The 72,089-nt window shown below is 38.9% G+C and overlaps 1 protein-coding gene across 1 annotated transcript; it reads left to right on the forward strand.

Annotated features, from left to right (window-relative positions):
- The first annotated feature begins 5,518 nt into the window (after positions 1–5,518).
- On the forward strand, positions 5,519–39,154 carry LOC148011709 (polyubiquitin-like). The gene is made up of 3 exons (XM_087670402.1): positions 5,519–5,871; positions 14,611–14,616; positions 38,677–39,154. Exons 1-3 carry the CDS (start codon positions 5,519–5,521, stop codon positions 39,152–39,154), a joined length of 837 nt encoding a protein of 278 aa, XP_087526528.1.
- Positions 39,155–72,089: the final 32,935 nt, after the last annotated feature.

A 72,089-nucleotide genomic window follows, 5' to 3' on the forward strand; every position in this document is an offset into this window, starting at 1 on the left:
ACTTACAAAATAACCTCTACATATCCCTACACTCATGTTGCATCTTAGAATACACCATAGTATAGTGCACATTGTATAGTGCATTACCCTAAACCATAGTTGCACTATCTCATACTCTATTACAATTGTAGAGCTAAAGATGAGTACGGGGAAAAAATCATTGTTTGGCCCATAAAGATTGAGTAGTTAGAGAATGAAAGCATGAGAGACTATATCTCCAATATCCAACACATGTACAAATAGATTCCTACCATAGAGAAACTTGTTGCCATCATAGAAGTGACAAAATCATTCATCAAGGCTATCTATGATGAAAGGATTTTTGAAATCTTTGCTGGGAACTTTAAACTTGATTTTCCCAACATCAATAATGTTTTGAATGCGGCCATTTTTATGGAGAACCTTCACCACCAAAAAAACCCAATAGGGACAACATAAAAGTAAAGAAAACCAAGGATTTAATAGTCGACATTTAAAAGTAGTATCAAAAACTAATCAAGATAGTAGAATCACTCAAAATTTATAGGCCATACCACTAGAATATGCAATGCTTTCATTGAGGTCACGATCACTGTCATTCTAAATGTTATGGACTATCATTCAGGGAGGTCACTCATAAATATAGGTGTACATCATGTGAATTCAAAATAAGGTATTTCTAAAATACTAATTTTATACATTTTTTACATAAGAGGGGTGTAATATAAAGGGGTCATTTACAAATTGAATAGAAAAGGGTTGTGTTTTATTCAAGAAAAATTCATAGATAAGGATATTTATAAATATTTCTTGAATGCACATGATGTAGAGGATATATATATAGTGAACCCCCCAAGGACTATCACAATCAAGCATTGATCAACTCAATCATAAAGTCACATATTGGAGAGCCCCACCTAGACTCCTTAGCCCTAATTTTGCTTACCAATAGTTTAATTGTGGCTTAAATTATGCTAAGTAATGTCCACTTTCACAACAATTGGCATTTTTGGTTCCTTGAATGGTTGCACAATGAGCTAAGATTAACCGCTCCAAGATCCCTAGATCCTACTTGTTGCTGCCAATCATCCATGTAGCTCCCCATCATCAATGCCCTTGTCCACTTCATTGGAGAACGAATCGAGGTCAAAAAAATAACAAATATTTTTATTTCTTATGATTACAAGGGACATCCAATCGTCATGGAGAACCTCCATGTATTGATTATGATATTGGGACAAGGATGTGGGTGAGGCATGCCTTCGTCAAAACAAACCTATCAGAACCAAATAGACACACCACCAGAGAACAAATTAGCACATCACAACTCAAGTAAAAACCATCATTAGGTTCTTCGAAACCGTCCAAAAACCAATCATTCAACCACACAATAAAACATAAATCACCTTAGATCCAATAAAAAATAACTAAAAATACAATCATTTTATCATTCAACAGTGCAAAACTAAAAATGGGTACAATCCTTGCAAAGTAAAATCAAAGTGATAGAGGTTTTTCATGTCTTCAAAGGATTAAAACCTTTCCATTAAACAAAATATGTTAGAGGTATACTCCCTTAATGCACGTCCATTATAGAGTTGGCTTTGTTACACCCGCCACCCTGGGCCCTCGTTGCCACCACTTGCACTATCCCCCCACCCCACCTTTCCCCCCTTCCCCTACCCTCCTTCCCCTACCCACCGCCCATCCCTCCCATTCCCCCGTGGCTAGCCACCCCGGCATGTCCACCCTATTCCCCTTGACCCCCCCACCCCACTAACCTCACCACCTAACCTAAACCCCCCCCACCCCCCCCGCAAAACCTAATCCCCCCCCTAACTAAACCCCTCCCCCTTAAGCCCCCCTTTCCCCTGTGCGCCTCTCTTACAACACCCACATCTACCACCCAACCATGAGCGCACGTACACATGGATTTGTGCATGGGGATGCGTTTGCGGGTTCGTAACAGCTATTCACACGCCGTTGCGTGTGGTTTTTCATACATGGTCGGTGTGTCCGGTGGTCTATGCGGATGTTCACGCACGAGGACGTGCGTTGGACTTGTTTGTGGGTGTGCGTAGTTGCTATTCACATGCAGTTGGGTTTCCCATTTTTCATGAAAAAACTATCAAAAACACATAAAAATCAAAGAAATTTAATAAAAATTCCTAAAAATTCATAAAATTTTACAAAAAAATAGTAGAAAATTCATTTGACCAACCAAGAAATTTTTGGATTATTTTCCAAAGTTGAAATTCAAAATACTAATTGCAAAAATTCAAAAACTCGAAAATCCATTTAAAATCCATTAGAAATTGGTAAAAAAGTGTTTTAAAAAATAAATAGAAATCAAAAGAATATCAAAAAAATTATTTAAAAATTCATCCATATTTTTAAAAAAAAGATAAACACACTTTACAAAATGGTCAAATTTTTATTTTTGGGCAAAATTCTTGAAAAAAACATGTTAAATGCCAAACATAAACGAAAAAATATTGGAAAAATCTAGACACCTTGTTGGTTTAGTTTTCACTCATGTTGGATGGTTGAAACATCATACTTAAAATTCGAAACCTTTTTGGGGATTTCTTCATTCAAAACAACAAAACAAAAATAGAACAAAAGTCAACACACAACCCAAACACTAATCCCAACCAAATTAAATACACCCACCCTAAATCTTGTTGGTACAAGTATTGTCTTGCCAAACATCTAATCAAACAACACATGCTTCTTGATTATTTTTTTCATGAGGTGTTGGTTTGGTTTTTAATGAGCTTACCATGTTTAAATCTTTTTTAGTTGTTGGCTTTTCTCTTGTGAGACTTATTTGCATTGTGGGATTGATAAGTGTGCATTCAGTATCCTTATACACACACACTCTCTCTCAAGTAAATTTTTCTCCCTTCTCGTTTATTTTTTCACTACCCCAAAATTCACCTATTAATTCCTAAAATAAACCCTAATCACCACCATGGCACGCACATCCGTGCTCAACACACATTCTTTTTAATCAAATCGAGAATTAAATACAACTCAATCAGATGTTCACTTTGCACGTGCTACGTGCGCTTCTTCAGAGGCACCTTAATTTTAAATCAAATAAACCACCCATCACAAAAAAATCACGCACTGAAAAAGAAGAGTGCTTTAGAAACATTAAATTCTTAATTCATGAATCTACATTTAGAGACTCAGTCAAGGTATCGAAGTCTGGAATTTGTTAAAAGCATCATTTTACCTTAATAAATTGTAAATAAAAATTTAAAAATGAACCGTCGTTTTCTTTTCTAAGGTTTACAACCTAATAAAATTTCACCCATTTTTAATAATTTATTAAAATGATCCCTTCAGTAAAATCATTCCCCTCACTACACTTTCTTTTTTCCCTTTTTCAATAAACATACAGAATTTTCTTTTTTATTACTAATGGTCAACTATATTCTGGTTATGTCATGTGTAGTTATTGATTTGGTTGATTTTTACAATTAAGGGTATGATATAAATTTATTTTTCATTTTATTTGCGTGATAGGGGTTCTTGGGTTCATGTCTGTTGCATATCACCAAGCTTTTGGTCACATATGTGTAGAGGTCATGTCAATTTTTTTCTAGGATGTGCCTTGCTTAGGGATAGTCAGTCGAGTTTCATTTCAAAATCTTGGTTAATATCTTATCTTTGATCTTTTCTGTTGGTTTTGCAGGCATCTCTTTTGCTTGTGAGTTATATTGTGTGTTCACTATCTAAATGGCACCCCGTACGCTTCCTCTTGTTCAGTACATCCCATTGATCAATAGGGATTGTCCTTCCCTACTAACTTTTGAGCCTATTGCGAAAGTTGGCCTTGCATCTTTTATGGCTGCTCCTCTCCCTCTGATTCGAGATGATCCAAGTCTTTGTGATGAGTTTCTCGCATCATATAGTAAGAAGTCAAGATTGGTTCGTGGTCGTTCCATGGTCCTGACACCTAGAGGGTTAGTCCCTTTCCTATAAAAGGGAAACCCTTTGTCACAGCTAGACAATTATTCTCAAATGAAGAGATCCTCAAGTTGTTACAGAAGCAGACTAAAGAGATCCTCGATGTCAAGAAGGTGATTAACACTTCAAGAGTGTATTTCTCAATGATCACTGATCCTCTCTAAAAGCTAGTCTGACAATTCTCTAGGGCAGGTTTATGCCTGCCAAGACACCATCTCACTACTTGTCCAAGGAGCTCTTCACAGCTTCCAGGATGGTTTTGAGAGGGGTTACCATTGATTGGAGCACTTACCTTCTTACGAAGATGGTGAACCAGCATTTTTCATGGTGACTAGAGGGAATGTTACCAATGTAACCTTTGGGTCATATTTATATGCTTTTCTCACATATTGAGGCCTTAAGAAGGGTATTTTACCTCCTCCTCCATATGATCCAGTCTCCTCCCCCTCCACCTTTAGAAGATTCAGAACCCATTGACATAGAGGATATTGAGTCCCCTCCTCCACTAGTCATTCAGCCCAAGCGTTTGAAGTGTGTATGTAAAGAATGGGGATTAGAGGGTCTTACATGGGGTTAGCACATGCAAATACCTCGTTATACTGATGGGGTATTTAGGGTGTACAAGGACCTGATTAGGGGACCATTTGATAAATACAAATCTATCTCCTCACCTTCACCTTCAGCTCCCATGGATTCCTCTCTCTCTCTCCCCTCTTTCTCTCTCTTTTCCTATCTTTCTCTCTCTTCTCCTAGTCTTTCTCTCTCCTCTACTCTCTTCTTCTCTCTCTTTTGCAATCTTCTTCCTTATGTCCTTCTTTCTCTCTCTTTTAGTTAGATTAGTTAGGTCTCCTTCATTATAGTTGGTATCAAAGCATAGGTATTTGGTCCTTTGTTCTTTCTCTTTTCTCACATCCAGTTCTATGTAAAGAATGGGGATTAGAGGGTCTTACACGGGATTAGCACACGCGAATACCCAATTACACTGATGGGGTATTTAAGGTTGGAAATCTCATAGGAGCCACAAGACTTGGAGAGAATTTTGACCACGGTTACTTTTCAAAGGAGAGTTTTCTTCTTCATTATTGAGGAGCTCCCATGGATTCTCAATCCAACAGAAGAAGAGAGAAATCTTCTTTGTTTTTGCATCACCCATAACAAGAGTTAAGGAATATTTCGAGTAGAAAAATCATAGGTTTGGACCGCTTCTTTAGTTGTGTCAAATGTACCCGGCCAAAATCTTGATCCTTTCTGTGTATCTCATATTTCTGCCACCCATTTACTCCATGGCCACTGGCTGATGTCCCTAAAGAACTGTTGCTTTCTCTTGGAGTTCATGTTCTCAATAGGTGTTCCTGTTGTGATAGATGAAGGCATAAATTAGGGTGGAAAGTGTTCCTACAGGGGTTCCTACTACACTTAAAATCATTTCGCAATAGCTTGATCATTGCATCTTTGCTGACCAAGCTTTGCTGGTGGGCAGCTGGAGGATGGATGTACCCTTGCTGACTATAACATTCAAAAGGAAAGCACCGTGCACCTTGTCTTACGACTTCATGGTGGCATGCAAATCTTTGTCAAAACCCTAAACAACGAGATGATCACTTTAGAAGTTGAGAGATCTGACACCATTGATAATGTGAAGACCAAGATTCAAGATAAGGAGGGCATCCCGCCAGACCAAGAGAGACTGATATTTACTAGAAAACAACTTGAGGATGGTTGCATCGTGGCAGACTACAATATCCAGAAAGAAAGTACTCTCCATCTTGTTTTACATCTTCGCGGTGGTATGCAGATATTTGTGAAGACAATGATGGGAAAGACCATCACCCTCGAAGTTGAAAGCTTGGATACTATAGACAATGTCAAGGTTAAAATTCAAGATAAGGAGGGTATTCCTCCTGACCAAGAGAGGTTGATCTTTGCTGACCAAGAGAGGTGATGCCAGCTCAAGGAATAGCAGGTGCCCTGAACGTGCTAGCTTGGTTGAGAGTGGTTAAGAATAGTAAAGCCAAATGTTCCAAGTGATTGGATTGGAAGATGGATTCAAGAGGTGTAGACTTCCTAGAAGCTGATCGAGTACCTGATCTCTAAGACTTGATAGATCAGAATGTCAAGGGAAATCTTCTGGTCTCTACGAATCCAAGGATGCATCAAAGTCTATGTGACTGTCATCTTTTTATGACGCACAAAGGAGATTACTCATCTACCTCGTGAACAAGTCAATGAACACCATGTGAATGTTCCAGAGAATCTGCCTTTCTTGTCTCAGGAAGTTCAAGTCCCCAAATCCATACAGTTGGCCCAACATCACTAGCAATTGGTCTATCAAGACTACAACTCTGCTTCAAGTTCATCGATTGCTTTGTTTATAAGCATTATAATGCTTGGTATATGGGACTTTATTACAAACTTGAGGTGCTTTGAAAGTATTTGGCCCAAATATTAAGATCTTATGGGTAATATTCTCCACCACTTTTGTTAGCAAGTCTAGTTGCAGCTTGTCTAGCCAGGTCCATTCCTCTCAATCAAGAGGATTAATTTTTTTTTGCATGTGGAAATTTTCTTTTTGTGTAAGGCATCAGCACACAGGGCAATTGTCACCATGGATGACTGAGATTGTTAGAGGTGAATAGAGATCTCCTTTGCCACTGAGCATAGGCACGATCTATAGATACGTAAATCTTTTATTGACTACACCAATCCAGCACATGGTGCTACTACTTCTGTGTAATCTTGATCATCAATTAGAAAGGGGATTATCAAGCCTGTCCTCTTCTTCAGGGTCAATATGTCTGCGTGTATAACAGGAGGCATTGAAAAGAAGCTGCTCAAAATTCATGAGGAGCGCAAGGAGTTGTGCTATCTAGTTCAAAGGGGTATGTTGTGATCTCAATAACTGCAATCTGAGAAAAGCAATGCCACTCTTCTTCATGGGCTTGGGTTGTGGACTAGCAATGTGTACCCCCCAACCATGTCTTAGGTATGCAAACCTTCATCATCAATGATGTGGCACATAACTAAGCTCAGAGATTTCAAGCATTGAAAGGTGCAATTAGCCTATGTGATGGGATTGCAATTCCAAACACTATTGCTAGCATTTCAGATCTCTGACTGATGAGATTATCTGTGTAGATAAAGTACTTGCTACTGGCTTTCATGGGACTTATTTTAATGTGACAATGATGATATTTCTTGGTTGTACACATTGTGAGATTGCCCCATACAACTTGCAAAACAAAATATAGAATTGAAGCTTTCGATTGACAACCTTAAAAGGAAGTGGGATTTTTAATTTATAAAGCCGAGGCATTGAAATTCTGTACTAAAATCCTGATTTGGAGGGCTATTGATTTTGATAGCCATATCAAGGGTGTTGTATGTAGTGGATAGCACCCCATGTATGAGGGGATTCTTACCATGACATGCAAGACATATACATCATACAGTGTGGATTATTCCTATGACAACATGAAGATTGCTTAAGGAGAGATGATGCCTAGGGTGAAGTCAGCAATCATTGGAAACATGGCTACATTGGTTTGCAACTTGTAGTAGCTTTGGTCATGGACAGGAAGGGATTGACCCTCTTCTGAATATTTATGTCACGTTGTGTCATTGAGACCTGACATCAATACTAGGAGCACCCAAGGATCTTAGTTGTTTTTATTCAAAAGGATTCCAGCAAGCCTTTGTAGTGTTGACTCCAGAGGATACAACCAAATCTAAGTTGACAATAAGTGAACTTGACAATGGTACTCATGGTGGTATGCCTATGCCTTGATTGGCAATCTTGGTAATGATGCTTATGATTGGTCTTGAGATGCCATTTCTGGTAAGGTTATGCTCTTATTGGCAATTTATTAGCCCTAATAAGCAAGGATTTTGTTCATATTGGCCATGGTTCCCACTCACAGTGATGCATGGAAGTTGCAAAGTATTGCAGGGATGCAGACTCAGGGAATTGCTAACAAAAGTCAATTACAGCAAATTCTTTTTGTGTGACTAAGGGCACATCCCATAGCTCGATTCAAAGAGGTCATTGTCCCCTTCGATCAGAGCCAAAAATCTTCCCATTCCACCCTAAGGTTTGGGAGATACACCCAATTTTGTGCTCAGAAGTACTTTGGGATAGGCAGCAATCCTACACAGTCAGCCCACAAAATTCAATTATAGAAAAGCCTTGATCATTTACTGTCAAGGATATTTTTACATAGCCTCATAGAGGGGATCAAGAGCTTTAATTTGAATTAGAAATCTTGGCGATCAGAGCTTCCTAGCTCAAGATGTTTCCATTTCTGTAACAGGGGGTCTAGTAGACTGCACTTAGGATGGTAGGCCACAAGGGAAAAGCAAAGGCCCAAGAGGACTTTCAATGTGAAATAAGGGACTCCCATGCCTCTATGAATGGTCCTAGCTCTACGCCCAAGAGGATCATGAAGACATGCTTGAAGAAGGGGCCCCCAAGATGGACCTTTTTGCTATGCTTAAGGACACACTATGTCAACATGAGACCCATCATGATGAGCAACATTGAGAGCTGGAACACTGCCATAGGGAGGTGGAAAACCGCCAAGATTAGCATCATAGCGAGATGATGGCTAAGATGGACTTGCTTGTATAGCGCAAGGGCACCCTCATCTCCACCCTCTTACCCTCCTCACCTCAGCCCAAGGAGCATGGTCCTCCCCGTGAGACCAACCTCCTTTCCCCCTTGGAGATGGGATGTGGCTAGCAAGGTTTCGGTAGCACCCATGGTTTTCCCCATAGCACCTATGAGCTGGGAGATCCCTCTATGCAGCATGATGAGCTCATCCTCCCCTCACTCGTGACGAACCCTTCCAAGCCATCCTTGGGACAACACCTCCCCTATAGTGGAAGCTATATGCAAGGGAAAAATGCAAATTTTGGGCAGCAAGGCCTTAACATAGGTGCACATGGCAATAGGCAGCATGCACATGGCAGTTTTGGGCAGCAAGGCCCCAATGTTCAATTTGGTTCGTATGTATTACATGTGCAGCATGGGAATTTTGGGCAGCAAGGCCCTAATAATCAGTTTGGCCCACATGTAATGCATGGGCAGTATGGCACTCATGGACATTTTGGTCAACAAGGCATATATGGGCATTCTCACGGACATTATGAGTACCATGACCATTTGCATGCACCTACTTATGGTCAACATGCATATGATGATTGTGAATATTTTTAGTAGTGTGCATATGGAGATTCTTATGCTGCTAGTGATTATGACCAGCATCATGCCAATACCTATGCTCATAGACTTGCCACTCATCATATTTATGGTCAGCCTAGGATGCAAGGACCCCATTGTAGTCATGTTGGACAGTCATCATGCAATCTTGGGCAGCATGTTTATGGGCAACAAGATGACCAAAGTTTTGGTAATAGTCAGGAGCAAATAGATGTACATGAGTAGTAGGGATATTATCACCATATGCAGTATGGATAGCATGAGTATCATTATGAGTAATAGCCACATTGGTATGACCCTCCATATGGACAGTATGAGCATTATGGTCATGGGCAGCCATCTGTTGTACATGAGCAACAAGATGACTATGAGCAGCATGTCAGAACTATTATTGAGCTAACCAATGGTGATGAGCATGTGTGTAGATTGCTATCTAAGGCTAAATGCATTAGACATCTTACTAGTGATACGATACGGGAACTGCATGCTGTGAGCTTATGCTATCGATGTGCTAAGCCGATATCTTATGATCATCAAGACAAATGTAGAGCACAAAATGTAAAACTCCTATTTGTATTCGAATATCATTATGCCAAGGATAGACACATGTTGCTAAAGACCATTTTGATGTGGGTCCAAAGCAAAACCAGCTTTCATTCAAGAAAGAAGATCATGTAGATCTTAAAGATCATGCTCATATTACAGATCAAGAAAACATGTCCTTTCAAGAGACCCTTTTAGTCTATACACATGTCACATATAAGGGTAGATGGAGTATACTTTTCATGCAACCCCATGTGTTATTTACAGCATCCAAGCATAGACTGAGCTTAATCATATGATAATTATGGCAGACTCAATGCAATAGCTAGTGGTATTGACCATTCTAGCTTTACTTGTGGATGGTAACCCAATGCACGGAAAGGATAACCACTTTCCATTTGACCTCGGTGGTAGTGCAGAGAACCACGCTTGCATGGATGACATGTATGCTGATGATGCTTACCATGCAGGTTATCCATTTGATCTCGGTGGTTAAAAAAAGCTCTCTCTACATCAGCACTACCTCGATGCAGTCCCCTCACCTTGAGGCGGCAACCTTGGCTGAAGGACAACTCGATCTGGGCCTGTTTTGTAATAGACATCCATCTCTTTTCAAACAATTTTGGGCCTGCATTAATTGCACCCATGCATGATACATATGGATTGAAAGTATGCTCAACGAGCTTCATTTTGACATGCGGAACGTCTCGTTTGGAGTTGGCCATGGAAAGTTATGATTAGTTTTCCACTGCAGGCATGTTTGGGACAGCATGATTGGGTCTATTTTGCAGTAGACAACCATCTATTTTCGAATAATTTTGGGCCTGCATTAATTGCACCCATGCATGACCTACTTGGGCTAGAAGTATGCTCAACGAGCTTCCTTTTGACATGCAGAACGTCTCGTTTGGAGTTGCCCATGGCAAGTTATGATCAGTTTTCCACTGCATGCCTGTTCAGGAGAGCATGCTCTCTAGCGTTGTCTAGGCCTTTTTCGTTTGGAATTGGTGTCTATCCTTGTACTGAGTTACCTTCTTCCCTCATGCTCACATTGCATACATGCTCATAGGCCATCGTTCCACAAGATTTCACCCCCCCTCCCCCCCCATCCAGCCATACCAATACGTCCTCTTTTTTTTTAAAGGGAAAAAACCTTTTGGGTCAGGATGGAATGTGAAGAATGGGGATTAGAGGGTCTTACACAGGGTTAGAACATGCGAATACCCGATTACACTGATGGGGTATTTAAGGTGTACAAGGACCTGATTAAAGGACCATTTGATAAATACAAATCTGTCTCCTCACCTTCACTTTCAGCTCCCATGGCTTCATCTCTCGCTTTCCTCTCTTTCTCTCTCTCTTTTCCTGTCTTTCTCTCTCTTCTCCTAGAATTTCTCTCTCCTCGGCTCTCTTCTTCTCTCTCTTTTGCAGTCTTCTTCCTTCTCTCCTTCTCTCTCTCTTTTAGTTAGATTAGTTAGGTCTCCTTCATTACAGTGTAGCAGAGACAATTCCATGAGTCATTCCTTCAGTGTCAGCTCTTGCTACCTCTAGAAGTGAACTCCCTACCTACCTCACATGCAACAACTTATTCAGGGCACATCGAGAGGGTTCTTTGGATATATCAATTCCTTCCCTAAACTACTTAGTGGCAGGGGATGCCATCCCTTTCCTTTGTAAAGACATCCAAAGTCCTATTGAACTCTCAATGATAGCTTATGCTCAAAAGTTATATTCTTCTTTCTATGAAGAATTGAGGAAATCCAAAGACCAGTCGAATAAGGCAACCACAGAGCTAGCCTCTTCCAAAGATACTCTTTCCGATATATTTAAGTAGATGGAGCAGCAGACCAAAATGATTGAGACAGAGAGAGAAGAAATATCTTCTTTGAAAAATCAGTTAGTAGAAGCTCAATTAGAGGTCACCACGGTTTCTGAAGAGAAAGAGAAAATGTTCCAAGAAGCTCAAGAGTTCATGGCTCTTTTGGGTATGAATCTACCAAACTTGCAGAATGCTTACAATACTATGGAATCCCAAGCCTCCCATATTAAATAGTTGAAGGACCAACTGGCACAGTCACGATCCATTCCTCCAAGTCCTAGTGTCCCCATGATTCCTTCTATGTCTCAGTATGACTTGGCTGCTCTTCAACAGAATGCTACTTTCTATCCTTTATTTCCAGCAAAGGTTGAGAGATTGCAATCTAGAACAAATATCTTATGGATCACTTTTGAGCAGATTATGGAATTTATTCCTCTCGCCCACTCTTTCTTTGTTCATTATCAACAACAACAGTTAGCCTTTTATGTTAAACTTTCAACCATGGATTTGTCTCCTCCAAAGAATGGCTGGAGTGGAACCTAGTCTGCAGATCTGTTGTTTGAAGTGGTCAAGATGGGTTTGAGGATTCAGTAGTCCTAGATTCAATGTTGATGTCCTATATGTACCTCGTGACTTGTTTATTCTAGATGATGAAGATCTCTCTTGGAATGTTGGAGATGTAGTCTTGCAAGCATTACTCTATTTACACCAGTTGGAGCTTAAGATTGATGAAATGTTTCAAATTATTATTCTAGAGTAGCTGATTGTCCAAAGGATTCTTGGCATCCTATGCTGGATTCTGTTATCTTAAATCAAAGACAGTTAAAGGCTTCATCTCATGTGAAAAATGTCAACCAACTAACGGGTGGATTTGTTATCCCATCATTCCAAGCAACCTCATTTTTATCCTTTATTTTTTGAGGCCTGTGGTAGACATTCTGCCTTAGGACCATCAATTCCATCCTTGACCTATTATCAACACATGGCTCATAGGTATGGCACTTATCTTTCTCTATTCAAGAATACTCCACATGTCATTTTTCCCCTTCTATTTCAACCTAAAGATGCACCCCATATTCCTATTTTTACGCAATGTCCTTTCATCGTTGATCGGGTATTTTCTCCCCTTCTTCCTTGTCCTTCCCCCATCTTCTCATTTCTTGTCCACTTTTCCACCACATTTCCTTACTCCCTTCCTTTCTAATACTGCTAAATTGTCGGATTCTCCTACCTTATCTTATTCTTCTTTTTACAATTTCACTTGTCCCTCTCTTCATCCTTTATCCCTTATTGCATTCCCATCTCTTTCATCTTTTATTCAGACTCCCGCGTAGTTGGTTACAAAATATGAAGGTTTTGAGGAACACCCTAGCAAGCTCCATCTATTCTTTGAGAGATACAAATAGTATAGCCTATCCTTGAATCCTCTCAAGTATCTTTTGGGTCAAGTATGACATAATCTTGTGTTATATGGTGTCCAAAAATGGAATCACAATAGAGGCTACTAAAATTAAATCCATTATGAATATCTCTCCACCCACCAATCCAAAGGGGATGCAATGCTTCCTCGGGAAAACTGGATATTATCGTTACTTTATGCTAAACTACATTGCTATTGCATGACCATTTTTAGTCAAGCTTTCTGTGAGGAGTTGAAAAAGGCTCTCATGATTAATTCCATCTTAAGAGCCCTTGATTGGATGATAATGCTCCATGTACATATTAATGCCTACAAAACAACAATTGGAGCAGTGTTGTGCCAACCTCATGAGCATAATATGAATTTCATGGTGAGCTAAGCTAGTTGAGAAGTCATTGATACCAAAATTACCTATTCTATCACTAAGTAGGAGGGCTTAACAATGGTTTATCTTGTGAAAATGTTTTGATATTATCTCCTTGCTATGCCTTTCACATTCTTTGTTGACCTTCAAACATTGTTTACCTTGTAAATAAGCCATATGCCACTGGATACATTGCTAGATGGCTCTTACTTCTACTGGAATTTGATTTTTCCATCATTGTACATAAACATTAACAACACTTCATTGCAAGTCAGTTATCAAGAGTGACTAGTGGCAAAAAGACCACAGGAGTTGATGGTCAACTCCCTGATGCTCATCTCTTTCATATTAATCAAGAATTTAAGCTCTTTAAGACCAATCCAAAGCAAATCTAACCCTAAATCATAAGGAGGATAGTTTGGTAATCATCCAAGGATTTGATCCTAGCCATCACGATCTATGCTACTTACGAGCATGTAGATTTAGATGACTAGCTATTCTCTAGGTCTACCTTGTAAGATGGTTACTATTGTGTGAGCCATCAAAGACTCGAGGCAAGCAAGCTCCATACTTGGTTCAATGAGAGTTAGAAACGAGGGGGATTTGAGTGTCAACCCCTCTACCCATAACATGTAGTCAAACTTCAGCCCTGTAAAATAGAATTAAGCCAATTTTCTAAGACTTAGACCTTAAGAATAGTTATATTTGTCAATCCTTTTCTAAAATATGATAAATAAGTTAGAATTTATAAGAAAAATAAAATTTAATTAGAGAAATCTATAAATAACTAGGATAAACTAGAAAAACTAATGATAAATCATCATAGTTGAATTTTTCTAAAAATAAAGATATGATAAATAAGAGTAAGTTTATTTTATCTAAAAAATATTTTAAAATTATATTTAAATATTTAAACTAATTAAATAAAATATAAAATTTTCACCTTTAGGAAGATATGTAAATGTACATAAATGTGGAAACTCATTTCAAAAGCTAGCGAGAAGGTCCAAAGTTGGATATAACATCTTCCCCTTAGAGAAATCAAGATATCCTCATCTCAACAAAAACACATGATGATCTTTCTAGAAAATGGATTCCTCTATCCAAGTCACATTTTCTTTTAAAAATTCCTTTCATTGGATTAGATATTCTTGTAAGGTCTGATTTCTTAAAGGTTTTTCCCTTGTTTTAAAAATTCTCTGTAGTTGGGCTTCGTGCATTCCATGAGTTGGGATTACAATGTTTTCATCATCAAGGATATACTCAGGATTAGGGACATAGAATTTTAATAGGCTTATGTGAAATATATCATGAATTTTTAGGTGAGGAGGTAAAGCTAGCTTATAGAAATGTGCCGTCAGACATTTTATGATTTCCTATGACCCACAATATTCAAGACTAAGCTTCTTGAATTTCCCAAGAGATAAGAAACTTTTCATGGGTTAAACCCTTAGAAAGACCATGTTGCCTTAAAGATTTGATCTATCCTCTTTGGATTTGTGCAATGCTTTTGTCAATCTTGGGCTTCCTTTATATCTTGATGGATTGCTTTCACTTGCTCATGTATGTCATCTAGCATCCTTTTGGAGGCCTTTACCTTTGTGGTTTGAATTCAGTGTGCTTTAAATAATCAACAACCCCCTTCTCCCTATTTTTTAGAGTTATGCATTCGTTGGTAGGTTTAAGGTGTATTTTTTATGTATTTTTCTTTTACAAAAATAATAAAAATCCACTCTAACATAGAGATAGGCCTAAAATTAGGCTAAACCTCATGTTTCAGCTCTAGTATACATTCACAAACATTAATCTTATTTTTTCTTATTTTTGGGATGCAAAAATCTTTTTTTCTCACATTTTTCTTATTTTTTTAATTTATCTATAGAAAATTACAAATATTTAATTATTTACTTATTTGGATTGATTGATCTTATCGAGAATTATTTTCTTATCATGTTTCAACCCATATCCAAAAATCGTATAATTCTTATTAAACCGTATAATATCAGGTTTTGCATGTTTTATATAAAATTTTTATATGACTACTTTTTTGTAATTTCTTCAACATGGATGATAAATGAGAACATTAGATCAAATACAATCATTTCAACCATTTCCAATCAAAATTTACTGTAAAAGGATGAAAGTGATGACATACTCATAAAATCATGCCTTATGACGTACGCATTTTGAAAATGGAGGCTAGCTGTTGACACTTTCCAACAGTCGCTCACAATCCATCCAACCTTGATTTATGTCCTTTTGCACTTTCACATCATTGCACAATCAAAATCTTTCCTCTCTTCTCTCATACACTAATCCATGGGGAAAATGAGCTCGTTTCCAAGAAAACTTGAACCCAAATGGGACAGTCTCTACAAGATCGTAAGAATAGGGAAGAATAAGTCCACGGCATTATTGGCAGATCTTAAGGGAGTGGAATTTAAAAATAAGATTAATATTAATAAGATTAAACTTATTATCACTAAATGCACTAACGAAATAAATACCTTGCACGTCAACGCGGGGGTGATCAGAAACCTGCAACAGAAAATATTGGTTGATGGGGCAACATATTCCTTACTTGGAGCAGCCATACTTGGAGCAACGACATCATCAAGGAAAGCTTATTTGGTGGAGTAAAGGATATAAAGTGATTGAGCAAGAGAATGGATCATTTGTCTTGGAAATCAACGTCTTTTGTCATCACCACTTGCGAATCTTGACAAGCATGCCTATTACATTCAACAAAGAAGGTGGGATGGAGCCTTCAATACATCCTCTGAATATGCTAAATTTTGACTATCATAATTAGGAGTAGAGGTGATGATGGCTAGTTATTGAGTAGTGGATTTTTTCCCTAGAAAAGTGCTCAAAATTTTCCAAAAAATCTGAATTTCAAGGGAATATTGGATTCCGTTAAAGGCGGAAGAGGAAATTGGATCCATTTTAAGCGGCAAGCAACAGATGGGTATCAAAAGTGCTTTAAAGACCCACCAAGCGATAGTTGGGGAATTTTCATGATTTTCTAGAGTGTCAGAAAGGACTTCAAAAAGTGGTTGGTAGTGGGGGACTTCAAGTCAGTCATGCAAAAATTTCTGGGAGTCAAATCGGAGGCCGGACATGGAAATAGTAGTGCGTGCCCGAGACCAAGATCAAAAGAAGGCATTGTAAATGGACTTAAGTGGTAGGAGGGGCTGTGACCCTTGGGGCCTCCACCTCCCCAAATTCTCATAACTATAAGAAACCACACCCTCATGGAATCGATTTTGGATAGAGGGGGATTGGAGGCCTGTAAGCAAGACATCAAATAGATCATGCTTGACATCTTCCTCAATTTTACACTCTCCATCACCACTTCCTAATCAAAAAATGGCTGTCTGGTGGAGAAGCTGCAAAATTAGTCTTTCTCTCTCCTCCCTCCTCTCTTCTCTTGATGCATGTTCACATGCGTGATTCTATGGGAGAAGGGGAAAGAGTTGAACGAAAGATGCTGATGGAATGATGGAACTGGAGAAAATGAGATCATAGATTGGTTTGTAAGAGAGAATCAAGGATCGAGAATGAGCATTAGCGGCCTCCCAACCATGAAATACAAGACTCCAAAATCGTGTTTTTATGCGTAAGTAATAGATTCATTTGTTTTATGAGAGATGTTTAATTAAATTATTTGTAAATGGTTTCCCTTTATTTTTAATGCTGAAATCTATAAGAAGTCGTGAAGAAAACCAAAAAATTTAGTCATTTGACAATTTATATCAGAACACGCAAGACTCGCAATTATGTGATTTTCATAGAAATTATAAATTTTGGGGGGTTTATTGTGACTTTGGGGTTCATATGGATTAGAAATGAAGATAAAATCAATTCTCAATGATTGTGATGAGTCCCAATCCATAAATTAAAAATGTTAGAAATATTTTCTAAATAATTGAAGAAAAATGAAAAAATTTAGTTTACAATGCCTTCTTTTGATCTTGGTCTCGGGCACGCACTACTATTTCCATGTTCGGCCTCTGATTTGACTCCCAAAAAATTTTGCATGACCGACTCGAAGTCCCCCACTACCAACCACTTTTTGAAGTCCTTTCTGACACTCTAGAAAATCATGAAAATTCCCGAACTATCGCTCGGTGGGTCTTTAAAGCACTTTTGACACCCATCTGTTGCTTGCCGCTTAAAATCGACCCAATTTCCTCTTCCGCCTTCAATGGAATCCAATATTCCCTTGAAATTTAGATTATTTGGAAAATTTTGAGCACTTTTCTAGGGCAAAAATCCAGTAAATAACTAGCTATCATCACCTCTACTCCTAATTATGATAGTCAAAATTTAGCATATTTAGAGGATGTATTGAAGGCTCCATCCCACCTTCTTTGTTGAATATAATAGGGATGCTTGTCAAGATTCGCAAGCGGTGATGATAGAAGACTTTGATTTCCAAGACAAATGATCCGTCCTCTTGCTCAATCACATTATATCCTTTACTCCACCAGATAAGCTTTCCTTGATGATGTCGTTGCTCCAAGTATGGCTGCCCCAAGTAAGGAATATGTTGCCCCATCAACCAATATTTTCTGTTGCAGGTTTCTGATCACCCCCGCATTGACGTGCAAGGTATTTATTTCGTTAGTGCATTTAGTGATAATAAGTTTAATCTTATTAATATTAATCTTATTTTTAAATTCCACTTCCTTAAGATCTACCAATAATGTCGTGGACTTATTCTTCCCTATTCTTATGATCTTGTAGAGACTGTCCCATTTGGGTTCAAGTTTTCTTGGAAACGAGCTCGTTTTCCCCGCCAAAATGAAAAAAACCAATTTGCCAAAGTGTGAACATGAAAGATTGAAATCAATTTTTAAAAAAGTTAAGCCTTAAGCTTGCTTTACTATAAGAGACATGAAAAGCCATGATTTCATGAAACGTGGGAGAAGGGCGCTAGTTTTTTTGGTGCCCCAAAAATTGCTAAAATTTTATCATTTTGTTTACTAGTGATCATCAAAGGGAATGCTCCAGGTCATGGGATGCTTGATTTCTCCATGCTCCATCACGAAAAACAAATCAGCAATTGATGCATTTTATGAAGAGATCCGATTTTAGTATTTCTCTCTCCTCTCTTCTCTCCCCTCTTGTTGTATGTTCTCATGGATTAGTGTATGAGAGAAGAGAGGAAAGATTTTGATTGTGCAATGATGTGAAAGTGCAAAAGGACATAAATCAAGGTTGGATGGATTGTGAGCGGCTGTTGGAAAGTGTCAATAGCTAGCCTCCATTTTCAAAATGCGTACGTCATAAGGCATGATTTTATGAGTATGTCATCGCTTTCATCCTTTTACAGTAAATTTTGATTGGAAATGGTTGAAATGATTGTATTTGATCTAATGTTCTCATTTATCATCCATATTGAAGAAATTACAAAAAAGTACTCATCTAAAAATTTTATACAAAACATGCAAAACTTGATATTATACGGTTTAAGAAGAATTATACGATTTTTGGATATGGGTTGAAACATGATAAGAAAATAATTCTCGATAAGATCAATCAATCCAAATAAGTAAATGAGTAAATATCAGTAATTTTCTATAGACAAATTAAAAAAATAAGAAAAATGTGAAAAAAAATAAGATTTTTGCATCCAAAAAATAAGAAAAAATAATATTAATGTTTGTGAATGTATGGTAGAACTGAAACATGAGGTTTAGCCTAAGTTTAGGCCTATCTCTATGTTAGAGTGGATTTTTATTATTTTTCTAAAAGAAAAATACATTAAAAATACACCTTCAACCTACCAATGAATGCATAACTCTAAACAATACGGAGAAGGGGGTTGTCGATTATTTAAAGCACATTGAATTCTGACCACAAAGGTAAAAGCCTCCAAAAGGATGCTAGATGATATACATGAGCAAGTGAAAGCAATCCATCAAGATATAAAGGAAGCCCAAGATTGACAAAAGCATTGCACAAATCCAAAGAGGATAGAGCAAATCTTTAAGGAAACATGGTCTTTCTAAGGGTTTAACCCATGAAAAGTTTCTTATCTCTTGGGAAATTCAAGAAGCTTAGTCTTGAATATTGTGGGTCATAGGAAATCATAAAATGTCTGACGGCACATGTCTATAAGCTAGCTTTACCTCCTCACCTAAAAATTCATAATATATTTCACATAAGCCTATTAAAATTCTATGTCCCTAATCCTAAGTATATCCTTTTGATGATGAAAACATTGTAATCCCAATTCATGGAGTGCATGAAGTCCAACTACAAAGAATTTTTAAAACAAGGGAAAAACCTTTAAGAAATCAGACCTTACAAGAATATCTAATCCAATGAAAGGAATTTTTAAAAGAAAATGTGACTTGGATAGAGGAATCCATTTTCTAGAAAGATCATCATGTGTTTTTGTTGAGATGAGGATATCTTGATTTCTCTAAGGGGAAGATGTTATATCCAACTTTGGACCTTCTCGCTAGCTTTTGAAATGAGTTTCCACATTTATGTACATTTACATATCTTCCTAAAGGTCAAAATTTTATATTTTATTTAATTAGATTAAATATTTAAGTATAATTTGAAAAATTTTAAAGATAAAATAAACTTACTCTTATTTATCATATCTTTATTTTAAAAAAAATTCAACTATGATGATTTATCATTAGTTTTTCTAGTTTATCCTAGCTATTTATAGATTTCTCTCATTAATTTTTAATTTTCTTATAAATTCTAACTTATTTATCCTATTTTAGAAAAGGATTGACAAATATAACTATTCTTAAGGTCTAAATCTTAGAAAACTGGCTTAATTCTATTTTACAGGGCTGAAGTTAGACTACATATTATGGGTAGAGGGGTTGACACTCAAATCCCCCTCATTTCTAACTCTCATTGAACCAAGTATGGAGCTTGCTTGCCTCGAGTCTTTGATGGCTCACACAATAGTAACCATCTTACAAGGTAGACCTAGAGAATAGCTAGTCACCTAAATATAGATCGTGATCTGCAGGAGTAGGAATCCTTGTATATATATATGTGTGTGTGTGTGTGTGTGTGTGTGTTGTGTGTGTGTGTGTGTGTGTGTGTGTGTGTGTGTGTGTGTGTGTGTGTGTGTGTGTGTGTGTGTGTGTGTGTGTGTGATATATATATATATATATATATATATATATATATATATATATATATATATATATATATATATACTATATATATATATGATGGAAAAATCAAATTCCAGTAGAAGCAAGAGCCATCTAGTGATGTATCTAGTGGCATATGGCTTATTTACAAGGTAAACAATGCTTGAAGGTCAACAAAGAATGTGAAAGGCATAGCAAGGAGATAATATCAAAACATTTTCACAAGATAAACCATTGTTAAGCCCTCCTACTTAGTGATAGAATAGTTAATTTTGGTATCAGTGACTTCTCAATTGGCTTAGCTCACCACGAAATTCATATTATGCTCATCAGGTTGGCACAACACTGCTCCAATTGTTGTTTTGTAGGCATTAATATGTACATGGAGCATTATCATCCAATCAAGGGCTCTTAAGATGGAATTAATCATGAGAGCCTTTTTCAACTCCTCATAGAAAGCTTGACTAAAAATGGTCATGCAATAGCAATGTAGTTTAGCATAAAGTAACGATAATATCCATTTTTCCTGAGGAAGCATTGCATCCCCTTTGGGCTGGTGGGTGGAGAGATATTCATAATGGCTTTAATTTTAGTAGTCTCTATTGTGATTCCATTTTTGGACACCATATAACACAAGGTTATGTCATACTTGACCCAAAAGATACTTGAAAGATTCAAGGATAGGTTATACTATCTGTATCTCTCAAAGACTAGATGGAGCTTGCTAGGGTGTTTCTCCAAGTTGGAATGGACACAGATTAGGAGCTTGTTCCACCCGACTACCCTTGAATCATGTATAAGAAGGGATTCCAATCTCACTCTCAAGCCCATTCTAAATCACAATCACAAATAGAATGGGCTTGTGAGAAAAGAATTGTTTTAATCAACAATTTGGAAAAATAGCTTCGTGTGTTTGAAAGAGGATTTGTTAATGAACAACACATTTCTCAACAAAAGTGCATACCAAAAATTGATGCAGTTTTCCCAAATCAACACTCACATATAAATCTACCAAAACAAAAAGAAAATATTGGCATAGGAAAGGCTCATTTCTCCAAAATAGTAAGGAGTTTGATCTAGTTGAAATTGTTCTCCTTGATGCCATCTTCAATGTCTCTAATAGGAACTTTGGCCAAATTCTGCTCTGTTTGCTCACAAATCAAGCTCAAAGATAAGGACATCCCTATGTTATAAAATTTTGGACCAAAAATCTACCATCACCAAAATTCTTTAGAAGACTCAAAATGACCTAAAAATCATTTCCAAATATTATTTACACACATGTCACAAAAAAGTTCCGTTTGGCTTTGGCATACCACATACCATGACAATCAATGACACCCAATGAATATGGTCAATTTCATAAATCAGTATCACATTTTGTGGCTTATCCATTTCTTCTTAGACATGATGGATCTATCAAGGATTCATAGAGTAGGGTTGTGCTTGACAAGCCTGGCATCATCCTTAAGAGGGCTTTTTATGGAATGAGGACTTATGGTGGTATACTCTTAAGGTGAAAGTAGTTATAGGCAAAAATGTATCGGTATTCTTTTGGTAAGTCAATCAATTGTTCCTCATTCTATGTAGTGAGTTGCCTAGCAATATACATAGGCTTCAGGGATTTTCCAAGTGCTTCAATATTCATTTCTTGGACCTTTTTCAATCCATCAATGGGTTGTTATATGTGTTTTTATGCTTTATACTAAGAACCACAATTAGTTGATTACTTTTTTGAACTTTATGAATCTTGGGAGGTCTTATGGTTCTTTTGGGCTTCAAGTTTTTGACTTGATGTTGTAGATTTTGTGTTTTGAGTGTTTATGACTTAGATGGACTTGAAGTTTGGTCTTAGACTTAGTAGATTAGATTGTTTGGGGAATTTCTAGGTCAAAAGTACTACTTTTGTCCATATATTTGGTGTATGGATAAAGATCATTGAGCTTGTTTCCTAATCTTTTGTAGTTGAGCATCTTGAGGTATTCAAGCCATTCTAATTATGAGTTTAGTCTCACAATGCTTCCATCAAGGCTCTTAGTATGAGAGAATTTTGTATCCATATAGATTTTCTCAATGGTGTTGCCATCAATTTCATAATCCACTATGTTTGAATTAGAGTCACCATTGTCTTAAAGTGATCAATAGTCCTTCAAGTCACTTACTTCCTCATCATCTAGACTTTGCTCTTTTATCAACAAGACAAAGAGGCTATTATGGGAGCCGAATAGAAATTGGCATAGATTTCCCATTGCCATGTGGAATCTTTTAATAACTCTTTGAAGATGATTCCAATTTTAAAAAAGGGCCACCACTAGCTAATAATCTTGGTAATGCAAGCCTATCCATTGGGATAGGATAGCCCTATAATCAGGGGCCATCATAAGGAGTAGCACTAAATATAGTTCTAAGTTAGGTTCTATGATCTGAGGGTCAAAGTATCTCATGCATCTTTCGGACCCATGCAATTCAGGAGTCTATCAATATTCTAGATCTTATATAAATAAAAATTTCAAATTGTCAAGAATATGTATCCAATCATACTCATCCTTGGAAAAAAATATATTTGGCCAATGGGGGGTTAGAGGATCATTAGAATCTCCTTATAATAGTACCGAGATATTGTGTAAGTCAACAAGTGAGACTTTCTAAGACTTCACGAAGCCCCAAGAGGAACACCAAGGAAAAGGGGTTTCTACTGCAAGAAAATCTATCTTGTAACATCAACAAGCTTTTGTTTCATTCTTTAGAGAACCAAAACAAGGAAAAGAACACCACTAGTAGCAAGAAATCTTCACGCAGCATCATAGTAGATATCTCCCACGGATTTGATAGAATCAAACATAATCTTAAACATATTCATAGAATCCATCAAAACTAACAAGAACAAAAAATAATAAACCACTTTGTAATGGAAATAATCACATAGTGTTCATCTTCATTGTTTTCAAATTTCTTTCTCTCAATGTCTCATAGATAGATACATTGTTTTGATAGAATTGGCTATCTTTGACTCTCTCTTTCTCTCTCAATTAATAGTACATCATCTCCTCACTACAATAATCAATAACCATGCTCAATAATCATTCTTAGGTCATGGATGCCCCTTCCAAGAGGTGTGGGAGGTATGAAAGGTCACCAGAGCCACTACAATGACTCTTCATAGCTCACTACTATCACTTCACTCTAGTCTTCTCTTGAGTCTTCAACAGCTATTTCTTACATTTCCTTGAGCTCTTTTGAACTTACATTCATCTTTTCCAAAAGTTAGAAAACTTTTCCAAAGTACACCCTCATATCACAGAACACTTACAGAAGCATACAGAACACAACAAAACAGAAACAGAGTAGGAATAGAAGCTCTACAGAAGGTCTACAGAGGTTCAATAGCAACTATAGTAAATGTTCAAATAGCCAATTCATTTTTCAATTGCATTTAACTTGACTAGTTGAAATTTGAACATGCATGAGTGCTTCCTAATCCATGAAGTTATCGTGACTAATTCAATACTTTTGTGAGGAATCCAAATAGATAAAACCTGGATATGTGGACTCCGGGAAATATCCACGTATATACTAGGAGAAGATCCTCCCGCAGGCGCGCCTTGTGGCTTTTTAGGGCCATTGTAGGCATGATCTCGGCTTGTGGTTTGCCTTTGCGGTCTACCAATTTACTCACCTTGGTATGCAGCCTTATGATCTTTGCCTCTCCCCATTGTACATAGGAAATTCCTTCGCGGGACTTCAGATGAATGGTGCTTGCGGAAAAAGGGGCTTTATAAGCTTCTTAGGAAGAAACCAGGGTGGTGGCTAGGAATGGGTTTACGGATGGCTTGTGGGCTTTGAAGCCTATTTGCGGAAAGGCTCTTACAATGGGTCTCGCGGGAAGGGAGCTTTATAAGCTTCTTCTTCTTCTCTTCAAAATTCCGAGGCTAGGAATGGGCTTGTGGGTGATTGGTGGAAGGGGCTTATAGGTTTCTCCTTCTTTTCTTCAAAGCCCGGGCTAGGGGCTTGTGGGTGTTGCAATGGAAAAGGGTTTAAAAGAAACCCGGGGGGTTAAAATGGCCTTTATGGGGAATCCATGGGAAAGGCCTTAAAAATCGGGGGCTAATATGGATTTGTGGTGGATCCAATAGGAAGGGGGCTTAAAGAAACCGAGTTTAATATGGACTTATGGGAGTTGCAATGGGAAGGGGGCTTATAGAAACCGAGTTTAATATGGACTTATGGGAGTTGCAATGGGAAGGGGGACTTACAAGAGCTCCCTTTGAAGCTTCTAGGGAGTTTCTAGGCTACTGAACCCACATGGATGAGGACGAAGGTGATTCGTGGATGAGGAAAGAGCAGCGTCAGCAGCAGCCAACCGTGGCATAATGAGGGTGGAGCTGGCGGATTTGCGGCTAATGAGCCTCAGCGGGGGCTCTTCTGAAGTAGCAACTCCTTCCTCCTCACGACGCAATAGTCTCCACAGCTTGTCGCCTTCCTCCTCTCACCTCTCAAGCAGCCTGTCGCAGCATTTTTCCCTCCCCTTCAACATCTTAGAAGGTGTTTTTATAGTTTGGGGGGGAGAGAGGACCTCCCCCCTACGTGGCCCCTTGCATGGCCTCTTCCCCTCCACCTCTTAAATTGCCATAATAGCCCATCCCCTTCCCTCAGCCACGCATCGGCTAGGGGAAGGTAAATATTTTTTTTAAATAAAATAAATAAATTGCAACAATTTTATCCCAACATTATCCTCTTGACCTCCTCCCAAGAGGGAGTTTACCTATGGTTATGCGGATTTTTAAACCTCAGTCCCGTTTTGCCAGTGGAGAGGTCATGATTCCTCGGTCCCGATTGACCAATGCAGAGTACTCCTTTTCTTGCGTACGATCATAAATCAACTACCGGAAATGGAGATAATCTTTTCACGAATTTACGGTGTGCGGGAGGTTGGTCTAGTAATATTTCAAATGGAAATATTACAGAACTTGGCTTGAAACCTTCAACCCTTCTCTTATCTCTACCATCTTCGAAGTCTAAGCTCTTGAATCCCCATGCATTCTTCTCTTGCCAAACCCCTATGGTGACCTTCAACCCTACGCACTGCGACAATGCACATAGACAAAGAGATAGAGAGAGATAAATCAAGAGATCTTATCTCAAGCAAGAGAGAGAGAGAGAGAGAGAGAGGTGTGGAGGAAGAGTTGAGTGGGAGTTTAATGACACAAAATTGAGTAGAATGAAATAAAGTGAATCTCACAAAGGTTTTAAATTGTGTGCTACATATGTAAGAAACATATCTTAAGTAGCTATTTTTATTTTTTTAGCATTGGTACAAGTGTCATGTTGAGATTCAAGCTTAGCAGTACTTATGATCGACACTAGACACTTCTAGCCTAGCTAGACTAGACATGTGTGTGCCTTGAATAAGTTGGGTAGGTTAATTATAGTTAGTCAACTATGGTCAATTGCTAGACCTAACTATTTATACTATTGTTACTCATTTAGTGTGTATTACAATATAGTGTGATTGAACAAGGAAACAAAGAGAGAGTACACCGCTCTCAATTGGCACCTCTCCATACCTTTTTTTGCTTTTTGCTTCCCTTCAAACATGGTATGAGAGATGAAGAGCTTGGCTTTGAAGTGCACAAGAGCTCGGTCTTGAAGGAGTTGAAAATTGGAGGGCGACTCAGACTTGCTACTAGTGAAGAAGATTGTCTTACAACATTGGAGCCATAACTTGCACTTGAATGGTATGTATTAGTGTGTTTTCGTAGTCTACATCTGATAGAGCATATTTGGGCTTGTAAAGAGGGTTCATTGACTTTCATTGAATCCAATGGTTAAGATCATCATGCTCAGCAATTATATCAATATAACAGCTTGATCTCCAAACATCTATGACAATTTTTGGATGTCAAAGGGAATAGCGCCAAGTTAAATGAGGCAAGCATCTTTAGTCCTTGTGGTGGATGATGGGTATATAGCCTATATTATGGAGCCTATATAGCACTTGTTAAGTCCTCATTGAAGAGCCATAGGTATTAGCCAAATAACCTACAAGAACTAGCGTGAATCTAGAAATCTATGCTAGTTTTTGTGTCTGTACTTGATCAGAAGGTTTTAGCTCATTAAAGCTTGACATTCGCAAATTCAACATCAATGAGATAGTTGGAAACTAACATAGCACCATTCTCATACATTTGGGGCATGATTTTGAGGAGCAAAAGCTCAAAAATGAAGGTATTTGACATGCAAGGTAGTGTCTTGAATATGGGATAGCTTGTACTTGACACCTTGGAGCTCATTGAAGCTTGTTTGGTACCTACTTATGGTTTGATGAGACTACATGAATGTAAGATTTTCTATGGAATACTACAAGCATGGAATCCTTAGATTGTTTTAGAGGTGGTTATAATAGAGATTTGGCTACTTACAAGTTGTGAGAAGTCTCTTTGATCACTTCTACTAATTGTATGGACAACCATTGATGCTCAAGTGTCCTTGTATTGAGTCCTAGAGGTTATGGTACATGTCAAAAAAGTTTTGAGGCTATTATGTGCAGAGAATACCTTGATTATTGTAGAGTTTTTACTATTGGTTGGTTTAGACTATTGTCTATCATTTGTCATAAGAAGATATCTACATGAGCTATATGCAGTTAATTGTACCTGCTTGAAATGCTACTACATAGATGTTTTGACAACTATTTGGAGATTCTTGGCATGTTTCTAAGTTGAAATATCACCAGTTATTGCAAATATTTTACTATCATTAACTCTTGAGCTAAAATTGTTTGGTCCGAATAGTGGCATATCTATGCTACTTGGCTGAAAATTTTTGGGTTTCCATTGATGAACGGATGTTTGCTACATGTCTAGATTGAGCTAGACTGAACTGATTGTAGGGTACCTATAATGTACATGAGTTTCTTGAATGCTATGCAATAATGTTAATCAATGAAAAGACTGGTTGAGTACTATAGTGAATACTTATAGAGCTGAAGATATGGCTAATGCAACAAGTATGGATAATATTACTCGGATTGTGGAGAAGAAGTTTGACAATAAGAACTTTGCTCTATGGAAGTTTAGGATGTGAAAATTTTTGAATGGGTAGAGGATATTGGGATATATATACTGGGGCTAAAGCTAAATTCAAACTACTTGAAAGAAATCTGACTTGTGGACCAGTAGAGGGCTCACAGATAGTATCGAAAAGAGTGAGCAAAGTGCTATACTAGTTCTCTTTATGCATCTTGGATGCAATGGCTATGTAGATTACTAGATTGTCAATCCTTGAAGGATGCTTGGGAAATTCCTATGAGAAGAACTATGGTAATATTAATCATGCATAAAAGATATAGCTAAAGCACTAGTTCAAAAATATGTTTAGAAATGGCAAGAGCACCTAGGTCTATATGACCCAGATTAAAACCCTTTCGGATTAGCTTGCTACTACTAGTTAAAAATTTGAAGTGGATGATATGATTCCAGTCACATTAAACAACTTGGATAAGGAGTACAAAGCCTTTGACACATTGAATTTTGTGAGAGTAGAACCCCCTGATTCAAATGAATTACTTGCACTGCTACTACACAAGGAAATCATATTTGGCTTGATTATAGGTTCAAGTATCTCATGGAGTAGAGATACGATCTTTTACTCTAGTCAAAGAGCTAGAGGTGCCAGAGCTCATGGATCTTTTTGAGGTTGTGGTGACACTCAAAATGCCTATCGACATCATCAATAGAATGCATAATAGAGTTCACATAAACAAGGCTAGAGAGGATCTTGGCAATTTAGAGGCAAGGGGAGATCACCTATAGACAAAGGTCGTACTTGGAAGTCTCATGATCAGTTGAATATAAACAAATATTGTCATTGATGTGTTGGATATGGACACATAGCAAAGGACTGTCACAAAAAGCAAGCTCACATGAAAGGTAAAGCTAGACAACATGACAACTATGTATCTTCTAGTAACACTCATGTTGATCAAATAGATAGGCTACTTGTTGTGCAATATATTTCTAAGGATATGTCTAAGCAAGGAAAGGCAAATGAAAAATTGTATATAGACTCACGTACATCCAATCATATGACACATGGTGAGTAGTATGATTAGATAACTGCATGCTCTCATGGCTGTGTATGCACTAGTCATGATACATATCATGATATCAAACATATGGGTGTGGTACCATTAGTCATGCATGATGACAAGAAAAAGATTCTATATGATGTGTTAAATGTACCATCTATCACTAAGAATCTACTATCTGGTGGAAAATTTGTAGACTAGAATCTACAAGTTAGATTCAATAGAGATGATTGTTTTATTGAAGAGTTGTGCCAATAAGTTTTTCAGGACAATGTCTTCGATCATTGAAAGAATATATTGGAGGGGAGCAAGGACTACATAGTAGCATCCGTGCACGAGGAGTTTTTCGTAGCAGGCACAGTAGATAGGTTTTCCATAGTTTGGACAATGGAGTGCATGCATGCATACATGTCACACAGACGTTCGAACGCATGCAAGGCACTTAAGAGTGGGACCTGAAAACCCAAGTGGCTATACCCAGATGCTTGGTTCCGACTCAGGGAGAAGGCTATAGATTCTCCAGGATGTTGGAGATAGCAGCGCGAGGTGGTAAGGCCATAACTGGAGGTAGAAGTGGTCCATCATCTTGGGAGTGGTGGCCACAAGACTTATTTGGAGGACTTTTTAAGTTTTTCTTTTATTATTCTTGCTTATTTTTTTGCAATATCCCTTGTACTAATAATTGTGTTGCTAACAGTTGTATTTTGTTTTGTTTGCAGCACTCCATTACAAATCATGATCCCACCGTCCTAGAGACACAGTCTCACTGCATTGATTGATCGATTGTATAGACGTGGCGGCCTAGTAAGTCACTCATCTTTCTTGTCCGTAGTTACTAATTTTAATTAAAATGAATTATTGTATGGTGGACTAATGTGTAGTTGTTTCTTTTTTTGTAGAGTCTGTTCGATGCTCCTTTGTGGTGGGATGAGCTCTCGAATGGCAAGGATCTATAGCTCGTCGCCCTTGGATCCGTGGAGCGCACATCCTCTTCTTTTTTGGTCATGTGATTTATGTAGGCATTTTCTATGCACTATGTTATTATCATCATTTGTATCTTGCTATGATTCTACCGTCGCTTTCATTATGCGATCTTGTATTTATTTTATGTATCAGTCTTATGGATTCAAGTACACTTTATCTTCATTTTGACGAGCATTGTATACTTTACTGTAACTCTTTTGTATGGCCCAAATAAAGCACATAGTGCTATTTGTGATAGGGCATCTTACTGCCTTGCCACCAAAAAAGAAAAATTTCCTGTAATCGTCGCTATTAGCATCACAAATTTACTGCACACATCACTATTAGCATCATAGTTAGTGTCACACATCATCGCTATGGGCATGGCTATTTGTGTCACTATCAGTGTCGCAAGCTATTTGCGCCGCTATATTGATAGCGACACATATAGCAACGATTATAACGACGGTTCTATGGTGTTGCTAATACTGATACTTTTTGCAATGACGGGGGTAAATTTTTTATGAACATTTTCATCGCTTTGAACATCGGTATGAGGCCTTTATCTTGTAGTGTTTAAAAGATTATATGTAAGAAATAAATAAAATCATATTTTACGAATGCAACTTTTTGTTGCCCATTCATGGGATGATGGCTTGCTAGCTACCTTTGTTATAAAAATATAGTACCTAGTGATCCATACGATTACATAGTTGATGGTTTTTTCAACTTCCTTTGTAATCCCAGTACTCGTCATTCCATTTGTAGTGATTGTGTTCGCAATGTTATTGGCAGCTCCTGTCTCTACGACCTTCATAACTTTTTTCTTTAGAGCCATGGTCTTTAATTGTGAGATCATAGAGGGGATTTTTGGCAAGAGAGCTTGGGGTTGTGAGAATTGGATTGATGGGAATTTGATTGATGGGAAATGGAGATCACTAGAATTTAGGAAAATCAAAAAGAGTCTTGATTCCATAAGGAAATGGGGTAGAAGGGATGGAGGATTCGATTCCAAGATCCAGCGGGGTATCCTCCTTGTCTTCGTATGATGACAATTCCTGTCCTTGTGCTTCTCTCGTCCCACTCCCTCTTGCTCTATACTCTTGAGAAGAGCCTCTCCTCTCTTGTTCAAAATGCCTTCCAATGGCTCCTCATGCCTCATATTTATAGCTAAATTGAAGAAGAAGGGTTGTGGCCAAGAAGAGGAGCTCTTTGTGGGGATATCTTTGAAAATCAGTAAATCTGGAAGATTTTAAGATGTAATTTGATGCTAACAATTTGATCTTTGAGGTCGAGAGAGGCTGTCAGAGATGCCATGACTTATTGGCAATGATCGTGCTTCAAACTAAGCCTCTTTTCAAACTGAGAGGGGAAAATTACTAGAGTTATCTGCTATGATACATGAGGAGGATTCAGGCTTTTTCTCGTGCAATGAAGTGCACCATTTTTTTTCTCATGCAATCAGGTGGCGTATTCATCATCATCTTCCTCTTCTAATTCTTTTTCTTTTTCTTCATAGAGCTTTTCACCTTTAAAGCTTAAATCCTTTAGACTTATCTTTCTCTGCTAATTTTTCAATGGGTTTGGTCTATTATGACTTATGGCTAACGACTTGCATTCGTATGGTGACTTCCGTGAAGAATGGCTACAACCCCAATCAACCTGGAAAAGTGACAAGTTACAAACTTTGGACTATTTTTCTCGAGACTTTCTCTATTTAATGGTCTATAATTCTTCAAATATAATTTTTAAAAAGTCAAGAAGATTGAAAATAAAGTTGCAATATCACACTATAGTTATGTCTTGAACAGAATACGTACACATGGGATTCATGATCTTACACCATATGAGAAATTGTATGGCTACAAACCAACTATCAACCACCTTAAAGTATTCACTTGCATTGCTTATGTACATGTATTTGATGAGAAGAAGAAGAAGCTAGATCCAAAGGCTATTAAGAGTGTTTTTATTGGCTATACATAAGATAGGAATTTCTATAAGTGCTGCAATTTGTCTACTCATGAGACATGATCATTAGGGTTGTAGTATTTGACGAGTTGGCACCATGGTGTGGTTGTCAAAATGTAGTGGTTTCTCATGGACCAGCTAGTCATACTCATGCTGAAAACTACCCTTCCACACTAGAACAACCCGAGGGTTATGTACACCATGATTACTTGAATCATGTATGTAGGTTCAAAAAGACCCTTTATGGATTAAAATAGGCACTCGAGCATGGATGCTCTCATTACTACGTATGTACATCAACTTGGTTTCCTCATAGGTCTTCATGTGAAGTAGATCAATCTATTCTACAAGTACCATTTTCCTGATGAAATGATAATGAATGCCTAATATGTTCTTGGATCTAGAATAATGAATGCAAATTCTTGTTGGAAAAAGAGCTCACTTTAGCAAGACCACTTTTGTCAATCACCCACTTTTTTCCCTTTAAATTGGTTGCATCAATGAGCCTATTGAATTGCACTTATGAATTTGAATAGTTTGAGAAACACATCTACAGTTGTGCTTGAAATCCATTTTCATTCTAACGATTATACAAAAAATACACCCATATTGAATTGTTGAAATTTATACCTTATAAAAGCTATATTTCAATGGACATCAAGCTATTTTAATAATAATATAATATTAGAAAAGTAAAATAAAAAATGTTGAGGCATTCTAATAGAGTGTGTGGTTATTGCTATTGTTGGAGCTCTTTAATGATTTTATTTGGGTACTTTTATTATTTTCTATACTTCATGGATATATTATTATCATGGATATATTACATTGTGAGAGTTTCCCATGCACATTGTATCATCACCTATAGTTGTGTTTGTCACACTAACATCACACCGGCTATTGTGTGGATCACACACATGGATTGTGACTAGAGTAGTATATGCTAAGTCTATTTAGGCTAAGGACAAATCATGCTTCAAGGTCTAACTATCCTAGAGCCTACAAAGTACATAGGATGCCCAAAGGAGTGCAAATCCTAATCCTAAAGTACGAATCCACCCTAGAGAAGTGACCTAACACTAACCTTAATCTTGGCCTATATAAAGGTAGGAGGTTTCAGTTATAATTACCATTTGGATATGTCTCTGTTGCAGCAAGTTTGATGACAAATTCTTCTTGTGCATCTATGATGTGAAAGCTTTGTCACTGTAATTATTGAAGATTTCTATTCCCTTCTTCTATTCTACCATCTTGCCTCGATTGTTGAGAATGATTGAGAGAGTGTGTATAAGAGTGTTATTGAGCTCTACATCATCCTCTTGCTCTTCTTCTTTTTATCTATTGGCTTCTTGAACCATTGGTGTGCTTGGTGGGGGACGCAAAGGAGAATACTATTGAGTTATGTTATTTGGGTCATGGAACCATTTGCAAGCCTTCAAGCTTTCAGAGTACAATGGGAGAAGGTAAGATAGGTGATTTCATTACATCTCAAATCTAGTTTTATGTTCTTGCTTTCTTTGGTATAAGAGAAGGATGCATGGAGAGCTAGAGCGGAGTGTTGAGATATAAGGTGAGAGATTTTTCTGCTGAAGTGAGTTATAGTTTTTGAAACAGAAGAAGTTTGTGCAAAGTCCTGACTATTGTGCATCTAGCTCAACAATCTCATAGACTTACAAAATAACCTCTACATATCCATACACTCATGTTGGATCTTAGAATACACGATAGTATAGTGCATTACCCTAAACCATAGTTGCACTATCTCATACTCTATTGCAATTGTAGAGCCAAAGATGAGTATGGGGAAAAAATCATTGTTTGGCCCATAAAGATTGAGTAGTTAGAGAATGAAAGCATGAGAGACTATATCTCCAATATCCAACACATGTACAAATAGATTCCTACCATAGAGAAACTTGTCGCCATCATAGAAGTGACAAAATCATTCATCAAGGCTATCTATGATGAAAGGATTTTGGAAATCTTAGCTGGGAACTTTAAACTTGATTTTCCCAACATCAATAATGTTTTGAATGAGGCCATTTTTATGGAGAACCTTCACCACCAAAAAAACCCAATAGGGACAACATAAAAGTAAAGAAACCAAGGATTTAGTAGTTGACATTTAAAAGTAGTATCAAAAACTAATCAAGATAGTAGAATCACTCAAAATTTATAGGCCATACCACTAGAATATGCAATGCTTTCATTGAGGTCACGATCACCGTCATTCTAAATGTTATGGACTATCATTCAGGGAGGTCACTCATAAATATATATGTGCATCATGTGAGTTCAAAATAAGGTATTTCTAAAATACTAATTTTATACATTTTCTACATAAGAGGGGTGTAATATAAAGGGGTCATTTACAAATTGAATAGAAAAGGGTTGTATTTTATTCAAGAAAAATTCATAGGTAAGGATATTTATAAATATTTCTTGAATGCACATGATGTAGATGATATATATATAGTGAACCCCCCAAGGACTATCACAATCAAGCATTGATCAACTCATTCATAAAGTCACATATTGGAGAGCCCCACCTAGACTCCTTAGCCCTAATTTTGCTTACCAATAGTTTAATTGTGGCTTAAATTATGCTAAGTAATGTCCACTTTCACAACAATTGGCATTTTTGGTTCCTCGAATGGTTGCACGATGAGCTAAGATCAACCGCTCCAAGATCCCTAGATCCTACTTGTTGCTGCCAATCATCCATGTAGCTCCCCATCATCAATGCCCTTGTCCACTTCATTGGAGAACGAATCGAGGTCAAAAAAATAAACAAATATTTTTATTTCTTATGATTACAAGGGACATCCAATCCTCATGGAGAACCTCCATGTATTGATTATGATATTGGGACAAGGCCGTGGGTGAGGCATGCCTTCGTCAAAACAAACCTATCAGAACCAAATAGACACACCACCAGAGAACAAATTAGCACATCACAACTCAAGTAAAAACCATCATTAGGTTCTCAAAACCACTCAAACTAACCCAAAACTCTTCAAAATACTTCAAAACAAACCAATCATTCAACCACACAATAAAACATAAATCACTTTAGATCCAATAAAAAATAACTAAAAATACAATCATTTTAGCATTCAACAGTGCAAAACTAAAAATGGGTACAATCCTTGCAAAGTAAAATCAAATATTAGATGTGATAGAGGTTTTTCATGTCTTCAAAGGATTAAAACATTTCCATTAAACCAAATATGTTAGAGGTATACTCCCCTTAATGCATGTCCATTATAGAGTTGCCTTTGTTACACCCGCCACCCTGGGCCCTCTCTGCCACCACCTGCACTATCCCCCCACCCGCCTTTCCCCCCTTCCCCTACCCTCCTTCCCCTACCCACCGCCCACCCCTCCCATTCCCCCGTTCCTAGCCACCCCTCCCACCACCCCCCTGCCTGCCCACCCTATTCCCCTTAACCCCCCCACCCCACTAACCTCACCCCCTAACCTAACCCCCCCCCCCCCCCCACAAAACCTAATCCCCCCCTAACTAAACCCTCCCCCTTAAGCCCCCCTTCCCACCACCCCACCCCCCATCAAAAAACACACCCCCTTAGCCCCCTTTCCCCTGTGCGCCTCTCTCTTACAACACCCACATCTACCACCCAACCATGAGCGCACATACACATGAATTTGTGGATGGGGATGCGTTTGCAGGTTCGTAATAACTATTCACATGCCGTTGCGCGTGGTTTTTCGTACATGGTCAGTGTGTCTGGTGGTCTATGCGGATGTTCACGCACGAGGATGTGCGTTGGACTTGTTTATGGGTGTGCGTAGTTGCTATTCACATGCAGTTGGGTTCCCCATTTTTCGTGAAAAAACTATAAAAAACCCTTAAAAACTCATAAAAATCAAAGAAATTTAATAAGAATTTCTAAAAAATCATAAATTTTTACAAAAAAATAGTAGAAAATTCATTTGACCAACCAAACAATTTTTGGATTATTTTCCAAAGCTAAAATTCAAAAGATTAATTGCAAAAATTCAAAAACTCCAAAATCCATTTAAAATCCATTAGAAATTGGTAAAAAAGTGTTTTTAAAAATAAATAGAAACCAAAAGAATATCAAAAAATTTATTCAAAAATTCATCCACATTTTTCTTTATTTTTTAAAAAGATAAACATGCTTTAAAAAATGGTCAAATTTTTATTTTTGGGCAAAATTCTTGAAAAAAACATGTTTAATGCCAAACATAAACGAAAAAATATTGGAAAAATCTAGACACCTTGCTGAAATTTGTTGGTTTAGTTTTCACTCATGTTGGATGGTTGCAACATCATACTTAAAATTCGAAACCTTTTTTGGGATCTCTTCATTAAAAACAACAAAACAAAAATAAAACAAAAGTCAACATACAACCCAAACACTAACCCCAACCAAATTAAATACACCCACCCTAATCTTGTTGGTACAAGTATTGTCTTGCCAAACATCTAATCAAACAACACATGCTTCTTGATTATTTTTTTCATGAGGTGTTGGTTTGGTTTTTTATGAGCTTACCATGTTCAAATCTTTTTTAATTATTGGCTTTTCTCTTTTGAGACTTATTTGCATTGTGGGATTGATAGGTGTGCATTCAGTATCCTTATACACACACTCTCTCTCTCTCAGGTAAAATTTTTTCCCTTCTCGTTTATTTTTTTCACTACCCCAAAATTCACCTATTAATTCCTAAAATAAACCCTAATCACCACCATGGCACGCACATCCGTGCTCAACACACATTCTTTTTAATCAAATTGAGAATTAAATACAACTCAATCAGTCGTTCACTTTGCACGTGCTACGTGTGCTTCTTCAGAGGCACCTTAATTTTAAATCAAATAAACTAGCCGTCACAAAAAAATCACGCACTGAAAAAGAAGAGTGCTTTAGACACATTAAATTCTTAATTCATAAATCTGCATTTAGAGACTCAGTTAGGGTATCGAAGTTTGGGATTTAATAAAAGCATCATTCCACCTTAATAAATTGTAAATAAAAATTTAAAAATGAACTGTCGTTTTTTTCTAAGGTTTACAACCTAATAAAATTTCACCCATTTTTAATAATTTATTAAAATAAACCCTTCACTAAATCATTCCCCTCACTGCACTTTCTTTTTTCCCTTTTTCAATAAACATACAGAATTGTCTTTTTTATTACTAATGGTCAACGATATTCTGGTTATGTCATGTGTAGTTATTGATTTGGTTGATTTGTACGATTAAGGGTATGGTATGAATTTATTTTTCATTTTATCTGTGTGATAGGGGGTCTTGGGTTCATGTCTGTTGCATATCACCAAGCTTTTGGTCACATATGTGTAGAGGTCATGTCAATTTTTTTCTAGGATGTGCCTTGATTAGGGATAGTCAGTCGAGTTTCATTTCAAAATCTTGGTTGATATCTTATCTTTCATCTTTTCTGTTGGTTTTGCAGGCATCTCTTTTTCTTGTGAGTTATGTTGTGTGTTCACTATCTAAATGGCACCCCGTATGCCTCCTCTTGTTTAGTACATCCCATTGATCAGTAGGGATTGTCCTTCCCTACTAAATTTTGAGCCTATTGCGAAAGCTGGCCTTGCATCTTTTATGGCTGCTCCTCTCCCTTTGATTCTAGATTATGCAAGTCTTTGTGATGAGTTTCTCGCATCATATAGTAAGAAGTCAAGCTTGATTCGTGGTCGTTCCATGGTCTTGACACCTAGAGGGTTAGTCCCTTTCCTATAAAAGGGAAACCCTTTGTCACACCTAGACAATTATTCTCAAATGAAGAGATCCTTAAGTTGTTACAGAAGCAGACTAAAGAGATCCTCGATGTCAAGAAGGTGATTAACACTTGACGAGTTTCTTTCTCAATGATCACTGATCCTCTCTAGAAGCTAGTCTGACAATTCTCTAGGATAGGTTTATGCCTGCCAAGACACCATCTCACTACTTGTCTAAGGAGCTTTTTACAGCTTCTAGGATGGTTTTGGGAGGAGTTGCCATTGATTGGAGCACTTACCTTCTTACGAAGATGGTGGACCAGCATTTGTCATGGTGACTAGAGGAAATGTTACCAATGTAACCTTTGGTTCATATTGATATGCTTTTCTCACATATTCAGGCCTTAAGAAGGGTATTTTACCTCCTCCTCCATCTGATTCCAGTCTCCTCCCCCTCCACCTTTAGAAGATTCAGAACCCATTGACATAGAGGATATTGACTCCCCTCCTCCACTAGTCATTCAGCTGAAGCGTTTGAAGTGTGTATGTAAAGAATGGGGATTAGAGGGTCTTACACGGGGTTAGCATATGTGAATACCTCATTACACTGATGGGGTATTTAGGGTGTACAAGGACCTAATTAGGGGACCATTTGATAAATACAAATCTATCTCCTCACCTTCACCTTCAGCTCCCATGGATTCCTCTCTCTCTCTCCCCTCTTTCTCTCTCTTTTCCTATCTTTCTCTATCTTCTCCTAGTCTTTCTCTCTCCTCTGCTCTCTTCTTCTCTCTCTTTTGCAGTCTTCTTCCTTATGTCCTTCTTTCTCTCTCTTTTAGTTAGATTAGTTAGGTCTCCTTCATTACAGTTGGTATTAGAGCATAGGTATTTGGTCCTTTGTTCTTTCTCTTTTCTCACATCCAGTTCTATGTAAAGAATGGGGATTAGAGGGTCTTACATGGGGTTAGCACATGCGAATACCCAATTACACTGATGGGGTATTTAAGGTTGGAAATCTCATAGGAGCCACAAGTCTTGGAGAGAATTTTGACCACAGTTACTTTTCAAAGGAGAGTTTTCTTCTTCATTATTGAGGAGCTCCCATGGATTCTCAATCCAACGGAAGAAGAGAGAAATCTTCTTTGTTTTTGCATCACCCATAACAAGAGTTAAGGAATGTTTCGAGTAGCAACATCATAGGCTTGGACCGCTTCTTTAGCTGTGTCAAATGTACCTAGCCAAACTCTTGATCCTTTCTGTGTATCTCAAATTTTTGCCACCCATTTACTCCATGGCCACTGGCTGATGTCCCTAAAGAACTATTGCTTTCTCTTGGAGTTCATGTTCTCAATAGGTGTTCCTGTTGTGATAGATGAAGGCATAAATTAGGGTGGAAAGTGTTCCTACATGGGTTCCTACTGCACTTAAAATCATCTCGCAATAGCTTGATCATTGCATCTTTGCTAACCAAGCTTTGCTGGTGGGCAGCTTAAGGATGGATGTACCCTTGCCGACTATAACATTCAAAAGGAAAGCATCTTGCACCTTGTCTTACGGCTTCATGGTGGCATGAAAATCTTTGTCAAAACCCTAAGCAACAAGATGATCACTCTAGAAGTTGAGAGCTCTAACACCATTGATAATGTGAAGACCAAGATTCAAGATAAGGAGGGCATCCCGCAAGACCAAGAGAGACTGATATTTGCTGGCAAACAACTTGAGGATGGTTGCATCGTCGAAGACTACAATATCCAGAAAGAAAGGACTCTCCATCTTGTTTTACGTCTTTGTGGTGGTATGCAGATCTCTGTGAAGACAATGACGGGAAAGACCATCACCCTCAAAGTTGAAAGCTCGAATATTATAGACAATGTCAAGGCTAAAATTCAAGATAAGGAGGGTATTCCTCCTGACCAACAGAGGTTGATCTTTGCTGACCAACAAAGGTGATGCTAGCTCCAGGAATAGCAGGTGTCCTGAACGTGCTAGCTTGGTTGAGACTGGTTAAGACTAGTAAAGCCAAATGTTCTAGGTGATTGGATTGGAAGATGGATTCAAGAGGTGTAGACTTCCTAGAAACTGATCAAGTGCCTGATCTCTAAGACTTGATAGATCAGAATGTCAAGGGAAATCTTCTGGTCTCTACGAATCCAAGGATGCATCAAAGTCTATGTGACTGTCATCTTTTTGTGATGCACAAAGGAGATTACTCATCTACCTCGTGAACAAGTCAATGAACACCATGTGAATGTTCCAGAGAATCTGCCTTTCTTGTCTCAGGAAGTTCAAGTCCCCAAATCCATACAGTTGGCCCAACATCACTAGCAATTGGTCTATCAAGACTGCAACTCTGCTTCAAGTTCATCTATTGCTTTGTTTATAAGCATTATAATGCTTGGTATATGGGACTTTATTACAAACTTGAGGTGCTTTGAAAGTATTTGGCCCAAATATTCAGATCTTATGGGTCATATTCTCCACGACTTTTGTTAGCAAGTCTAGTTGTAGCTTGTCTAGCCAGGTCCATTCCTCTCAATCAAGAGGATTAATTTTTTTCTGCATGTGGAAATTTTCTTTTTGTGTAAGGCATCAGCACACAGGGCAATTGTCACCATGGATGACTGAGATTGTTAGAGGTGAGTAGAGATCTCCTTTGCCACTGAGCACAGGCAGGATCTACAGATATGTAAATCTTCTATTGACTACCCCAATCTAGCACATGGTGCTACTGCTTCTGTGTAATCTTGATCATCAATTAGAAAGGGGATTATCAAGCCTGTCCTCTTCTTCAGGGTCAATATATCTATGTGTATAGCAGGAGGCATTGAAAAGAAGTTGCTCAAAATTCATGAGGAGCGCAAGGAGTTGTGCTATCTAGTTCAAAGGGGTATGTTGTGATCTCCATAACTACAATCTGAGAAAAGAAATGCCACTCTTCTTCATGGGCTTGGGTTGTGGACTAGCAATGTGTACCCCCCAACCATGTTTTAGGTATGCAAACCTTCATCATCAGTGATGTGGCACGTAACTAAGCTCAGAGATTTCAAGCATTGAAAGGTGCAATTAGCCTGTGTGATGGGATTGCAATTCCAAACACTATTGCTAGCATTTCAAATCTCTGACTGATGAGATTATCTGTGTAGATAAAGTACTTGCTACTGGCTTTCATGGGACTTATTTTAATGTGACAATGATGATATTTCTTGGTTGTACACATTGTGAGATTGCCCCATACAACTTGCAAAACAAAATAGAGAATTGAAGCTTTCGATTGACAACCTTAAAAGGGAGTGGGATTTTTAATTTATAAAGCCGAGGCATTGAAATTATGTGCTAAAATCCTGATTTGGAGGGCTATTGATTTTGATAGCCATATCAAGGGTGTTGTATGTAGTGGATACCACCCCATGTATTAGGGGATTCTTATCATGACATGCAAGACATATACATCATACATTGTGGATTATTCCTATGACAACATGAAGATTGCTTAAGGAGAGACGATGCCTAGGGTGAAGTCAGCAATCATTGGAAACATGGCTACATTTTTGCAACTTTTAGTAGCTTTGGTCATGGACAGGAAGTGATGACCGGGAAATCAATGCAAATAAAGGCACCAAAATGTGCTCACATGGAAACATCTTCTGTTAAATTGATACTTTGCAAATGTACCCCTTTGTTAAAATCAAATATGAAGCAATGTAAAATGTGTAGTCCAAAAGGCTCACATTAAAAGAATATGGAAAGGAAAAGGGAAGGTCAAACACCTTTTGTCTCATTCCAAAAATTGAAGGGTCTTTAGACCTTAGCCAATGTATGCAAATTTGAATTTCATAATTCAAGAAAGGAAAAGGAGGTGGTTGTAGCCGTGGGATTTGGGGAGGTGGGAGGTTGAGGTGGTTACACCCTCTCTCTTCCTTTATCTTCTCCTCTCATGGTTCATTTCTCCCTCTCCCATTTTGGCACAACTCTCATCTTTCTTGTTCTTGCTTCCCTCTCTTGTGCTTCATGCTCATTTCTAATGGAGAGTGAGGAAGAGGAAGAGGGTGAGGATGGAAGAATTGTTCAATTTCTTGTGTGCCTTCCTCTTGTGTGTTTGGAGAGCATGGTTCTTGGTGAGAAGAAGGAGAGTTTTCTTGCAGGTTTTGTGACTAGCAAATGTATTTGCAACCTCTCTTGGCCGGTTCGTGGTTCTCATGGTGCCGTGGTAGGGTGCTCTTCAGGAAGGGATTGACCCTCTTCTGAATATTTATGTCACGTTGTGTCATTGAGACCTGACATCAATACTAGGAGCACCCAAGGAGCTTAGTTGTTTTTATTCAAAAGGATTCCAGCAAGCCTTTGTAGTGTTGACTCCAGAGGGTATGACCAAATCTGAGTTAACAATAAGTGAACTTGACAATGGTACTCATGGTGGTATGCCTATGCCTTGATTGGCAATCTTGGTAATGATGCTTATGATTGGTCTTGAGATGCCATTTCTAGTAAGGTTATGCTCTTGTTGGCAATTTATTAGCCCTAATAAGCAACGATTTTGTTCATATTGGCAATGGTTCCCACTCACAGTGATTCATGGAAGTTGTAAAGTATTGCAGGGATGCAGACTCAAGGAATTGCTAACAAAAGTCAACTACAGCAAATTCTTTTTGTGCGACTAAGGACACATCCCATAGCTCGATTCAAATAGAGAATTTTCCCCTTTGATCAAAGCCAAAAATCTTCCCATTCCACCCTAAGGTTTGGGAGATATGCCCAATTTTGTGCTTAGAAGTACTATGGGATAGACAGTAGTCCTACACAATCAGCCCACAAAAGTCAATTATAATAGAAAAGCCTTGATCATTTACTGTCAGAGATATTTTTACATAGCCTCGTAGAGGGGATCAAGAGATTTAATTTGAATTAGAAATTTTGGCAATCGGAGCTTCCTAGCTCAAGATATTTCCATTTCTCTAACAGGGGGTCTAGTAGACTGCACTTAGGATGGCAGGCCACAAGGGAAAAGCAAAGGCCCACGAGGACTTTCAGTTTGAAATAAGGGACTCCCATGCCTCTATGAATGATCCTAGCTCTGTGATCAAGAGGATCATGAAGACATGCTTGAAGAAGGGGCCCCCAAGATGGACCTTTTTGCTATGCTTAACGACACACTATGTCAACATGAGACCCATCATGATGAGCAACATTGAGAGCTAGAACACCGCCATAGGGAGGTGGAAAACCACCAAGATTAGCATCATAGCGAGATGATGGCTAAGATGGACTTGATTGTACAGCGCATGGGCACCCTCATCTCCACCTCTCACCTTCCTCACCTAAGCCCAAGGAGCATGGTCCTCCCTGTGAGACCAACCTCCTTTCCCCCTTGGAGATGGGATGTCACTACAACAGAAACGAGGCATAGACGCGCAAAGTCGGGCACGTCTATCATAGCGTCTATAACTACGTGTAAACGTGTGTGTAAATAGATGCGAATTGTTTGTTTATATATCTGCGCAAATAGACACTAATATAGATGCACCAGCAGACACACAATTATTTAACCACCTAAAATTGTAATTCACATAATTAAAAAACCAAATTTAATAATTATTTAACCACCTGAAATTGATTCTTGAGCATGCACGTGTGCGCATGATAAAAACCATAGAATTAAGAAATATACACATTGAATCATTGAATTAAAAAAATAGAGTTAATGATTACTCGAAGTACCATTGGCATCCTCGAAGTGAGCAAGGACACCACAATCTTGGGTATTTCTCTTTTCATCTTTACGTTGAGTTCGAAGATGTTTACCCTCACACCAAAGTGCATTGAATAATGTGCACTCGCCGTAAAAGATAAAAGATCAAACTAGACATGCTAGACCCTCACGAGGTGTTCAAATAACTAGACATGCTGGACCCTCACGAGGTGTCTGTAGCAAAATATACTGGGTAGATGAAAGAGCCCTTAAGCTACGGTACACTTACTTAGGCCTTAAAACAAAGATCAGCATTACTCCTACTCTAGACTTGGATAAAAGTGCCAGTGAAGACTCGAGTGTTTTATGGCTCGAGACTCAATCTATGAATGGAAAAACATCACGTCCACATCTAGGTTCTATCCCACCCTTCAAGTTCAAAAAGGGCATGGGGTTTGGAATTCCTGGCTTTTTTAAAGGCAAGCCAAAACCATTTAATAGTTTGATGGAAGGCCCTCCCTTTTTCTATTTTGAAAATGTTGAGAACGTTTCCAATTCAGAGTGGGAGACCATCAAACGACATTTTAATGGCATAGATCCAGAGTTCACAGACTCTAGATATTTTTCAACATGCTTTAGGCTGAGGTGGTTATGTTTATAACCTTCCTGTAGATGGAAGAAGGTTGATCCTTCCCCCTGCTCCCATGACAATCTTTGAGGTGCTTCCGAAAACAAAGAAGTATTGGCCCCCACGGGATCCGAGAGAGAAGATAAATTGCATAAACACACGAGGTGCCCCTAGCACTATATGTGGATTGATCAAAAAAATATTTTCTTCCCACAAAGAAAGCAAGATACCTTCTTATCTTCAACATGAGATTGTCCTGGCATGCAAAATATGGAACTTGGTTTGGGTCAGCCCAAGCCATGCTGCCCCACTTGAACCCCATGAGATTGAGCTGGTTCTTGGATATGATCGTGACCACACTTGAGGCTGCTCTACCCTTTCAGATCGGTATGATGCATTGGGCAACTCATTTTAGGTCAATACTATTGCGTACAGTCTTTCACCACTAAAAGAATTATATCCGCAAGGTTTAACAATTCTGTCCTTATTCTCGAGCCTTGGTGGGAAAGAAGTGGAATTGCACAAATTGGGTATAATTTTGAAGGCTTTTGTTATTGTGGAGATCAATGATAAATGTAAAAACATAATAGCCAGTTAGTGGAACAAAACCTTCCAAACAGGCTGATTTCAAATGGAGGATGATGTTAGAGATCTTACTGATGATAAGTTGGCTGAGATTGTGGATGCAGTGGGAAAGATTATGGATGCCAATTCATAGCATGAGTAGATTGATGTAAATCAGTTGGCTTGTGCATATGCAAGCTATTCCAATCATGTCAAGGTGCACTTATAGCTCACATATCTTTGATTGATTGATGGATAATATGCCTTTCCCTATCTCTTTCGTGTACACCTTCATTGCATTATCTTTCTCTTGCTAAAAACCATTCGTGCTTTATCCACCTATTGATACGTAAGTGGGGTAATATGCAATTGTAAGTGGGATGGTCTAGTAAGTCACTACATATATATGTGCCAATTGACTTGCCAATGTGTTATCTCTTATCCTCAAACTTTGTTATATATGTCACCACATAGGTCAATTGATTCCCTAAATGCATGCATTGATTTCTTAAATTGTTTCTGTGCGTTTGTACGCATGTGTAACAGAAATTATCTGCACATATACACGCGCTAACAGACACGCCACTCAAGTATATAAAAATTTAAAAAAAGTTGTGGCTTTCTTTTCAAACCTATGCTTTCCTGCGTTTTCTGCAGTTCGAGCTTGACATCACTACTCATGTCTATCTATCACTTCATGAAGACAATGAGGCAAGGAAATAAGAGTAAAAAGAGGACAGGAGGAAAGAAGAGCCAAAGAGTAAAGAAGAAGAGCCAAACAGCAAGGAAGAGAACAAGATTGAAGCAACTTACCAAGGGAAGGGAGAAGGAGGACAAGGAGCTTGCAACCTAGCCGCCGCCACCCGTTGGAACAAGCAAAGAAGGTGAGTTCTTCTTCTCTCTCTCAATCTTGTTTGGTTTCTCTGTTTGTTTGTCTCTCTCTTCACATGCTAGATCTTTTCATGTATGGAGGTTTTTTAGCTTTTTTTTAAAAGCAAGTTTAAGAAGAAATGGTGCGACTGTGCGCATCTATCAGCGCGTCCAGATGACAGTGTAGACGCGGCGATAGATGCGGAAATAGACGCACTGACAGACGCCCATAGAGACGCGCTGATAGACGCAGACAAAGACACAGGTATAGACGCGCACAGAGACGCAGGTATAGACGCGCACAAAGACACAGGTATAGACTCTATATGTAATATGTTTTATCTGCACAGGGTAATATGATTTTTCTTGTGTAGATGTGGAATCCTGGATCCTCCAGCACCCCATTCAACAAGGAGCAATTCATGGGGGAGATGACCAATTATCTTGGTCACCCTCCCACTGCAGATGAGGTTTTCAATGTGATGTCTGGGACACCTATCACATCTTTGCCTACACAAGGATCAGCTGAGGTACATGGATCGTCCGAAGCACGTGCATCTGCAGAAGCATGTGTATCGAGTGAGGTAGAGGATAATGCACGTCGAGGGAGGAGGGAGAGTGGTGCGGGAGGATGAGGAGGTCGAGGGCTTTGTGGGGGTTGCTTAGGTGGTGGCTCTCAATCACCCTCACCGGAAAATGAGAGAGGTGAGCCTCCACAAATGTACTACTCTATCACTGATGTTGGTGGTATCTTGCATGACTTTGAGGGGAGGGAAGTGATAGCCTACTTGAGGAGTGTCGTGCATGCCACATACAAAGATTGCATGATTCCCTTCAAGCACCAGAAAAATGGTTTGTGGCAAGAGGTGCTATGGGCAGTACATAAAAGGTACCCTAATCTCGAGAATTCACGATTCTCAGATGATTGGGGACGGTCAAAGGTGAGAGACGCGCTTCATAACAAGAGGTCTCATCTTATGACGCGTGCCAAGGAGTCATTACGGAGACAAGAGCAAGGGCGCCCTAGATATGGCCAACCACCCAATTGCTACCGCAAGGAGTGGAAAGAGGCCAAGAAGAGAGCAGTGGAGAAAATGACAAGTCGCCAGCATGCAGAGGCGCGACGTATCCAGATGGCAACCATGGGATCGTCGCATTATAGATCGGGTGGTAGGGAGTCATGGGAGGCTGAGTTTGTAAGTATTATTTGATTTCTTTTTTTAAATTAAATTTTGTAATTTGTTTCACTTCATTATGTAGTGTGTTTTAATACGTTGTATGTTCAAATTGTTTTGTAGTATCATATCGTTGGTAGGATGCCTACTCCTAGAGAGGTAGGCTACCATCGAGGTCATAATTGGGCGTCCACTTGGTAGCATTTCTACGAGGAGGGACTCATCATGGAGGAGCAATATAATCGCGCCATGAGGATTCCACCACCAGAAGAGGTATGTTTTATTTTTTACATAAAAAGTATAGATAACTCTAATTTATTGTTTGTAATGGTATTTATATACCTTAATCCTTTGTGTAGGTGAACCCTGATGCAGTTGAGGATAGCGAAGGGGGGACTAGCAGTAGCGGTGGCGGCAACAGCAGCGGCACAGGCAGCGGTGGTGGTAGCAATGATGATGTCTCTTCTGAGGAGATATAGAGGAGCCCCATGCATGCATGCCTCCCCTTGGCTTGTAATTTTCATTTTTGATATGTATTACTTTCAGCTAGTGCTTGCGACCATGACATCACAAGCACTAGAACTCATAATGCAAAAACGTTTCATCTATATATATGAAATTTCGTATGCTACATACATTATTTTGTTTTCAGTATCCAATCTTCGAAATAATATTTCTCTGTTATCCCTAAGCATACAATTTGATGTTGATGGGGGGAAAAAAACCAGAGAGCATGTGGCCGCGCGTCTATCAGCGCGTCTAAATTGCAAGATAAATGCACGTCTATTTTCATTAAAAATTTTCAGAGTAAACGAAGTTTTAGATGCGTAGATACACGCTTGTATAGACACACAATATGAATATGTCCACTTTTTAAAAATATGATTATATATTTACGTAGCGCATTTATACGCGCGTCTAAAGGCGCGTCTAAGTGTACGTGTAATGATGATCATAAGCGCGCTTTTAGACGCGATTTTGTAGACGCGCAAAAAGACGCTTTAATAAACGCGCCCGATATTTTTTTTCACAATTCAAATATTGCGTCTACAAGCGCGTCTATGAACCCTTTTTGTTGTAGTGTGTGGCCAGCAAGGTTTTGGTAGCACCCATGGTTTTCCCCATAGCACCTATGAGCTCGGCGATCCCTCTATGCAACATGATGAGCTCATCCTCCCCTCACTTGTTACGAACCCTTCCAGCCCATCCTTGGGACAACACTTCCCATGTAGTGGAAGCTATATGCAAGGGAAAATTTCAAATTTTGGGCAGCAAGGCCCTAACACAGGTGCATATGGGTAGCATGCACATGGCAATAGGCAGCATGCACATGGCAGTTTTGGGCAGCAAGGCCCCAATGTTCAGTTTGGTTCGTATGTATTACCTGGGCAGCATGGGAATTTTGGGTAGCAAGGCCCTAATAATCAGTTTGGCCCACATGTAATGCATGGGCAGTATGCTCAGGGGGGTCACTCATGAATATATGTATATATAACATGAGTTCAAAATAAGGGATTTTTAAAATAGCATTTTTATACATTTTTTAAGTACAGAAGGGTGTCATATAAAGGGGTTACTACAGATTGAATAGAAAAGGGTTGTTTTTTTTTCAAGGAAAATTCATAGATTAGGATATTTATAAATACGCCATGAATGCACGTTATATAGAGAATATATATATAGTGAACCCACCGAGGCAGTATGGCACCCATGGAAATTTTGGTCAACAAGGCATGTATGGGCATTCTCATGGACATTATGAGTACCATGACCATTTGCATGCACCTACTTATGGTCAACATGCATATGATGATTGTGAATATTTTCAGTAGCATGCATATGGAGATTCTTATGCAATGTAGGAGTAGCAAGCTAGTGATTATGACCAGCATCCTGTCGATACCTATGCTCATGGACTTGCCACTCATCATATTTATGGTTAGCCTAGGATGCAAGGACCCCATTGTAGTCATGTTGGACAGTCATCATGAAATCTTAGGCAGCATGTTTATGGGCAACAATATGACCAAAGTTTTGGTAATAGTCAGGAGCAAATAGATGTACATGAGTAGCAGGCCTATTATCACCATATGCAGTATGGACAGCATGAGTATCATTATGAGCAACAGCCACTTTGGTATGACCCTCCATATGGACAGCATGAGCATTATGGTCATGGGCAGCCATCTATTGTACATGAGCAACAAGATGACTATGAGTAGCATGTCAAAACTATTACTGAGCTGACCAATGGTGATGAGCATGTGTGTAGATTGCTATCTAAGGCTAAACGCATTAGACATCTTACTAGTGATACGATACAGTAACTGCATGCTGCGAGCTTATGCTATCGATGTGCTAAGCCGATATCTTAGGATCATCAAGACAAATGTAGAGCACAGAATGCAAAACTCCTATTTGTATTTGAATATAATTACGCCAAGGATAGACAGATCTTGCTAAAGACCATTTTGATGTGGGTCCAAAGCAAAATCAACTTTCATTCAAGAAAGAAGATCATGTAGATCTTCAAGATCATGCTCATATTACAGATCAAGAAAACATGTCCTTTCAGGAGACCCTTTAGTCTATACACATGTCACATATAAGGGTAGATGGAGTACACTTTTCATGCAACCCCATGTGTTATTTACAGCATCCAAGCATAGACCGAGCTTAATCATATGATAATTATAGCAGACTCAATGCAATAGCTAGTGGTATTGATCATTCTAGCTTTACTTGTGGATGGTAACCCAATGCACGGAAAGGATAACCACTTTCCATTTGACCTCGGTGGTAGTGTAGAGAACCACGCTTGCATGGATGACATGTATGCTGGTGATGCTTACCATGCAGGTTATCCATTTGATCTCGGTGGTTAAAAAAAGCTCTATCTACATCAGCACTCCCCCGGTGCAGTCCCCTCACCTTGAGGTGGCAACCTTGGCTGAAGGACAACTCGATCTGGACCTATTTTGTAATAGACAGCCATCTGTTTTCAAGCATTTTTGGGCCTGCATTAATTGTGCCCATGCATGATCTACATGGATGACTGAAAGTACGCTCAATGAGCTTCGTTTTGACATGCGGAACGTCTCGTTTGGAGTTGCCCATGGCAAGTTATGATCAGTTTTCCACTGCAGGCCTGTTTGGGATAGCATGATTGGGCCTATTTTGCAGTAGACAACCATCTATTTTTTAATAATTTTGGGCCTGCATTAATTGCACCCATGCATGACCTACTTGGGCTGAAAGTATGCTCTTGCTTCAGTGTCAGTTCTTGCTACCTCTAGAAGTGAACTCCCTGCCTACCTCACATGCAACAACTTATTCAGGGCACATCGGGAGGGTTCTTTGGATACATCAATTCCTTCCCTAAACTACTTAGTGGCAGGGGATGCCATCCCTTTCCTTTGTAAAGACATCCAGAGTTCTATTGAACTCTCAATGATAGCTTGTGCTAAAAATTTATATTCTTCTTTCTATGAAGAATTGAGGCAATCCAAAGACCAAACGAATAAGGCAACCACAGAGCTAGCCTCTGCCAAAGACACTCTTTTGGATATACTTAAGTAGATGGAGTAGCAGACCAAAATGATTGAGACACAGAGAGAAGAAATATCTTCTTTGAAAAATCAGTTAGCAGAAGCTCAGTTAGATGTCACCACGGTTTCTGAAGAGAAAGAGAAAATGTTCCAAGAAGCTCAAGAGTTCAAGACTCTTCTGGGTATGAAGTTGCCAGACTTGCAGACTGCTCACAATACTGTGGAATCCCAAGCCTCCCATATTAAATAGTTGAAGGACCAACTGGCGTAGTCACGATCCATTCCTCCAAGTCCTAGTGTCCCCATGATTCCTTCTTTGTCTCAGTATGACTTGGCTGCTCTTCAACAGAATGCTACTTTCTATCCTTTATTTCCAGCAAAGGTTGAGAGATTGCAATCTAGAAGGGATATCTTCTGGATCACTTTTGAGCAGATTATGGAGTTTATTCCTCTCGCCCACTCTTTCTTTGTTCATTATCAACAACAATAGTTAGCCTTTTATGTTAAACTTTCAACCATGGATTTGTCTCCTCCAAAGAATGGCTGGAGTGGAACCTGGTCTAGAGATCTGTTGTTTGAAGTGGTCAGGATGGTGTTTGAGGATTCAGTAGTCCTAGATTCAATGTTGATGTCCTATATGTACCTCCTGACTTGTTTATTCTAGATGATGAAGATCTCTCTTGGAATGTTGGAGATGTAGTCTTGCAAGCATTACTCTATGTACACCAGTTGGAGCTTAAGATTGATGAAATGTTTCAAAATTATTATTCTAGAGTAGCTGACTATCCAAAGGATTCTTGGCATCCTATGCTGGATTCTGTTATCTTAAATCAAAGACAATTAAAGGCTTCATCTCATGTGAAAAATGTCAACCAACTAAAGGGTGGATCTGTTATCCTATCTTTCCAAGAAACCTCATTTTGATCCTTTATTTTTTGAGGCCTATGGTAGAAATTCTGCCTTAGGACCATCAATTCCATCCTTGACCTATTATCAACACATGGCTCATAAGTATGACGCTTATTTGTCTCTGTTGAAGAATACTCCACATGTCATTTTGCCCCTTCTATTTCAACCTAAAGATGCACCCCATATTCCTATTTTTACGCAATGTCCTTTCATAGTTGATCGGGTATTTTCTCCCCTTCTTCCTTGTCCTCCCCCATCTTCTCATTTCTTGTCCACGTTCCCACCACATTTCCTTACTCCCTTCCTTTCTGATACTGCTAAATTGTCGGATTCTCCTACCTTATCTTATTCTTCTTTTTACAATCTCATTTGTCCCTCTCTTCATCCTTTATCCCTTATTGCATTCCCATCTCTTTCATCTTTTATTCAGACTCCCTTGTAGTTGGTTACAAAATCTGAAGGTTTTGATCAGGCAATCCTGAGAAGAAGAAGCTGGAGTACAAGAGATTCTTTGATGAGACCCCAAATTAACTGGCATGTGATTCCAAGAGAATGGAAGACTACAAATCAAGCCTTTTACAACTATTTACATTTTGCTCAGCTTCATTCTCAATCTTTGGATCCATCAATGAGACTGAATGCCCATTTTTCATGGTATCTAGCCTTTATGCACTGTCACTCTCATGGTAATCAAAAGCAAGTGCCAAAGTTATGTTTGGATGTCAATGTAGATGTGGATACCCATCAGTTGGATGTGCTTTATTTTCATGATTTGTGCTTACCAAGCAGATTTGTTATCCTACTGCAAAGAATTTCTTGTTTATAATTCTTGCAAAATCCTCCTAAAACCTTTGTGGATGAATCTTTATCCCTAAAAAGTTTAAAAATCATCAATCCTTTAAAAAGGATCATCTTCATTGATCCATTATCCTTTGTAACTTTGATGCTTGATCAGAATACTTCTATTTATCTTTTTCCTTCCAAAGAGGTGCCATTCAAATAATTGTTTGTGTAAGTGGTGTGGTGTGTGTTGTGGTATGTGTATATTTTTTATCTTTCTTGAATGGAGTTGAAGTTGTAGCTGGATTGATGAAGAAGATATTGGATTAAAAGCTAGTAGAAGATGAAGACGATTTAAAGAAAACTCTTATATCCTTTATGAGTTTGTGTTGCTATCAATTTTTTTTAAATAGATATAATATCCAAAATGGTGTTTTCCTTTCGTTGTAGCATTGTCAAATATATAGGTTACTTGTTGGGGTCATGATTGGATGATTTTATGAAGTGCTTTTGAAGAAAAAAGATCACATTGAGCTCTCTACTGAACTTATATTCTTCTTTTCCTTAGGTTGCGAGGATGCTTCCTTCCTAAGTGTGGGGATATGTTGAGAGTGGAAAAAGATTGAATTTTTGACTGATTTTTATTGTTTTTGGTGGAATGATTTGGTATGATTTTTGATTAATTTTAGAATGATTTGAATTTATTTGGATAGGTTTTGGATTGATTTTGATAGCTCATTATATTTTTTGATGTAGATATATTGATGTGATAGGTTCTGATGATGTTCTGATACCTTTTGTATGATCTTGTTTGAGCCTATTGAGCGTATGTTTTGCTTTGTTTTGTTTGAATAAGTGAGGCTGGGATATTGAATAATGAATTTTGAGGTTGTATGATAGATTATTGAGTGATTTATGATGGGATTATTTGGTTTTAGTTGAGCTAAATGTTTAGCTCAAGATATGAAAATTGGTCATTGGTATGTTCAATGGAATGAATGAAAAGAACATAAGGTGCCTATGCATTTTTAGGACCTTACCAGTAAGTTCCTTTTGTGCATTCAAAAGTGACGAGCCTAGGTCAACTGTTGCCTCATTACAAGGTTGAAATTATTGAGGTACACTTTTTTTACTAGGCATGGAAAGATTAATGGCATGTCACATTTTTAGATAAATCTTCTTGGTAATGATTCATTAAGGAAGTCGTTATCACCCGTAGGAAATAGCAAAGCATGGGAATAATTCTAAGGGTTGCATTAATAGGTTAACTCTAGCTTCAATTGGCATAAATCTCATTTAACTACGTGTAGTTAGGAAAGGATTGCATGTTGCACACTCATCGCACGTAAGAATTTCATTCATTCAGTGTATGAATATTTCTTTCAGAAATGTAGTTAGGGAAAGGCTGCACGGTCCATTTTAAACATAAAACCCTAAAAACTTAATAGCATGAATCGTGAATCCAGGTCCTAGTAGGGATCAATGGAAGTTATGTGAATTTTAGCAGGTGCTTGGTCTTAACAAGAGTAGTTAGGAATTGTGAATCTAGAGGAAATGAATCGCGTGCTTACGTGAGTTATGACGTAATGCAACTAGTTTTTCCCCTCTTAGATCAAGACAATATCTTTAGAAATGGTTCGTCCTTGTCGTAAGACAAGTAAATGGGTTTACCCAAAACACCTAAACCACAAAGGACTCATTTAGGATGGTTAAATCGATACAATATACCCCAAGTGCTAGCTAGGGTTTAGCACATTAAGGAATTGACCTAGTTTCACGCACCTGCTACCAAGACGAACCTTTAAGCCAAAGGTCCTACCCACATTCACGGAATGTAGGGCACAATTGGACGCTCATGCATAAAACGATCTAAGGTTTCTACCCTAAAGATTACTCGTTCAAATGATGAAACTCGGGTTAAGTTGGAATTCCTAGGACCTTGTTGGCCTAGTGTAATTAGGAATGGGTTGGGTAAGAAGACACCCTAAACCCTGCCTCTCGTCTGGAGATAATTCTGTGACAAAAAAAAAACGCCATTCAATGGGTGAAATGATCCCATGGAATAGATGCAACACTTGTGCAATAAGTTGCAACGTCGCATAGACTTGTGGTTTATTCACAAGAGAGTTTTGCCATTTCTTGGAATGAGGTTGGCAAGTTCTTGCAAGAGGATGAGTAGTCATCCTATTATATCACCTTTCTTGGGAAAAATTGCCAAGTAAAGGGAAGTTAGGTATTCGCTTGGAAGCAAATGATCAATCAATAAATTGGAGCGACATGGTCGCCAGGATTTACTGTTAATAAAACCTAAGGTATTGGTTAAGTTGGGTTAACAGGGTATAGCCCTAACCCAAGGACAATAGGGTGAACAAACAAACCCTTGGGGATCTTACCAAGTCGCAATTGATCCCGGATCGAATGTTGGATGCATTCGGAGAGAAGGATTCACTCCTTAGAAATTGGCCAAATAAACGACCACTGGAATTGATTGTGCTTGTAACAGTTTAAAAAGCACTGTTTGCATTGTTTGCTCAAGGAACTAAAGGATGAAAATATATCTAAAGCTTCAGGTTGAAGGCTTGAAGGGAGAGGCAGCTTCAGTTACGCCCGACTGCCTGCATGACCCTAACCAAGGGGGTTGTTGACCGTGCCGGGAATGTGGACCGAACCCAGCACGAGAGGTCTCTCCGTTGAGCTCTACTTGGAGCAGGAGGACGCTTGGGTGCTAGGGGGGGCTCTGGCCGTAAATCCCTTGCCTTCCGGGTCCTGCACAAGAGGCTAACGTGACTCGGGATTTGATCTTGAGGCCCGCATACTAGTCTACGGGCGAAAGCTTGGATTAGTGATCCCTGGCGGATTACTGGATAGCCTTCGGGCAGATTATGGGCAAGCCTATGGGCGAAAATCCTTGTATTTCAAAGATAAAAATGATGAAATATTAAAAGAACTTGCTTGATGTTGTTTTTATATGTCACGTGATAAGATTACGTGAAGGAACCAGTGCTTAACAAGGTTAATTAAAGAAGCTGGTTGTTATATGTCAAATTAATATGTTAGATAATTACATAACTAAAACAAACCGAGGAAAGTGCGGAGGATGGGCCATGGGTCCGTCCTACGGTTGGGTGGTCCCGGTTAGCTAGGAACTTTTCTCAAAAATCTCGAAGAACGGCAGAATGATCATCATCATCAAAAAGAATAACGAGAACGATGACCTAGAGTTACGTCTTACCCGATTTTACGCTGTTTTAGGGGAATGGAATGGGACTATGCCTTATGGCAGAGAGGTCGAGCTTTGCATCCCTCTCGTTTCCCATTCTACTTGAACCAAGGGCAGCGTGAATCCGCTTCGGACCTGGCGTTTCTGCGTGAAGTAGTTCGCTCGAGTCTGACGCTAGTTGTTGTTAGCTAATGACCCATTAGGAAAACCCTAATTCCGGTCAATCCTAAGTGGGAACGGCCAGGATACTTTTGCTACGTGGCAGGCGCGGGAAGAACTAGATCGCAAAACCCGTAACATTCCATGGGAGTGCCGGGCGGAGCTTTCTAGACATCCTTTCCGATGGACTGCTAAGACGTGTCCTGGACGATACTAGGGGACACGTTACAGTTGGTATCAGAGCCAACTAACAAAGGACTTATTTTTAAGAAATTTTAATAAGAAGAAGTAAAGCAAATGTTATTGTCCCAAACATTTCCTTACTTTCAATGCTGTCTTGCAGAATTATGAAGCATGAAACAGGTTTTTAGTGTTCCGAGTCATGTTTATGACCGCGATGCAGTCCACGGATTATCGACAAAGGGTTGAGATGATGAACATCCTAGACCGCATTTACAATCCATTGCCTGTATACATGGAACAGAGATGGATGGGTGTTTCAGGGATCTATTACATAGCTACCCATCGACCTGCGTACCTTCAAATTAACTTGAAGAGAATCAAGTGGATGGAGGATTTGAAGATCGTGAAGCTGTTCATCTTTGTTGAGGCTCACGCAAATGCGACCCTACAGGTTGGAGGTCGAAGGGTTAACCAGAATAAGTATGTGTATGAGGAAGTGATTTGAAGAATCCCTGCTGACCGAATCAAGGTGTTGGGACGTCATGAGAAGAATGGATATCAAAGGAAAAGATACCCTAATCTTCCAATGAACTATCGATTCCTGAAAATCGATGACCCCAATCCGTACTACTACTCAGTTCCTGTAACTGAATGCAACAACATCTTATTCTTCTCAAATTAATGTATCAGCTTGTTCTATCACCCCAAGAAATAATTGTACCTCGAAAAAGCTATGCTGATATGAATAGAATAAAACTTTTTTTTAAAATCAACGATTGTCTTGACTATGAATATTGATAAAGAAGTAAAGTGATTTGGTCACTTGGCTAAAGGAATACGCGGACGTAGTTCCTGAAAAGTTAATAGAACTCCCGCTTCAAAGAGAAGTAGATCATGAGATCAAGCTAGTAATAGGAGCTGCGCCAATTGCGAAGAGACCCTATAGAATGTCTATACCGGAAGCAATTGAGTTGAAGGAACAACTCAAGCAACTACTAGATTAGGGCTACATCCGTCCTAGCAGTTCACCATGGGAAGCACCAGTACTGTTCCAGAAAAAGAAAGATGGAACACTTTGGCTATGTATTGATTACAGAGGGTTGAATCAATCAACAGTCAAGAACAAATATCATATTCCTAGAATAGATGAGCTTCTTGATAGTCTTCAGGGTGCCAAGATCTTCTCCAAGATTATCTTAGGTCTGGTTACTATTAGATAAGAATCAAGGAAGAAAATATCCCAAAGACGACCTTCAACACTAGATATGGACACTTTAAGTTCTAGTTATGTCATTAGGGCTTACAAATGTGCCTGCCACCCTCAATAGGATAATGCATGATATCTTTTAGACCATATCTTGATAACTTCGTACTCGTCTTCTTTGATGACACTCTAGTCTATTCCAAACAGGAAGGAGATCATGAACCCAACTTCGGATTTTCCTTAAGACAAGGATGTCACACAAGCTGTATGCTAAGATGAGGAAATGTGCATTCCTCAAACATCAGATTGGTTATTTGGGATTCATCATACCAGCAGAAGGAATCTTAGTGGAGCCGGCCTAAGTATGAAATGTTCTACGATGGCCAAATACCAACAACTATCAAAGAAATATGCAGCTTTCTTGGATCGACAAGTTGGTATAGGGTTTTCATTAAAAACTATGCCTTGATTGCAGCACCTTTGACAAACTTACTGAAGAAGCAAACGTCCATTGCATGGTCAACTACCGAACAAACTAGCTTTGATAGATTGAAGCAAAGTTGGTATCAGCACCGACCCTAAAACTTCTAGACCACAATAGGGAGCTCGAGGTAGTAACTGATGCTAGCATTCTCGCCTTGGGGTGTGTACTTATGCAGGAAGGTCATCCAGTAACATACTCTTCAAGGAAATTGAAGAGTCATGGAAAGAATCATGCCACACATGATCTGGAATTACTAGCTGTCATCCATGCTCTAAAGCTTTGGAGACACTACCTGTTGGGTAACAAGTTTACTTTAGTAACCGATCATAAGAGTCTCAAATGGATTTTTACCTAGAACGAGCTCAACATGAGACAATGTCGGTGGATTGAAGTATTGGAGGAATACGATTTTGAAATCAAGTACCGACCAGGAAAGGACAATGTAGTTGCCGATGCACTCAGTCGCAAGGCATTCCTAAATTCTCTAATCTTGCAAAATCCATCAATAGCTAGATCTCTAGCCACAAAGGTGTCAATGCCGAACAACCCCATACTTGAGCTAGCTAGAGAGGAAGGATGCCATGATCTAGCCTATCAAAGGATGCTAAGGAAAATCTCTATCGAGGACTAGGAACAAAAGCTAGAGGCTAAGTATCATGAATTCTCTGTCAATAGTGGACTTGTCTACTATAGGACGAGAGTATGTATACCAGCAAGCTAGTCACTTAAGTAGAAGATATTTTGGGAAGCTCATGATTCCCCTTTCTCAGGACATCCTGGCTATGCCAAGACTCTCATTGCAGTTAGGAAAAGCTACCATTGGGAGAGGCTTAATGGTGACATTCTCAAATATTTTACTGAGTGTTTGTCTTGTCAACGTATCAAAGACAAACATGTCAAAATGCCAGGGAAGTTGCAATCACTTGACGTTCCCCAAATGAAATGGGAATTCATCAGTATGGACTTTGTTAATTGGCCTACCCCAAGTTTAGGGAGGATACCACTCCATCATGGTTGTGGTTGACATGTTGACTAAGGTTGCATAACTTATTCTGGTAAAGACAAACTATAAAGCCTCAGACATTGCAAGGTTGTTTATCAAGGAGATATTCAAGCTACATGGGTTACCTAGAAGAATCATTAGTGATCATGATTCTCTCTTCACATCACACTTCTGGAGAGCTATCTTTGAAGTTATTGGGACTCAACTCTGTTTTAATACAGCTTACCATCCCCAAATTGATGACCAAACGGAGCAAATAAATCAAGTCATCAAGGACATGCTTAGGGCACACTGCTATCGTGAGCCAAAAAGGTGGATTCAATACTTGCCTTCAGTTGAATTTGCCTACAATACTTCTTATCAACAAGGTATTCAGATGACCCCTTTCCAGGCATTGTATGGTTATGACTATCGAAGTTCCCTAAACTTCTCAGATCCAACCTTCGGGGTTGAAGCTTCAAGGCAGATGTTGGAAGAGATGGATGACCAAATAAGACAGGACATCCAAGCTGCCAAGGATAGACAGAAGGCATATGCGGATTTAAAGCGTCAAGATAGAATCTTCAAGGAAGGAGAAATGGTCTTCATTCGCGTATGGGCAAAGAAGAGTTCTCTATCCTTAGGAGATTGCAAGAAGCTAAGTCCAAGGTATTGTGGGTCATACAAGATCCTCAAGTGCCTAGGACCTAATGCTTATAGACTGCAACTTCCTAAGAACCTAAAGGTTCATAATGTATTCCATATCAGCCTCTTGAAGAAATATGTACCTAATCCTAGCCATGTACTTGATGACCAACAAATTGTAATGCCTAGTCAAGGATTCCTTGAGCTACGGCCTGACAGGATCTTAGATGTTAGGGAGAGACAACAGAGATCCAGAACCTTGAGAGAATGCCTCTTCCAGTGGAAAGATTATCCCGAGGAGGATACCACTTGGGTGGATGAAAGCACTCTCAACCATAAATATCCCTAGTTCATCTCGAGATGAGGACATCTCGATTCCTCCAAGGGGGAGAGAATGTAATATTTCCGTTTGAAATATTACTAGACCAACCTCCCGCACACCGTAAATTCGTGAAAAGATTATCTCCATTTCCGGTAGTTGATTTATGATCGTACGCGAGAAAAGGAGTACTCCGCATTGGTCAATCGGGACCGAGGAATCATGACCTCTCCACTGGCAAAACGGGACCGAGGTTTAAAAATCCGCATAACCATAGGTAAACTCCCTCTTGGGAGGAGGTCAAGAGGATAATGTTGGGATAAAATTGTTGCAATTTATTTATTTTATTTAAAAAAATATTTACCTTCCCCCAGCCGATGCGTGGCTGAGGGAAGGGGATGGGCTATTATGGCAATTTAAGAGGTGGAGGGGAAGAGGCCATGCGAGGGGCCACGTAGGGGGGAGGTCCTCTCTCCCCCCAAACTATAAAAACACCTTCTAAGATGTTGAAGGGGAGGGAAAAATGCTGCGACAGGCTGCTTGAGAGGTGAGAGGAGGAAGGCGACAAGCTGTGGAGACTATTGCGTCGTGAGGAGGAAGGAGTTGCTGCTTCAGAAGAGCCCCCGCTGAGGCTCGTTAGCCACAAATCCGCCAGCTCTGCCCTCATTATGCCACGGTTGGCTGCTGCTGACTCTGCTCTTTCCTCATCCACGAATCGCCTTCGTCCTCATCCATGTGGGTTCAGTAACCTAGAAACTCCCTAGAAGCTTCTTAGAAGCTTCAAAGGGAGCTCTTGTAAGTCCCCCTTCCCATTGCAACTCCCATAAGTCCATATTAGACTCGGTTTCTGTAAGCCCCCTTCCCATTGCAACTCCCATAAGTCCATATTAAACTCGGTTTCTTTAAGCCCCCTTCCTATTGGATCCACCACAAATCCATATTAGCCCCCGATTTTTAAGGCCTTTCCCATGGATTCCCCATAAAGGCCATTTTAACCCCCCGGGTTTCTTTTAAACCCTTTTCCATTGCAACACCCACAAGCCCCTAGCCCGGGCTTTGAAGAAAAGAAGGAGAAACCTATAAGCACCTTCCACCAATCACCCACAAGCCCATTCCTAGCCTCGGAATTTTGAAGAGAAGAAGAAGAAGCTTATAAAGCTCCCTTCCCGCGAGACCCATCGTAAGAGCCTTTCCGCAAATAGGCTTCAAAGCCCACCAGCCATCCGTAAACCCATTCCTAGCCACCACCCTGGTTTCTTCCTAAGAAGCTCATAAAGCCCCTTTTTCCGCAAGCACCATTCATCTGAAGTCCCGTGAAGGAATTTCCTATGTACAATGGGGAGAGGCAAAGATCATAAGGCTGCATACCAAGGTGAGTAAATTGGTAGACCGCGAAGGCAAACCACAAGCCGAGATCATGCCTACAATGGCCCTAAAAAGTCACAAGGCGCGCTTGCGGGAGGATCTTCTCCTAGTATATACGTGGATATTTCCTGGAGTCCACATATCCAGGTTTTATCTATTTGGATTCCTCACAAAAGTATTGAATTAGTCACGATAACTTCATGGATTAGGAAGCACTCATGCATGTTCAAATTTCAACTAGTCAAGTTAAATGCGATTGAAAAATGAATTGGCTATTTGAACATTTACTAGAATTAGCTCAAGATATGAAAATTGGTCGTTGGTATGTTCAATGGAATGAATGAAAAGAACATAAGGTGTTTATGCATTTTTAGGACCTTACCAGTAAGTTCCTTTTGTGCATTCAAAAGTGACGAGCCTAGGTCAACTGTTGCCTCATTACAAGGTTGAAATTATTGAGGTACACTTTTTTCACTAGGCATGGAAAGATTAATGGCATGTCACATTTTTAGATAAATCTTCTTGGTAATGATTCATTAAGGAAGTCGTTATCACCCGTAGGAAATAGCAAAGCATGGGAATAATTCTAAGGGTTGCATTAATAGGTTAACTCTAGCTTCAATTGGCATAAATCTCATTTAACTACGTGTAGTTAGGAAAGGATTGCATGTTGCACACTCATCGCACGTAAGAATTTCATTCATTCAGTGTACGAATATTTCTTTCAGAAATGTAGTTAGGGAAAGGCTGCACGGTCCATTTTAAACATAAAACCCTAAAAACTTAATAGCATGAATCGTGAATCCAGGTCCTAGTAGGGATCAATGGAAGTTATGTGAATTTTAGCAGGTGCTTGGTCTTAACAAGAGTAGTTAGGGATTGTGAATCTAGAGGAAATGAATCGCGTGCTTACGTGAGTTATGACGTAATGCAACTAGTTTTTCCCCTCTTAGATCAAGACAATATCTTTAGAAATGGTTCGTCCTTGTCGTAAGACAAGTAAATGGGTTTACCCAAAACACCTAAACCACAAAGGACTCATTTAGGATGGTTAAATCGATACAATATACCCCAAGTGCTAGCTAGGGTTTAGCACATTAAGGACTTGACCTAGTTTCACGCACCTGCTGCCAAGACGAACCTTTAAACCAAAGGTCCTACCCACATTCACGGAATGTAGGGCACAATTGGATGCTCATGCATAAAACGATCTAAGGTTTCTACCCTAAAGATTACTCGTTCAAATGATGAAACTTGGGTTAAGTTGGAATTCCTAGGACCTTGTTGGCCTAGTGTAATTAGGAATGGGTTGGGTAAGAAGACACCCTAAACCCTGCCTCTCGTCTGGAGATAATTCCGTGACAAAAAAAAACCGCCATTCAATGGGTGAAATGATCCCATGGAATAGATGCAACACTTGTGCAATAAGTTGCAACGTCGCATAGACTTGTGGTTTATTCACAAGAGAGTTTTGCCATTTCTTGGAATGAGGTTGGCAAGTTCTTGCAAGAGGATGAGTAGTCATCCTATTATATCACCTTTCTTGGGAAAAATTGCCAAGTAAAGGGAAGTTAGGTATTCACTTGGAAGCAAATGATCAATCAATAAATTGGAGCGACATGGTCGCCAGGATTTACTGTTAATAAAACCTAAGGTATTGGTTAAGTTGGGTTAACAGGGTATAGCCCTAACCCAAGGACAATAGGGTGAACAAACAAACCCTTGGGGATCTTGCCAAGTCGCAATTGATCCCGGATCGAGTGTTGGATGCATTCGGAGAGAAGGATTCAATCCTTAGAAATTGGCCAAATAAACGACCACTGGAATTGATTGTGCTTGTAACAGTTTAAAAAGCACTGTTTGCATTGTTTGCTCAAGGAACTAAAGGATGAAAATATATCTAAAGCTTCAGGTTGAAGGCCTGAAGGGAGAGGCAGCTTCAGTTACCCCCGACTACCTGCATGACCCTAATCAAGGGGGTTGTTTACCGGGAACGTGGACCGAACCCACTGCGAGAGGTCTCTCGTTGAGCTCTACTTGGAGCAGGAGGATGCTTTGGTGCCAGGGGGGGCTCTGGCCGTAAATCCCTTGCCTTCCGGGTCCTGCACAAGAGGCTAACATGACTCGGGATTGGATCTTGAGGCCCGCATACTAGTCTACGGGCGGAAGCTTGGATTAGTGATCCCTGGCGGATTACTGGATAGCCTTCGGGCAAATTATGCACACTTCTACGGGCGGAAATCCTTGTATTTCAAAGATAAAAATGATGAAATGTTAAAAGAACTTGCTTGATGTTGTTTTTATATGTCACGTGATAAGATTACGTGAAGGAACCAGTGCTTAACAAGGTTAATTAAAGAAGCTGGTTGTTATATGTCAAATTAATATGTTAGATAATTACATAACTAAAACAAACCGAGGAAAGTGCGGAGGATGGGCCATGGGTCCGTCCTACGGTTGGGTGGTCCCGGTTAGCCGGGAACTTTTCTCAAAAATCTCGAAGAACGGCGGAATGATCATCATCATCAAAAAGAATAACGAGAACGATGACCTAGAGTTACATCTTACCCGATTTTACGCTGTTTTAGGGGAACGGAATGGGACTATGCCTTATGGCAGAGAGGTCGAGCTTTGCATCCCTCTCGTTTCCCATTCTCCTTGAACCAGGTGCAGCGTGAATCCACTTCGGACCTGGCGTTTCTGCGTGAAGTAGTTCGCTCGGGTCTGACGCTAGTTGCTGTTAGCTAATGACCCATTAGGAAAACCCTAATTCCGATTGATCCTAAGTGGGAACGGCCAGGATACTTCTGCTACGTGGCAGGCGCGGGAAGAACTAGATCGCAAAACCCGTAACATTCCATGGGAGTGCCGGGCGGAGCTTTCTAGACATCCTTTCTGATGGACTGCTAAGACGTGTCCTGGACGATACTAGGGGACACGTTACAAGTTCTTGAAGATAAGAGACAGCATGGTGAAGGTAGATCTAGGGAGAGGAGTAGATAGAAGAGAAGGGGTTTGACGAAATTGAAGACGTAGAAGAATACAAAAAAAAAAGAAATAGAAAATGTAGAAGAATACTAGCAGAGATGAAGCCTGTCAATTTCTTTAAGCATTATGAGAAGATATGATTCTAATAGACAAAAACGTGTGTAAAATGATACCTTTCTCTATGCTGCTGAAATCGTCAATTTGATGCTTCCATTGGCTCTGAAAGGGGGGTTAAATACTATGACACTTGGCCGGAATTCTACCAGATCACTCCTTCTTCATCTCCCACTTTGGAGTGTTATTCACTGCCTAAAAACAACGATCACAGAATTTCACTAATCTCTTTTTACATAAAATCCTCTCAAATTGGCTAAAAGCTACATGCTTTCTTTTCTATGTCATCCTAATCTAGAAGTCATCTATAGTTTTATGGTTTTTTTTACAAGATATAATATCTAGAATGTAAAAAATTGGCTAAAAACTTGTCCAAAAATAATCTAATATTTTGAACCATGGACACTAACATTAATGCCTAAAGTGGCATTGGCTCTCTAAATCTAAAAGGAAGCCACACTCTAGATTTTTTTACACGGTGTGTGCATAGCAGTATGACATCCACCCCCTCCTAACATGCACATCCTCTGTCATGTGCCAAAGTCTTATGGATTTTCAGTGTTAGAAGAGGTATCTTCTGCCATGTAAATGTCTTCTTCTTCTTCCTCTATGTCTTCATGCTCTTGAATTATATTCAAGTCTTCTAACTCATATGTTGAACTTTCTCTTCATTTGAAGAGCTTGATTCTTTTTCCAGCTATATAGGTATCTTTATGCTAGTCCCATCCAATTCAGCCAATGAATATGTGGCATTGTCATGAATGACATTTACCACATATGGGCCAAAGCAACGCTTTACCATCTTCCTAGAAGCACTGTATTGATTGCCTAGGCTGCTATCATAGACAAGCACCCAGTCATTTTCTTGAATTGCTCTTGGCCGAAGTCAATGTCGCTTATCAAATCTTCTTTTTTTCTTTAGTTATGTTGTCTTTAGCTTCTCAATAGCTGCTTGAACATCTTCAGGCCTTTTTTCTAGCTGCCATATATACAAAGGCAGCAACCCTTCTCTACTAATGCCTTTCTCCCAAGGTAGAAGAGTCCATGTGAGAATAGATTCTTCAATTGGCGTAATTGGTTATTGTCCATGCATAAGTTCAGCTGGCATATAGCAAGTCACTGAACTGCGAGTAGTCCGGTCAGCCCATAATGCAAAAGGTAGCATTTCAGGTGATTCTTTGATCTTTCCTCTACAAGACTTTGCTAGAACTTTGAGAATATGTTGATGACCTCTCTCACTCTTTCCATTGCCTTTAGGATTATAGGCTGATGTCAAAGCCAACTTGATACCCAATTGAGCAAAGAAGTTGCGTGCCTCATCATCATCCAATTCTCCTCTATCTGGAGTTACTTTACCCACACAACCATATCTGCAAAACACACCTTCAAGCAAAAAATGACAAACAGCTTGAGTGGTCTTTGTTGTTAAGGATTTTCCTTCAACTTGATTGGTTAGATCCTCTCTTGCAAGCACTAAATACCACATATTCCATATTCTTGTAGGGATGGTTACAAGATCAATAACCCATCTATAATGTATAGACAAGGGATAAGTCGGTTGTAACCCATCTCAATGCTTGACCATAGAATACATTTGACACACATAACAAGTTTCAACAAAATGTGCTATGTCTTGATACATGTTTTGCCACCAATATTTTTCTTTTGACTTTACTAAAGGTTCCCTATATGCCTCTATGGCTAGCCCTCAGGCTTTCATGAAATTCCTTCATTACTTGTTGTTGCAATCTTTTGTTACCTAAAACTCAGAGAGGCGCTTCTTTCTTCTTCTTTGCGTGCTTCCATAGATGTCCTTCTTTAAGAAAAAAGCCATAAGCTTTCCTCTTTGATATGCTTGAACTCCTTATCAGTCCAAGTCTCCTTCTTCTTCATTGTGCTCAAATATTGGCCGATATCTTCTTCATAATCTTCTTCAAGGAAATGAGCTAGAACTTGAGCAATGCAATGAGCATGCTGCCTTCTAGTTGACCATCCTGTTGTTTTTAGCTTTGGACCAATATATGCAGTAATAACTAAAAAGGTATTTTCAATAGCCATGGAATGGAATTCAACAAGTATATATTCTTCAGCTTCATCTTCTTCCATCAGCTCTTTTTTATTGTCATGTCTTGCACGTGATAGCATGTTAGCAACTGGAATCGTGTTTCCTACAATATGCTTTAATTTGGGGTTGAGAGACTTAATACATGCAATCCATCTTCGCATAGCAATGTCGGGTGTAGAGCAATTGGAAATCATGCCCAAGAGTGGAAGACAATTAAATTCTACCACTACGGAAGTACCTATAAAGTATTCACGATCACACTTTAATGCTGTTATAACTCTCCACAATTCCCTTTTTACTTGTGCATACCTTCTTTGATGTTCATTGAGAAATTTTTCTCCAAAACGAATTGCATACCTATTATCTTCAAGATCCTCTTGGCCAACAGCCCATCCTATCCCAATGGGACTTGTATCCACAGTAAGGATGATGGGTTGACCATTTGAATAATCAGCCCTTTTGAGAGTGAGGGACTAAAATTAACAACTTCTTTAATTTGCGCATAATGAGAGTATGCTCTTTATTCCAAGAGAATCTTTGGAATTTTCCTAATAATTGATAAAGATTTTCAGCTACATGAGAAAAATGTGGTATCCATATGAGATAGAATACACATGTGCCAAGAAATTTTCTCACCTCTGAGATATTTGTGCATTTTTCTTGCATTCTGTTGATGGCATCTATCTTGATTGGTGAAGGTTTACGCCCGTAGGGACCACATAGATGTTCGACCACTAGGACTTCTTCTACTTTAAAAATCAACTTAGCTCTAGAAAGGGTAAGATCTACCTCTTCTAGCCTTGTCAAAATCATGTCACAATCATGAATATGGTTAATTACAAATGTCCTGCAACCATCTTTGCCAAGCTCCTCATTCTTTTCATTGACTTCACATTCCTTTATAGGTACATCATCAAGAAATGAAAGAGTAAGTTGTGGAATAAAGTCTCTTAAGACTTTGTGCTTGGCATTCATCATATGAACTACAGAGTTTGTTGCACCTTGTGGTAGATTGCACATGTGGGTCAAACCAAGAGGTGTCTTCATTGTGATAATGTCTTGGCTTTCTAATGAAAGCTGAAATTGGTCATATCCTGAATATAGGTTTCCCATAGAATAAATTGTTGTACTTGAAAAAGCTTTAGCAAACTCGTCAACAATTGGACCCGAACCAGCATTTCGGATTGTGACACGATTAACAGGCTATAGATCTTGAATGAATCATAAATTTGAGTAAGGTACTAAAGAAGGTTCTTAAATCTTCATTCTAATCTTCTCATTTAGAAGTTCCAATAATTTGGGCAAATGCGCCCTTGGAATGGGAATGGGCTTGAGGTCTCAAGGCACATGTGGGACTGTGAAAATGACCATAGGAGCCACAATATTTGGATCCAACACAGCCTATTTCACTTGGTTGAAATGCAAAAGTTTTTCCATGTTTCATTATCATTTGTGCACTAATTGTTGTAGAGTATATCCTGAAGAATCCCCCATCTTGGAGTTCTCTTACACCGACCTTCATGTCGGGTTCACCAATGTCGCAACGCGTAGGGTTGAAGGTCACTACATGGGTCTGGCAAGAGAAGAATGTATGGGGTTTCAAGAGCTTTTACTTGAGAGATGGAAGAGATAAGAGAAGGGTCGAAGGTTTCAAGCCAAGTTCTTGAAGATAAGAGACAGTAAGGTGAATTTATATTTAGGAAGAGGAGTAGATGGAAGAGAAGGGGTTCGAATAGATTGAAGATGTAGAAGAATACTCCCAAAAAGAATTAGAAAAGATAGAAGAGTACTAACAGAGATGAAGCGTGTCAGTTTCTTTCAGCATTATGAGAAAATATGACTCTAATAGACAAAAATGTATACAAAATAATACATTTCTCTATCCTGCTCAAATCGCCAATTTGATGCCTCCATTAGCTAGGGGAGTTAAATACCAGAACACCTAGCCAAAATTTAGCTAGATCACTCCTTCTTCATCTCCCACTTTTTTGGAGTGTTGTTCACTGCCTGAAAACAACGATCGTGCGTCGTGCGATTTTGCCAATCTCTCTTTCTATATAAAATCCTCTCAAATTGGCTGAAAGCTACATGCTTTCTTTTACATGTCATCCTAATATAGAAGTTGTCTATAGTTTTTATGGATTTTTACAAGAGATAATATCTAGAATATCAAAAATTGACTAAAAACTTGCCCAAAAAAACTAATATTTTGAGCCATGGACACTAACACTAATGCCTAAAGTGGCATTGGCTCTCGAAATCTAAAAGGAAGCCACACTCTAGATTTTTTTTTACACAGTGTGCACGTAGCGGCACAATAACGTGGCCTATTTAGTGATATTTTCTACCTTTGTAGCTTTGTTAATGGAGATCAATATAAAGGTGTTCTTCATGGCTAGCAATAGGTCATATTATAAGGTATTGTTTATGGCTAGCAAAAGAACCATACTACAAGGTGTGTTGTGAATCATATTATTCTAGCATCATGATAACCCCCATGCTAGTCAAGATACCAACAATACTATTTGAGATGCAAAAGATGATGTTGCAAATGCCATTGATGCTATTGATGATGCCACTATTGCTATTATTGTAATCATTGATGCCAACACTAGTAGAAAGATATTGTTACTATTGATGATGCCATCAATTCTATTACTAGATCCATTTATGATGTTGTTGATGATGATCAAGATGCTAATTTTGTTGTCACTGATGTTGTTATTGTAGGAGTCAATGCTCTTGATGATGCTGAAAATAGCATTATTATTAATGATCATAACGAAACTGGTCGTGATATCAAGTATTGCTATAGTATATACTGGTCATGATGGCAGAGATACCATTGCTACTACATAAGTGTAATAAGCCATGCTTGTATAGTAGCACATGTCACAATGAGAGGAGAAATGACTAAAGATAGCAAATGATGGCAATAACAATGTGCACTCCATCCTTTTCTACATTTTTATTTATTTTTTCCTTATCTTTATTTCTTCCTCAAAGTCATGCTAATAAAGCAAGGAAAATCCCTTGTCCCCATGTCTTTTCCTTTCCCACTCTACTTTCCTCTCTATTCCTTTCTATGTCCCCTATGCACACATATATGCTAGAAGTAGTTGTATAGAAAGGAAATTAATAAATCACTTAATGTTTTTATTCTTATCTCCATGCCAAAATGAAAAACGAAATGTGTATGCCATTCTTATTTACTACTTGGTAATTTCACTATGGATTAATGCTATAAGTCTCATTATGTCCAATGAAAATGGATCACAATAAAATGATGTTGTTGAAAGAAATAATATATGCATTGTCCAAATTGCACAAGCCTAGATGGCTCAAAATAATATGCCTCAATATGATTGGGTTGAAGTTATCTCTATAATTGTATATATTATGAATAAGAATCCCACTATTATAGTACATGATATGATACCAAAAGAAAACTTTAGTAGTAAGAAACCAAATTCTCTATTGTAAGTGGAAAAGACTATATTTTTGGCTAGTGTTGAATGGCTATTTTGGTGTATGATTTTTTGGATTTGATTGATTTGATTGATTTTAGTGTGGTTATATATACATTTTGTTAGATGCACTTTTAGCTTAGGGAAGTTTTCTAACCATAGAAAGAGAAGAATACAATCTCAAAGTAGCTCAAAAGGATACAAGCTCAAATTAGCTTGTTTGAAAACATAGGTAGTAGTTTAAGACCAAAGTGAAGACTTAGAGTGAAAGTAATAGTGATGAGCTCTAAAGGGACACTATAGTGGCTATGTTGATTCTTTAGATTATCCATACCCTTTGAAGGGTATTTCCATGACTAAGAGACGATTTTGGACATTGATTCTAGTGTATTGTTATGTATGAGTAATGGATAGTATGTCAAAGAGAGATAATGTGTAAAAAATAGTCATTTAAGAGGTTGATATGTTGTATATGAGAGAGATTATGAGAGAAGAAGATATGGCTACATTCTTAAAAGCTATAATATCAAGTTCATGTGATTTACTCCATTCATATGATGGTGTATATGTGTTGGTTTCCTCTTTTGATCATTGTTGTGGAGACTATGTGATGTTTTATTGAAGATAAATTGGTGGGAAATTATACCTATGATGTTGCATGAAGATGTTCTTATTGTTCTTGTTGTTTTCTTTATGTGGCTGTATGAAGAGATGAAAAAGATGCTTATTGGTGCTATGAGATATATTTTCTTGCAATTCCTTTCCCATATTCTTGGTGTTCTCCAATGAGCTCCACTCTTGGTGTTCCCATATTGTTACTATTCTCTAGCAAGCTTCACTTTCACACATTAAAGTATTTGGATATGTTATATATGTACATGAGAGGAGAATTTTGGTGCTGAGAAATGCTTGAAAATAGCAAAAAAATACGAATATCAAGGGAAAAATATTCAACGACGAAGGCGGCGGCTCGACCTAGGATGATTTTAAGCGCCAAAGTGCTTTAAAGGCGCCCGAGTGACACTTGTTGATTTTTCATAAATTTTCAGACTGTCGTATGGGTTAACAAGAGTTACTGGCCAATGTGGGATGCAAAGCCGGACGCCCAGGATTTTTTAGAGCTCAATTCCGAGTCTGGACAGGGAAGGAGCCAAGAAACCGGTCAAGATTTGAAGAGCTTGGCCAAGTGGTCATGACCTTTGGGGGGGACATGCAACTTTTAATGTAGCATGACATTTCATATGAAGAGAGAGAGAAAAAAAGTGGAGGAAGGCGTGAGAAACAGGCGCCAAAAAATGCGCTATGTTGATGGAGATGCATCATGCCTGCTGTAAACAACCCCCCCAATTGATCATTGCCCCTTATTCCCCTCTGCTTGCTGGTCTTATCGCCGTGCTTCGCTCCTCCAATGGCGGTCTCTATGAAGATCTCTGATTTCAGTCTCTCTCTCTCCTCCCTCTCTCTCCCCTAAAGGCAGATTCATGTGGTGAAGAAGAAGAAGAAGAATGGATGGCGGATGCTTATCCAATGAAGACCGGATTGCTCCGTGGTGCAAGAGGAAGAAAGATTGCTCATTGTGGACTGTCATGAGCATTAATGGTGGCTGGAAATCAGTCCCAGATATGGCAAATAAAAACCCGCGACCCGCAAAGAATGGTAATCTCATTTTTACAAAGGAAATTGATGTTTTATGCAATTTGCTTCATGAATACTTGTTCCCATGGGATGATTATGCATTATAAGGTTGTTTGCAATGTCTTCCAATTGTTTAGGCTCAGAAAATCAGAAAATCATAAGTGTTGTGATTGAAATTAATAGTGTAAAACCCATAAAACACACAAAATATGGGAAAATTGGATATTTTTGAGATATAAATGGAAAATATAGTAAGACACACCAACTAAATTTGTGCTTTTTGCTGCAAATGAACTAAGGGCCACAACCCATAACCTGTTTTACATTTTCAGTAATTAAAAAATATAAAAAATGGGAAAAATACAAAGAAAATAGGAAAAAAATAGATTTTGAGTGCCGAAAATTAAGGAAAAATAAGAACCATGTTTGTGGATGTATGGGGGGTCTGAAGTATGAGGTTTAGCCTCAGTTCAACCCTACCTTTATGTTTTACTGAGTTTTTATGGCTTTTTATACAATGAAAACATGAAAAATGAACCCTAAACCGATCAATAATGCATAACCTAAACGGGTGAGGGGATAGAAAGTATGAAAGGTGTTTAAATGCTGAATGAAATGATGAAAAGCTTGCTGGTTTTATGCATACCATTTAGGTTGGTCGATAATTGAAAATTAAGAACCTAGTAGCACGAGGGTTTCTCGGTGCTAGGTTCATGCAACGCCGCATACGAGCGATAGTTAAAATCATTGAAAGAAATGTTTTTCACGTGTGTACAAATGCTGATTTTCTTAATTGTTTGAGCATGTGGACATTCACAAGTTGCATAAATCATAAAGAAATGATAAAAGGTATCAGATAATACCTCCTGGATGCATGGCAATTTCTTTCTAGAGGAACATGACCAACGTTGAGTGAGTAAGGTTGTTCTAAGCTGTAGGCTAGGCCTTGGGTCTAAGGGAAAGTAAAGTGAGGAAGTATGGTATATCTCCTGGAAATACGCGAATCATAAAAGAGAGAAGTTTGTGTTCGTATGTTATATATGTTTAGCGACACATCGAGGGGCCAATCCCTAAGGTGTAGGAGAGTCGCAGTGAGGTAGCGGCAGTCAGCCATGGGAGGACCTTCTATGTTTGTACTTCGTGCTATTTGGCAATGCGTTGGGACTCCCTCTGAGGAGTGTTAGTTGGGTTAGAGTTGGACTACGAGACGTGATACAAACGTAAGATGTTTAGGAAGATGATGTATGTGTCATCCACACTCCTGGCCGTGAAGCTGTGGGGTTGTTGAGCGCATGATAGAGGTCCGGCTAGTGCATGAGCCAGTGTCGGCCCGTTTCAGGTCCCATCAGTGGTGCGTTTACCGGGAGCCGCTTAGAAGTGGCGGTCCTCGAATCCTGGTTGTCTAGGGACCAGTTAGCAGTTTATGCCAAAGGATGCTGAGATTGATCCGTTATTCATCGATAAGCATTGTCTAGCCGAAATCCAAAAGCAAGAGAGAGACAAAAGAGCTAGGCGACGTGTTGAAATTTTTAGGAGGTATTCCCCTAAGCGTAGCAGTGCTGAACCCTTACGAGGGAGTGGATCTAGTGGTCTTGGTGCCACAAGCAGTAAGTTAGGAGAAGGTGGAAGCTCTAGTGCTTCCCTTTCTCCCATAAGTGAGTCTACATCAAGTGCAGGAGGTGTAACCTCACCATCCCCTATTCCTAGTGCAAATCCAATTTCCATCATGGCACATCCCATTGCAATTCCTGCAGGAACGACGGATTTTTCGGCTCTAGGTTACCTACTACCCATTTTTAATGGGGTAGTTGAGGAAGATGTGGAACTCCACATCAGGAAGTTTCAAAAGTTGATGTTTAACTGTCGCATCCAAGAAGAAGGACATTTAATGATGT

The sequence above is a fragment of the Lygodium microphyllum genome, chromosome 28 (assembly GCF_053477565.2).
Source record: "Lygodium microphyllum isolate KBCC chromosome 28, Lygodium_microphyllum_v1.1.10, whole genome shotgun sequence".
NCBI lineage: Eukaryota > Viridiplantae > Streptophyta > Polypodiopsida > Schizaeales > Lygodiaceae > Lygodium > Lygodium microphyllum.

What these genes read in the sequence shown, in the direction of transcription:
- LOC148011709 (XM_087670402.1), top strand. Translation starts at nt 5,519, where the DNA reads ATGCAAATCTTTGTCAAAACCCTAAACAACGAGATGATCACTTTAGAA.